This window comes from Trichechus manatus, unplaced genomic scaffold, assembly GCF_000243295.1.
Source record: "Trichechus manatus latirostris isolate Lorelei unplaced genomic scaffold, TriManLat1.0 scaffold00268, whole genome shotgun sequence".
Classification (NCBI taxonomy): domain Eukaryota; kingdom Metazoa; phylum Chordata; class Mammalia; order Sirenia; family Trichechidae; genus Trichechus; species Trichechus manatus.
Genome location: NW_004444204.1, coordinates 377,836 through 448,120, shown reverse-complemented (window position 1 = coordinate 448,120; position 70,285 = coordinate 377,836). Strand labels below are relative to the sequence as shown.

Here is a 70,285-nt window from a genome sequence, read left to right as displayed (position 1 = left end):
GAAGGGCAGATGTGGAGTGGTGGGACCCAGAGGCCTAGGGAGGCAGTGTACCAGGCCACGAATTTACCTGTTGCAAAGAGGAGAGGAGAGGTAAACTTGAAGCCAAAGGCAAGAGAATACCCAAAGACTGAAAGGGCTGGGCCCTGAGACTCACATGGTCTGAGGGGAAAAGAGGCTGGAGAGATGGAAGCACTACAAGGCGACTGTCTGGGAGGCAAGGTTCAGGGCCGGACTCAGAGCAAAGGGAGGCAGAGACAGTGAGTGAGCACAGAGCTCTCCTTATTACCAGGCCCTGGCCCTTCTCTCTCTTTCCCAAGTCTGAGTCTACCAGTCAGAGCCGCTGGGTTCAGGGCCCCTAAGGGAACCACTCCATTCAGTTGCAGGGCAGCAGCTTGGGCAGCGGTGGCAGCAGCTATGGCCAGCAGCTGGATTCCAGAGCCTAAAAGGGGAAGAAACCCCCCGCCCCAAAAAAAACCAAACCCATTGCCATCGAGTTGATCCTGACTCATAGCAACACTATAGGGCAGAGGAGAACTGCTCCACAGGGTTTCCAAGGAGTGGCTGGTGGATTCAAACTGCCAACGTTTTGGTCAGCAGCCGTATCTCTTAATCACTGCACCACCAGGGCTTCAAAGCGGGAAAAAAAGGTGGGGTTAAGTTCCAATCCTTGATCTCAAATTCAACCCCATGCTCTTCGCCCTGCAGAGAAACTCTACTTTCTGCCAATTTGGCCATGAGCTGCAAACATCCACTTGCTGATCCCAGATCAAGCTCCTGGCCCCCATCAGGAAAAGTGATGTCGGTACCACCATCCAGCCATTCAGTCATGTGGCCAACCCTCATAGGTCGACCAGCAAGCTCAAAGCCATTTAATTGTTCCAGGGCCCGCCGGGCACACTCAGAGTCAGAGAACTACGAGAAACCCAGGCCTATTAGTCACCTCCTGGCCACAGACCCGCTCCCAAAGCCCCGCAAACAGTCCCTCTCTTTACTATCCCAGGAAAACTGCATGCTCACTGCGGCACAAACTTCAATTTCCCAGGGAATGTAACCTAAGATCTCATTCCCCGAAACAATTCTCTGAAAAAGACCTTTTCCAATGGACTCAACAGCAATCACTCTCCAATCTTCCAGCTCCACTAAGAATCTAACAATGCAAAAAGTCTATTATCTGGATGGAACTTAGGCTGACAGGCTGTTTGACAAAAGGGCACGTAAAATGGAAAATAAGGCTCCTGGGCTTTTATTCAGTCCTAGGACTTAGAAGTTTCAGTTCCTAGTCAAGAACTAGGAAGCTGGAACTCTAGAGCCCTGCCCTGGGAGGTAACATAGCCTGGTGTTGAGAGAAGAATGCACCTCCACCCCCAGCCCACATACACACCAGTGTTGCTGACTCAGTGACCTGCTCACCAGAGGCCTTCTACTCTCTAGTCCCTTCCAGGATGACAGCATCAGCAGCACATCTGGTATAAAGAGGATTCCAAGTCTGCTGTTTGTGCAAGTGTGAAGATTGTTGACCTAAAAGGCTCAACACAAGGGCAAAAAGGCCCCGCAGAAGACTTTCTGCATCTGAGTCACACAGAAGCTAGAAAAAGTACTGGCCACTATGGAATCCTCAACACCATAGCTGGCTACGTTTACTCTGACATTACCTGCCCTAGGGCCAAGCACATGGTACTGACAGATCCCAGGCAGGTGGTGTAGGTTGTCTGCCTCTACTGGATACTTCTGACGTGAGCAATTCTCATGATATGGCACAATCTACTTCCACTCTGCCCTCTGGGCAGTTGTGGGGGTATCTGATGCCTGGATTGAGCCCAGAAAATATCAGCTTCTATCAAACTTTGTGGCTGGCAGCCAGTCCTCATCACCCTGGAGTCACATGGGCATGGAAGAATCAGTTACAGGAATTGGAAACCATTTTGCTAGAGTGTCACTGTCAGGGGGCCTCACTATTCTCCCCATAGTGCTATTTAAATGTAAAGATCCTCCTCAATGAAGAAACTGCTTCAAAAGGAGTAGCACCAGAGGGAAGTGTAACTTTTTATTCCCACCTTTATCATGAAAACAGTTCACCAGTTCTATAAAACATGTCTTTCAAAGCCCACACCTAACTTCCCTCATGCTCCCAACCTCTTTTAGCTGCAACCTGGAATCATTACTATTACCCAAAGAGCAAGTTGTAGCACCAGTGAAGCTGGCTGAACTCCTGGACACCCCCAGAACAGGGCCACTGACAGAGTGTAGGAAGAAAGCCAAGATCTCAAGCAATGTGCTCATCTCAAGGGGCAGAAAGCTAGTCCAAGCTTCAGGCACCAGTGTTTATGGGTCATTTAGACAGTTCCTAAAGAAGAATGAAGCTAAGCTGCAAAAATCAGACAAGTGGACAAACCCAAACTAAAATAAAAAACCAGAAGACTACAGACTCACCATAATGAAACCATAACCTCTGGAGCGGCCTGTATCTGAGTCCTTCATCAGGACAATATTATCGATCTGTAGAATATGAAGGAATGATTAGTCACCTTTTTGGCTAGCCCGTGCCTTTGATCATTCCTACCTAGACTATTCTAAACACCTCTAACTTGCTAGCCAACAAATTACATCTCTCCAATGTTCTTTCAAAAAGAGGTGAAGGAGGCCACCTCTTCCAAAACACATTTTCTGACTAATCTTACTCAGTCTGGACCCCATTATTTGATTTCATTATGTGTCTCACTCCTTTGCCTACTGAGTAGCATGAATACAGAGATGGAGCCTAACTTTCACAGTATGGACTGTTACATGTGCAACCTGTGGGATAATCATGGCCAGAGAAAAGCGAGAGGTACAGTCACCCACCCCACTTTTTCCAACTCCCTTTTAAGGATTCCTTCACTTTCTACTCACTTTGCCAAAGGGCTCAAAGATACCCCGGAGCATGTCCTCGGTGATGTTGAAGTGCCTGGAGCCCATATAGAGGTGCACTGGCCCACCACTGCCTTTCTGCACGTTGTTGGCCATGGCTGCCAATAGGATTTTCTCGGCCTGGAGAAGGAGGAAATGATGGGTCATGTCCCACACCCTCACCTCCAATCCCATTTTCTGTACGTCAGCTCCTCAGCCCACTCACCTGTGAGGCCTGCACAATGATAGGTACTCCCAGCAGCCGCTGCCCGGTCAGCCCAATGGCCAGCAGCACAGACTGAATTTCACAGAATTCCACATAGGCAATGCCCTTAGAACGACGTGAGTTCCGATCTGAGATGATACGTACATCACGAACCTATCCAGGGCAAAAACGAAATCTTGAGGTGGGCATAAAAGGCGATAGAAAATAGGTGACTCATAAGAGATGAAAACTAAGGAAGGGAAGGGGGTTACCTTGCCGACAGCAGAGAAAAAGGCCTCCAAGTCCCGAGGCTGAATGTGGGCAGCCAACTGCATACAAAAAACTGTGCGGGCATCATGTTCCTCAGGACTCAGATTATCAACAGGCTCCCTACAGAGCAAGCAGAATTAGAGACTACTCTTCTCAGTATTTGGTCATCGTTCTCCAACTAACCTTCAAATATTATACGTTCCTGCAGTTTTGCTTAAACCTTTTCTTCGTACGTTACAATTCCTAAAAAAGCAGTCATCTAAACTTACCTGACTGGGCTTTTCTCTCTGAAATGAGAACTGTTACTCTGTCCATACCTACACCTAAGGAATAGAGAAAAACAAAACTAAAAATCATGTCACCAAATCTTATTCACACTGGTCCAACGCTGGGTCTTCCATCATGAGAAAACCAGATTCCAGAACCTCATCTCACGTGTCGATTCTTAGCACCACTCCTCCAGTAACTGGGTATCCTGTCTATCACAATCAAGTCCACAGAGTATCCAGGATTCCCTGGGCGTGCAAACGGTTAAGGCACTTGGCTGCTAACCAAAAGGCTGGCAGTTCGAGTCCACCCAGAGGCGCCTTGGAAAAGAAGCCTGGTGATTTTCCAAAAAATAAGCCACTGAAAACCCTATGGAGCACAGTTTACTCTGACACACATGGGGTCGCCATGTGTTGGAGCAGACTTGATGGCAACTGGTTTATAGTACACTTGGTGTTTTACCCAGATAGTGATACAAAGGTGATCTTATTAGCAAAAAGTGATACCCAGTGGCAAGTGGCAGACTCCTGTAGCGCACACGATCCTCACGACGCTGGTCCGGACTTCTTGACTGACTACTACGTCGACGATCCCAGCTACGACCGCGATGATGATGCTGCCGATCCCAACTTCAGCTCTGTTTCTCCGTCTATGTTGATCCCGGTCTCGACTATGACTACAGGTGGAAATGACTTTAAGTTTGTTAAAGAACAAACAAATCTGTCTTGGCCTTTAATACAGAGCTTTCCCTGGTTACTTTTCCATTTATAGTAATTCCCAAAACCCAACAGCCCAAGAATTACTGACCTGCGCTTTCTATCCCTGCTTCTACTATGGCTCCGACTCCTCTTCTTCCTGTGAAAGACAGTGTAAATTCTTACTTCTGAGTAGCTTTCATGATCTCTCCCAAGGAAAAGGAATGACAGTAAGACCAGGATGAAACAGAAGGCAGTAAAACACCAAAGTCCAGAAGATGATCTGGCAGTAGTTCACAGCAACTGCACAACAGCAACTTATACAGACCTGAATGCTGTCAGGCATCTGAAGCAGCCATTTTACCCCCAAAATCAAGCAAAAGCTGGTGTTTCCAAATCAGAGGTCCTCTTGCTATTTTATTCAAATGAAATATACCAATGCTAGAACTGATCCAAAAATCTACATTGGAAAGTGAAGACTAGAAATTCATTAAACCAGGTCACCATTATTCCCACAACCCAGTGGAGCCATTACTAAAAGCCAGCAATCTTCAGAGCAACCACCTCCCTGTTCTGGCTGTCTCTTCAATGGATGCAGATATTTCCTTTCCCTAAGTCGCCAACCCATTTCTTTACCCCACACTCACTTGCTTGTCTCCCCACTGGTGCTGCTCGCACTAGTCCTATTGCCATTGTTGCTGCTGGTGTTGGTGGTGGTATTGCTACGGCTGTCCTTTTTAACCTCTTTCCTTTGCTGCTCATCCTGAGGGGTTCGCCAGGAAATTGTCACAAGGCACAAGGTGGCAGACACACAGATTCCACTGGGCAAAGAACAAAGGTGAACAGGAAAGAAAGCCTGTGAAATCAAAGCTCTCAATTAACTAGCCAGTTTTTAAGGACTTGCATCTTCTAACGGGGGGAGTAAGGGGAAGCAAGCAAACTGCCCAAAAGGAAGAGATCAGAATGACAATGGCATTTATTTCCCAGGAGAGTGAGAAATCAGAGCTAGGTCTGAGGTACACTGACTTTCCACCGTGTCACTGACAGTTATGAACAAAGCACTTGTTCCTACCACATTATGCTCCCAACCCAGGTTTTGGGGCCTTTTCTAAAAGCATGACCCAAGAGTATGGGGCCCCAGCACAGTTAACTAGAAGCCCACACCCTTTATGAATAGCCATATGTAATAAATAAGCAGGGAAAGAGAAATCATAAAATGCTTAAGTGAAAAGCCAAAAAACCCATTGCCATCGAGTCGATTCCAACTCATAGCGACCCTACAGAACAGAGTAGAACTGCCCCATAGGGCTTCCAAGGCTGAAGTCTTTATGGAAGCAGACTGCCACATCTTTCTCCTGCAGAGAGGCTGGTTAACCACTGTGTGCTTTACCACTGTGCCACCAGGACTCCTGCTGAAGTGAGGTGGGGGATAGTACCTCCTCTTTTTCATAGGAAGCCTCCAGCATGGCCTCAATCACTATATCAAAGTCATCAGACGCCATCGTGTTAGAATCTGAGGAGAGGACATCAACACATAAGTACCTCATTTACACTTTTTTTTCCCTTCCAGCAACCGGCATTCCCTTCCCCTTCCAAGGAACAGCCATGAGGATATACAGTTCTGTTTCTTGACTCCAAAGGGCTCTTGTCAGCTGTCGTTCACCTGAGACTTATTTTTGCGCCTTATAGATCTGAACTAGATGTGCTTTGTGACTGAGAAAAGATCAAGGGTCTTGAACGAAACTAAACACCTAGGTAGACAAAATATTAAAATACAGGCTCTGTCCTGTGAAGAGGAAATGTTGGTACTCAAAATTTCCATTCACTTTACAATGGGTTCTAGGCCTCCATTCTATTATTCAAAATTCTGAATAAACAACTGGTTTAAACTTAAATCATAAAAATAAGTACACATTTCCTATAAGAAGATAAAGATGCAAGAATAAAAATTAACAGCAAAACAAAGCAACACCAGAATGATGCAGATTTGCCCTAAGCTCTTTCCTACATACTCCAAACACCAATAATTTGGGCCTCATCACTAAGCATTTTCTGTCCAATACCAACTAGAGCTTAGGTAACTCAGAAATATTAAGATTAAGACAGGCTTAACCAATCCCATTTTGAAGTCCTTCTGTCTAGGCAGGCAGGGTAAGACTTCTCACCTCCCCAAGTATTCAAAAATGACTGATCTGGAATTACTGATACACGCAACAACATGAATGAATCTCAAAAATATGCTGAAAGAAACCAGATAAAAAAGCATACACTCTGTATGATTCCATCTATATAAAATTCTAGAAAATGCAAAGCAATCTATAGTGACAGAAAGCAGATACATGGTAGCCCAGGGACAGAGGCGGGTGGGGAGAGGTAGAGAGAGATTACAAAAGAGCACAAGGAAACTTTTGGGGGTGATTGATATGTTTGTTATCTTGATTGTGGTGATGGTTTCATGGATGTATACACATATGAAAACCTATCAAACTGTATACTTTAACGTGTACAGTTTATTGTATATCAGTTATACCTCCATGAAGTTATTAAAAATTGATCTGAGGACTTTCTATGCAAGGTGGCTAATCAAAATCAGACTTTCCACATCCACAAGAGTTTTGTCCTCTTCAAAGCAGCTAATGCATTATTCAATGATGTGTCCTGGTTGCTCCCCTAACCCATAGCCTATTTCGATGATTACTTTCTAAGACTAATAACACCTACCATTTATATTATCTTCTGTGTGCTAAGCATGTTACAGAGATATGATTCTTGGAAAGAGGAAAACAATTAAAATTAAATCAAAGCTGAACAGGTATGTATAAAAACCAGTGAACTCACCAACTCTTCAGACAGGGATTGGACTGGACTGTGGGACATAAAGTGATACTTGTGAAGAATGTGCCTCTTAGTCAAGTAGATACAAGAGACCAAAGGGGCGGCTTCTATCCGGAGGTGAGATGGGAAGGCAGAGAGAGTTAGGAGCTGGTTTAATGTTCATGGGGAATCAGGGGTGGAAGGGAAGGAGTGTGCTGTCGCAGAATGGGGTGAGCAGTTGGGGTCTCATAACAATGTATGTTAAAAAAAAAATTCTGTATGGGAGACTAACTTGAAACGTAAACTTCATTTAATTACAACAATTAAAAAAAAAAAAACCAGTGGACTCAATTTCTTATAATACCACCTTACATTTATTTAGCAATCAAAGGCAACATTGCCACAGGCATATAATATTTAATCCAAAGTATAGATGAATAAATTATCAGGAATTGTAATATATACTATCTGGTCCATTGTGAGAAAACGGTTTTAATAATAAAAATTTTGGTTCTCAAACCCTGTTCCTTTCAATCGTTTTGACTGCCAAGTCTATACAAATTTTGTGTCACAAAACTCTTCTTTATTTTTTACCATCTGCCTTTTCCTCTCCAAATAAAATGTTTCTGATTTTGAAATTTGCTCTTTGTTGAGTATCGAAAAGGGTAGGGATAACTTAACACACCAACTTTCACTTAAGTGAGCAAGTCTCTAAAAATGAACACCCATGTATAGTTTTCACTCAGACTCAGAAACAAACACATGAACCTATTTAACCACAGACATATACAACATGAACACCCTTTTTTGAAACCTGGGATCTCCTTGGGTTTAGTGAATCTTTCTTATATCTTTCTAGATGTCCTAAAGACAGTACAGCCCAAACACTATGCATTCCCTTCAAACTCTATGTTCTAACTTATAGTGCTTTCTTAAGTCCCTGCTCCAAAAACTGTCTTGCTGTGTGCAGTGGAGTTGATGCTGACTCATACAACCCTATAGCACAGAGTACAGCTGCCCCATAGGGTTTCCTAGGCTGCAATCTTTACGGGAGCAGATCTCCTGGTCTTTTCTTGCACTGTGACTGGCAGGTTCAAATCCATGACCTTTCTGTTAGCAGTCCAGCGTTTGACCATTGTGCCACCAAGTCTCCTTATCAAAAACTGCCTTACCCATTGCCCTCGACTCATAGTGACCCTATAGGATTCCGACTCATAACAACCCTATAGGACAGATGAAAACTGTCCCCTAGGGTTTCCAAAGCTGTAAATCTTTAGGGAAGCAGACTGCCACATCCTCCTCCCCTGGAACAACTGGTGGTTTCAAACTGCCCACCTTTCCATTATTAGCCGAGCGCACTTAACCACTGGGCCACCAGAGCTCTTCGAAAAACTGCTTTAGGAGTCCACAATTATCCCAGTGCCTGAACCTTGTCATAGCACAGTCAAGACCCAAGCCAGAACTTAGGCCTCACTTCTGAAGAACCACTGTGAGGCCAGTTCAGACAGAATTCACTATATGCTGGAGTCCCAGGGGTGATGGTAGCGCTATCTCCTGTGTCTGGTACTGAGCTGGGCACAAATATTTCCAAAACGAAGGCAGCTTAATCAAGGACAACAGGAACAATAAGAGAAAAACATTACTTAAAGGACTGCCCTCCCCATGCTGTGTTTATCAAGGCTACTCTTTAAAAAATAGTCCATCACTGCGAGGACCAGTGTCCTAGCGTTCAAACCTCATCTCTGGCCACAGTATACGCCTCTACCACCACTAAATGTTGGGTCAAAAAAGGAAAGATGATGAAAGCCCATAGAGGCCACCGTAGTGAATATTAGCCTCCAAGTGAAACGGAGATTGAGGAAGAAATCTCAACTCCCTCATTTCTGAGTGGTGGTACCAGAAGCTGAAAACCTGTGTCCTCCCAGGGCCAAGGAGGGTCGATGTACGTGGAATGGCTACGGGGACTCGAAAGAGACCAAGATCGAAGTCACTGGGATTCTTTTGAAATAGCATCTTTAGCCGTACAAGAGTGCCACGAGGGTGCCGATCCCTAAAATCATGCCAGTGGGCTACATATAAATACTGAACACTTCCAGATCAAAACACACAAGGGGGAAAAAAAAAAAAAGCTTTTTATTTTAAGTTTGCCCGACTCTGCTCGTGATGTCATTTTCTGCCTGTGACGTCAGGGGGAGGCGCCGTGCGGCAACATCACGCATAGGTGACGTCGCGGAGGTGGGGGACTGGGTTTCGGGGTTTCTCACCAGTGCCGGGTCCCCGCAGGGGCATCCCGGTTCTCTCCGTTCCTTTGGGAGTGTACGGGGAGTCAAGCCCGGCTATTTCTCAGAGTCTCAGCAATAAAAGCAGCACTGCAGCTACAGCTGCTCGTCTTCCCGCAAAATGGCGGCAGCTCCGCCGTCTTCCGGCACCTTTCCCAATCTGCGCATGCGCCGCATCACTTACTCGGCTGTGGAACCAATCTCATTGGTTTCTTGGCAACAGTCCAGAGTACAGCTTTCCATTGGCTAAAAGCCTAGGGGAGCCAACTTCAAATGTTTCTTAGCAACCATCAAGTTCCCATTGATTGGCTAACCTGTCAGAAATTCAACATCCTTCGTAGCCGCCCACCAGTCTCTCATTGGTTAAATGACACGCGGAAGGCCAAGGATACAGGAAACGATCCACTCCCCGTTCCAGGCGCTAGGGTTGACTAAGTCAATGCGATAGGTGGAGCCAACGAGAAGGTACTACAGATGTCAATGGCCGATCCTACAAGTTTGCTGAAGGGGTCATGTCGGTCTTCCCAAGACAACTTTGTGGAGTTAACTGCGTTTGTTTCACCACGGGAAGGATGCTAGACTCCACGTTCCCGCCCTTTGCGGGCTGTCTACCCCCCCCCCTTCCTCCAGCCTTCAATGCCTGGGACGTGTAGGTCTTGCTACAGATGTCTTCTTCCACAGCCAGCCTTATCATCATCGCCTGGTCCCACGGGTCACATACCTTCAGTTCATCAGTGCCCTATACACTTCCCACTGCAAGGGCAAACCTAAGAGTTTCTCTGGTGTCTCCTTTTTGAAGCAGCTCAGCCCTCTAACCAGAAAAAGAAGAACTGATGCCCACCCTCACATTCCAAGGGCTTCCAGAGGCCGTAGAGACTTCAGCTGCCTAACACAGCTGCCCAAAACATAGCTGGTTATTACATGGAGTGAGCCAGAGTCAGAGGACTTCTGTTCCAGTCCTGATCTGGAATACTAACATTATGCACTGTACCAATTTCAACTTCCTTCTCTGTAAAATGGAATTGGACTAGATAATCTCTTAGGACTTCTAACTCTAACCCTGTGATTTTAGTCAAATAGGTGGCTTATCACTGGAGACTTCCGGTTCCTCCCAAAAGGTAACAAAAGAACTGGCCGTGCAGCAGCTCAGGAAGGCAGAGGGAAGCTGACTTCCCTACCTCATTTTCCACCAAGGCTGCAAACTCTATGCCTCCCTACAGAAAAACCTAAGCAAGGGTCCTAATAGACAAGACCTCACTGTAGCTGGTCAGGAAGGCCTATATCCAGAAGTCCAAGAGTTGTCACTCTGCTTCTTAAACAGGGAATAAAGCTAGGCCCCTTTGGGTCTTGGACAACATAAGGGCACAGATCTAAATATGAGTGGGTCTAAGTGAGGTATGAGAAAGCAGTCAGCGGGCAGTGGGGTTGGAGCAGGAAAGGCCATAACTTCACTTTATTTGTATTTCCTCCAACACAAAACCATCAAAATAGGAACAGAGATGGGTAGGGAAAGGGCTGAAAATCTGTTCAATCCAAATGTTCTCAGAATTATTCCAGGGAGCTCTTGAGGCTGAGTGCTTCAGACTCAGCAATAATTCTTCAAGCCCTGGCCTGAAATCTTCACAGATTGGTAGCTTGGACCCTGCAATTAACTCTTATCCTTTGCCCACTTTGATGTAAGGCAGGAAAGCAGACTGAAATACTCCTCTCTGATGGGCAAAGGGACTCACAGCCCAATGATGTACAACACCTTCTGTGCTACAGGAGCAGAACCGGAAGCTGCTTCCAAGACTGTGGATATTTGCAGGCAGGGCTAGAGGCCGATGGTATACGAGCGGCCTGTAGGGTTGTGAATGGCAGAACACACTGGTGCCGTCACAGCCCACTCATACCACACCTTCTTGGAATTGCTGCATCGCCAGAAACGCACACAGATAGTCTGGCCTTCACGCACCGTAATGGGCTGCTGTAGGAAGAGAGACAAAGAGGTTCAGGGTGAGGCTAATGAATAATATGTGGCAATGTATTGAGCTCTGCATAAATATGAAAGACTATCCTAACACTCAAGAAGCTTATTTGAAGTCTATTAAAACACTGAACAATGAGACAGTGAACGAATAATCAAAAGTATGCTGAGTATTGTGAACATGTGCAGGGTGCTATGAAAAAGTACCTATGAAAGGGATTGGTAAAGCTTCATTGGTCTAGGAGCGCAGGGAAAGTTTATCTGATAATAGGAAGTGACCTGAAAGATAAGTTTAACGGGGTGAAGAGATGAGCAAAGAATTTTCCTGGCAGAGGAAAAAGATGTGAAAGCCTGAGGCAGGAAAAAAGACAGTATTCAAGGTCCACAGGGCTGAAGAAATATAATCAAGGAGAACAATAGCTGAAAAGGTACGCAAGAACTAGATTGTGCTGAGTCTTACACGCAATGTTCAGGATTTTTATCTTTATCCTAAGGGCAGTGGGAAGAAATTGAAGGATTTTAAGCAGAAGAGAGGTATGATCAGGTTTGAGTTTTTAAAAGAAAACTCTTGCTCAAAGTAGAGAATGGGCAGAAGATGAACCACAGTAGACGTGAGGAGGCCAGGTTGAAGGTCACTATAGATATCTAAACACCTACAACAGTGGTCCAAAAGCATGTGAGAGCAGGATAACGTGGGTCACAGCCAAGTGTCATCCTGGGAGAAGAGAAGGGATAGAACACCAGTGGCAAAAAGTTACTCCTTGTTAACATCCCTGAAAACCCAACCAAACCCGTTGCAGTCAAGTCAATTCTGACTCAGAGACCGTATAGAACAGAGAACCACCCCATACAGTTTCCAAGGAGTGGCTGGTGGATTTGAACTCCGGACCTTTTGGTTAGCAGCTGAGCTCTTAACCACTGCACCACCAGGGCTCCCGTTAACCTACCGAGTCTTAAAAATGTGACTCCTACCTTAATGGGGAAAAGGATGGGAAACCATGAGAACATCCCAGGAGAGTGAGTCTCTGGACGGATACCTGTGTGGACAAAATAATGAAAAAAACTGAGGTCTCCACAGCTATGCCTTCTGCATTTGTTGGAAGAGGGTCTCTACTATGATCAGAGAAACAAGTAATCACTAGTCTTCATTCACTGACCCTTGGACTCCCCTTGAATCCAAATGAAACATGTACATAAGCTGTCCAGGCAGCACACCCTCATACCCTACCATCACTGCCCCCACTCACTCAGAGTTATGTCCTGATAAAGTACAGTCTCAAAGTAGCCAGCAAAGCCATGCAGCACTGTGTTCACTTCCACAGGAAAGTTCAAGGTACAATAGCGGTTGTTGTCAATCATAGGATCTGTCAGGGAAGAGTTGTGTGGGTGGTGAGGAGCTAGGAGCCCTAGACAGCTTAGTAAAACATGAGCAAGAACCACGAAGGGACACCTAAACAGCAAGGGAAGAAACCAGGAGGGTGTGCTCACCCCCATCCTGTCAGACGACAACCATGCAGGAACTTACCTCTGTTAGGATGGCTGAAGGTAAAACAGGGCTGGGGTGCAGATAGCTGGTGGAAGTTGTGCAGTCGCACCACATAGGGCATCTCAAATTGGGCCTGTCCCAAGAGACAGAGAGCTAGAGCTGGAGAAGACAGGCAGGAGATACCTACTTCCCAGGGAAAGCAGCTCAAGTCTCAGGGGCGCAGAAAAAGATAAAAACAGTTTCAGTTCAACTGCTATCCCCTACTTCCATTTCTTCCCTCACCTCTTCATCTTCTCCAGTAGAAGAAAACAGTTGAAGCTAATATAGAAAAAGGAGTAAAGAGAACTGCTTCCTTCCAGAAGAGAGTGGCTCTTTACCTCAGGGTCGCGGTCCTTTTCCCGACAGGCTCGGACCTCATTGTACAGCTTGGAGGAGGAGATGGGAGCCAGGAAGGAGGTGTACTCCCCAGGGATGCTCACACCATCATCTGCAGGGCAGGAGGGTCAAATTAGTTCCCAAGGGATGGAAATGGCTTGTCTGTACTAACTGAGGTTCACACCTGTCCCCCCACCATACACACATCAAAACAGATCCAGGCTGGCATGGGCATGGCAGGAAGAAGTATTCCAGGGCTGGCCTGCTCCCAACGCTTGTCATGGGGGATTCCACTTACAGAATCATGCAAGATTAAAACTAGAAGGGATCTAAAATATTAGAGAACTCTTTCCCGGGTTCATAACTTCTGTGGGTCACACAGCCCTTTCAGATTCTGATGAAAGCTAAACCCAAGGTGCATATCACATGAGCTCAGAGAGCTCACAGACCTCAGATTAAAAACCTCTGCTCTAGTCTTCTTCTCATTTTTCAGATGTGAACACTGATATTCAGAGGTTACTTCATCTGCTAAAGTCAGAGCCAGCAGAGCAGCAGGTCTCAAACCCATATGATCTGACCCTAAGTCCAACCCACCTTCCCCTAAATCTTGGAACCTCCTCCCAGGTTGCTGCCCCACCCACCATCACAGCCCTCAACCCCTACTAGCCTTCCCACCTGATAATCCATTCCCCTTACTCAGTACACCCCAGCTTGGAGACACCTTTTAGGAAGTGCTGGGCTCCATCCAGGCACTCAGGTGACAGTTCATTGTCAGCGAAGGAACCCAGAAGCTCACTGACAATAATGTCTGCTTTCTCTGGAGCCACCCATTCCCGCATGTCCGAAGAGACTACTGTCACCTGGCTTCCCCATTCTTCAAACTGCCAGTTCTCTAGCCTAAAACAGAGAAAATACAAATGAGGATACCAATGAGGAAAGTAGGCAGCAGGGACAAACTTCCAAATAAGCAGGTTGCTACTCACGTCACCACAGCGTTTGGGTTTTTCTCCACAGCATACAGCTTTATCCGCCGGTCAGCCTGCTTGGCTGCCCGCAGGGAAGCATTCACCAGAGGACCCCGGCCTGCTCCCAGTACCATCAGCACCCTTAGAAAGGACGAAGAGTCAAGTGGACTTGCATACAGAGGAGGCATGCAAGTCCCTGGGATCCCTGGGATTGTGGGGACAGCACTCACTGGACATTGGTATCCTTCTCTTCTTCTGGCACTCGGTCCAGCAGACATTTATAGATGGCCTAAGGGAAGGAGAGAAGACCTCAGCAGCACTCCTGGCTATAATCCCAATCTCACCCAGATCACCCTGGTCTTGTGCTTGCCCCAACCTGGGACCCACACTATACCTGCTGGTACTGAGAGTATTTGATGGGGTCCTTTTCGAATACTTCGTATGTCTGAGATTCCAGATTGTCCATAAGTGGCTAATGAATGACAGGAAAAAGGCCAAGTAAGTTAGCTAGTTTCTGGCAGGGACAATGCACCAGAACACCAAAAATCTTCCCATTGCCTCCTGAGTTTTGGAAGGGATTCAGGACACCTACTCACAAGAGACATCCCCACCATCGCTTTCCCCCTCTCCATGCACTCCAGACCCACCTGGAGTGGGGACTGCAGATAGTCTTCATATCCCTTGGCAAAGAGTTCATAGGCATTAGGTGGAGGGCGGTTCTGGCTCAAGTATTCCAAGTACTGAAGGTAGGAGCAAAACTCCTTCTCTGAGTGGTGGTTGCTACCTGTCATGATGAACTGTACCTCCAGCTGTGAAAGAAATCAGACCATCAGACCATCTTGCCTCTAACCAAGATTCTGGAGGTATTTGTATGGTTTACGGCCAAAGATTCTTGCATAAAATAAGGCCACAGGAGTAGTTCTCCACTTTATGCCCCCACCAACAACGAATGAGCAGTATGAGGATTCAATGAACTTATACAGTCTTCTTACGCTAAGTAAGGATCATCGTGGCTTAAAAGGCCCCAAGGATCTTTGCTATAACTTCTTAAATGAAAGCTTTTGCAAAATTCTCATGAGGTCTGGTTCCTTTTGAAAGATTTCTGGGGCTCCTACTGCCATTTGCCTTATCACTCTCGACACCAACTTTGCTGAAATTGCTCTCCAGAAACCAGAGAGGAAAAGTGTCAGCCCCACAGGAAAAAAGCATCACACATATATGTGAATAAGGCAAGAGAATCAGATGGATCATCTTTAGAACCATTCTACCACCCACCTTGAGGAGCCGGAAGATAAGCCTCTGATGCGTCTTAGAAAGAACAGGAAATCCCTTCTTATTGGTCAGGAAAATGCTGGTGGGGAGAATGGCTGCTTTGATGGGTTCCCCAAGCCAACGATCAATGACATGATTAGATGGGAGGTCAGCCCCAATTTCAAGAGCTAGACAAGGAAAAAGAAAGACCTGTCAACTGCCAGGCAAGAAGCCCTTCTTTGCTCCTTTGTGTTGGGTTTGTTTACTCATTTTCTTAAGAGCAAGGCTGACTCGGGTGCAGGGAAAGTAGCAAAACTGCCCAGCAGCCAAGTACACATGAGACTTTAACTCCTAATTCCTATTCATAGGTGGTCAGAGAGGGGATGACTACCCCAAGAACCTCATGGACTTACCCACTGCAATCCTCTTGCTGTAGTCACACAAAGTCCGGAAGTTGTGCCACCTGTCCGGGGGCAAATACAGCAACATACAGTCAAATTCATAAAGCCTACCAGTCACCAAGCTGAAAGGAGACCTCCCTAAAGGTTCCACCTGTACTTCCCCTCACCCTATATATAGATGCGCCAAAACGAGACATACCACATCCACGTCTTCTCCTCCCCACTATACTCTTCTGTGTGTGTAGTTGGTGCATTCTCGATGATATCATCCCGCAGGTCCTCTGGTGCCACTAAAGGGACCCGCATCCAGAACTGCACGTGACAGGCACCCTATTTAGAACTCATTGTGTCCACAAAGTTTCCCCCAGTTAAAAAGATCTTGATTCAGACCTCAAGTAAATACCTTTATATGCTTTTCCCAATTTGTGATTGTGTACGTGTACATAAGATCACTGTACACAGGGTCACTATGAGTCAGAAGTGCCTTCACGGCACCAAACAACATGTACATAAGGACAGGTATCTTGTGTTTGTCCTTTTGGAAATGTCTGCCTTTCCTTTATTTCAATTCTAAGTTTCCAGACATAAAATATTATACATTCTGTATGTTTTATAACTCTCTGCATACCATTTTTATTTTGGGGGTGTGCAGTACTGACGTTTTAATTCTGTCAAGTGCACCTTCCACTGAATAGCTGGGCATAAAGATACTTAGCACAGCAGACTACCATATTATACAGTAGGAAAAGAGCCCTCAGTCATACCATAGAAGAGTGGTGGCCAGTCTGGATGTGGTTGGTCAAAACTCTGGCCAGGTTAGTGTTATCCTCCTGATTGAGGGGCAGTAGGAAAGCTGGAAGACCCAGATAGGCCCCAAAATTCAGCTCCTGTAACATGGCCTGGACACAGAGATCAAGAGGAAAAGGTTAAGAGCCAGCGACCCAAATAGCTTTAACTCCATTGTATGAGACACCTGATTCACCAAGTTATGACAGGATAAACTGCTCTCCCCACTCAGCTCAGTTTCAGATCTAATCCTTAGAAAGATCCAGTGGAGAGGTGAAACACCCTTACCGCCTCCGAGTTCCTGCGGATCTTTTCCACTTTTGAGTCTGGACGAATCCATGGAGAAAGCTTTCCGACGATTAGTGTATTCCAGTCTGCAATCCCCCAGCCAGGAAAAGACAAAGACTGAATGAGCTTCAGCACTTTACTCTTGCTAAATTTCTTTCTTAGCAGGGAATAGAGAGTAGAGATGAGACACAAGGACTTTTTCTATCACAGACATAGAATAGTTTGATCTAAAATAGGGAACTAAGGCTTTTAGCAAGTAAACACGGAGAAAATAAGAGTGTCTGTATCCCAGGGACTAATCAGTATTCCCAAGTCAGGAAAGGAGGAGAATGAGGACTCTGATAAAGTAGAAGCTGTTACTGTCTCTAATAATTAAGGGGCATATGGGATGGTCCCTACCCCTTCCTGACAGCAGTAGGTCAGATCGTGTCTGGGGACCAGGCCGATTCTTAGCAGGTTCCTGAGTGAACTCCCTCTTGAAACGCGGGTGGAAGACAGGCATGCAGAGGAAATCAAACCTACAACCGCGACAGACCCAGAGTCATCATGTAAAGAGAACAGCAGTGCCCAGAGGTCCAAGCAACTGGATTTAGACTACCTAAATTCTGCACAGAGCCCTTTCAGCTGCCATCAGTCACCCCACTGGGCTGCTGAGTTCTGCCCACGTTGGAGCATATCAATTCCGCTGCACTGTGCCTCAATACCAGCCCCCCCAACCAAAAAAAAACAGACATGGAAAAGATGAGTAAGGAGAAGAGATGGAAATCCAAGCCAAGTAGAATTCTTTCTACTCTGCTGTCACTGGCCTTCCAGGGCTGTCACATTCAAATCTGCCCAAACATTGCCATGCTTCCCCTTTCTTTTCTCTTCTCTTGCCCCCTAACACTTTCTCCCACTCCTAGACAATAATCTCCACTCTACTCCCTCTTTTTGGGTTTATCCAACAATTGTCCCGACTTTTGGCTCAGTGACCACACACCGCCGTAAGTTTCTTTTCTCTCGCTCTTGGAGCCGAGAGTTCTCCCGCCTACATCCTGCCCTCTCCGATCCCCTCAACCCTGCCTCGGGGGGATGACTAGTCTGCCCCTCTCGGTCCGCGCATTCGGACCCTGGCTTCCGCTCGCGGAGGTCCGGGCCCTCACCCCTGTCTGGCCACAGCCCCCAACGTATCAGCTATTTCGGGGACACAATTCAGGTCCCTTCCGCTTGACACGCGGCTCCCACCAGCACCCCCGACCGCCATCGCCGCCATCTTTCTCCTTGCGCTGTCCACGCCGGGATTCCTTAATACTAGCAGCCAATCAAAAACCCTAGAAAAAGCTCCCCAGTAGGCGGGACGAGTCGCCTTAACAACCAGAGCGTCTTCTGCAGCTTTCGTACAGGAGACGAAGGTTTGGGGTGTGGCTCTTCCCGCCAATCGTCGGGCTGCACTGTGGCGTATGACGTGTCTCCCGAAGATCCACCAATCTCAAGGTCTGGTTCGATTTCCCATAATACTTCATGACATTGCAGACTTCATTGAAACTACAGGTCCCGTGAAACCCTGAAGTACAAGCTTGAAGTATCTTCACTGAGAAAGCGGTTATTCACTCGGGCCAGTGGCGCAATGGATAACGCGTCTGACTACGGATCAGAAGATTCCAGGTTCGACTCCTGGCTGGCTCGATGAGGTGGGAGTTATTATTATATACCGTAAGGTAATAATGTAGTAAGTGCTCCTAAAGAGCTTAATTTAGTCTCCCCCCGTGACTATTTTCTTACACATTTTCAGGCTGCCTTATCTTTTGACACTCTAATTTCATGTCTTAATTTGATTAGATTCTGCAGCCATCTTATTTCAGCTTTTCCCAGTTATCCCTTCAAAAGTGGTTTTTATGTCCATCTGTACACTGAGAAAACTGGATTAACATAGTTGGAGCTCTTAAAATGGGTTCTGCCTCCGTTGTATGTTACATTTTTAAATAGACCGTGGTCACTCTGCCACTAATTCCTGGTGTTTCTGTCTGAAACACAAAAGCTAAATAAACACACCCCTAAAGATCAGAGAAAAATAATTCATGATGAGAGATCTCAATAGAGGGGAGCCATGGAGCAGCCTGGCGTGAGGCCTGAGAAAAACTATGTGTTTTCCCATGTCAACAGCTGTATAGGGACGGAAAAGAAGGAAAGGAAACAAGCAAAGAAAAATATAGGAAAGGGAAAACCTGAAGGCAGGTGGCCCAACCGTATTGAAAGCCTGGCCTCAGGCGGGGAGGAGAGAACACAGCACAAGAGGCCCTAAGCAGGAGGCATTGACAGAACTGAGGGACCGACTGACAGGGGACTGTGAGAAAGAAGTCTGGGGTGATGCCCAGGGTTCTGGCCTCTCAGTGAGAGAAACAAAAAACGAGAGGTGCAGATTTTAGGGGAAATTAGGGTTTGGGTTTCGACGTGCTGAATTGAACGTCTAGAGGGCGCTGTGTAATAGAAAGTTGGATGAACAATGATGTGAACCAGATAAGATTTCGAAGTCACCAGACGACAAGTAGTGACTGAAGTCATGAGAGTGAATGAGATCACCATAGCCTGTGGGTGACAGAGCCCTGAGAACACGGGAAGGGTATATATAGGATAAGCGCTCCTCCGAGGAGCCCTGGATTCAATGTAAGTGCCCCAAAAGGAGGAAAACCCGAAAGCCAAAGATCTAAGGAAATGCCCCACCCAGCCTGAGGGGTTGGAGGTACTGTTATCCCATCTTAAGTCTTCATTTGATACCTGCAGGTCTCTTTTATTATAATTAATTGATTTTATTTTTTTATAACAGTTTTAGATTTACAGGAAAATTGAGCAGATAGTACAGAATTCTCATATAGCCCCACTCCCTCACCCCCACACACCACTTTTAACTTCTTACATTAGTATGATACATTTGTTACAATTAATGAACCAATATTGATAGATTATTATTTATTAAAGTCCATACTTTATTCGTATTTCCTTAGTTTTTACCTGATGTCCTTTGTTCCAGGATCCCATCCAGGATACATTACATTTAATCATCATATCTCCTTAGGCTCCTCTCTTGGCTGTGACAAGAGAGTTTCTCAGATTTTCCTTGTTTTTGATGACTTTGATAGTTTTGAGAAGTACTGGTCAGGTGTACTGTAGAATGCCTCTCTACTAGAATTTATCTGATGTTTTTCTCATGATTAGACTGAGGTTACGGGTTTTGGGGAGGAAGATCATAGAAGTAAAGTCCCATTTTCATCACATCATATCAAGGGTACATACTAGCAACATGATTATGACTGTTGATATTGACCTTGATCACCTGACTGAAGTAGTGTTTATCAGGTTTCTCTACTGTAAATTTACTCTTTTTCCTCCTTTCCATGGAAGGAAGTCACTGTGCACTGTAATTAAGGAGTGGGGAGTTATGCTCCCCTCCTTTAGGGTGGAGTATCTACAGTAGATTGTTGTCCACAGGAAGTCAGTGAGGGTTCTGCAGACATTCTAAGAGGTAAAAAAGAGTTGTGGAAGCCTGCTAATTCTGTGCCCCAGCTGTGCCCAGCCAAACTCTACATTCACAGACGACTTACTGGATGTTACTTCTCCTTCAGAAGCTAATTATCTGGATTGTGGACCATTTGTGTCCCTGGCATCTCACTACTGATGTCAGGCTGGTGGCTGCTCTTTTGGTTGTTAACTAACCCGTCCATGGGTGAGAAAGAGAGAGGAAAATCTATGAAACAATAATGGTCAGTTTGGCCATCAGTTAAACTAATTTTCAAAAGGATTCACGTAAAAGGAGCCTGGAATTTCTGACTAACCTTAAAGTAAGTTTTTTGTTGTTAGAAGTTTCATTTGCCTGTGTTGTCTTTGTTTTTCCAGTCAGAATGGCCTCAGCTGTGTGGCAAGCATGATGCTGAGCAGTTCCCCGTAATTCCATACACACATTTCACTCCACTATCCTACAGCACTGGTCTGTGCCATAAAAAAGCGGCATGTAACTGTGGGTCTGTCTATATGAACTTTAGAGGAGCAAGAAGGGAAGGACTGAAAAAGAAGTAGAGAACCTTGTACAGGACTTGGCCCTAGGCAAAAACCTGAAGTTGGTGAGGGCTATCACTCTTTGCTTCCCTCTGCTCTGCTCTCCAGGCTAAACTCGTGTATTCAGAATCATGTGAATCACCTTTATAGTACAGGATGCAGGCTTTTGCTGGGATGGAGGTAGGGAGATGGTGGAACAGAAGGGAAAATACCCTGGTTGAGAAATAGTGTTATTTTCTCAAACGGGAGTAAGTGACCAACAGGCTACCAACAGAAAAGTAGAGACTCTTCTGGAAGGGAAGGAGTACTCACTCCAAGATAATCCTCCCCACCAGGTTTTGGGTGGTGTAAACAGTTAAGTGCTCCACTGCTAACCGTTAGGTTGGCAGTTTGAACCCACCCAGAGGCACCTCAGAAGACAGGCCTGGCCATCTGCTTCTGAATGGTCACAGCCTTGAAAACCCTATGGAGCAGTTCTGCTGTGCACACATGGGGTCACCATGAGTCAGAATCCACTTGAGCCAACCAGGCCCTCCAGCATTCTCACTATCAGGCCCAGTCCTTCTACTTGATCCTGGTTTTTGTCCTTGTTTAAATACCTCCAGCCCATTGTAAACCCTCCTTTCATCTTCTCTTGTGCTCCCCTCCTCTCTCAGCCCTCGACTCCCTCCCCAGACCCACCCTTACTCACCTCTGTGTCTGCCCAGCCAGCTGCACTCTTCTACACCAAAATAATGGCCTGTTTGACCCTCCTACTGCTCCAAATTGCTTCTTCACAATCAAGGCTGTCCTCTAGCTACAAAAGTGGCAGAGTTACTGAGGCAAAATAATCTATGCCAATTTGCATTCTCTTCCTTGTCATCTCTATTATACAGTATTTATCTGTCAAAATGAATGGAAAGTAGAAACTGTTTTGGAAAATAGAAAAACATGGAAAACTACCCAATTTATTTATGAAGCCAGAATAAATCTAATAGAAAGACCTGTCAGAAGTAGCACCAAAATACAAAACAAACAAAAAACTATGGACCAATCTCACGAATATAAATATAAAATTCCAAAAATATTTAGGATTAACAAATAAAATTCAACAGTATATGAACATAATAATTATATACTACAACCAATTAGGGTTTATCCCAGGAATTAACATAAGGTTAGGTATTAGGAAATTTATTTATATAATAAGTCAACAAGAAAAACATTTGATCATTTTCAATAGTTACCAAAGAGAACATGGCAAGTCAATTCCCATTTTCTATAAACATTTGTAATAGACTTAATATTCTTCATACATGAATGTATATGTATGTATATATGTATCTATAAAGCCAACAACTTATGTAAAGATGAAATAAAACAAGCATGTCTAGTCTCATCACTGAGTTATTTAATATTGTTCTGAAAAATCCAATATAATAAGACTTGAAGTAGAAAAAAGGAGTCATAACTTTTGGAAAGGAAGAGGCAAATTTATCATTGTTCGCAGATGATATGATTGTATACCTAGAAAGTTCATTAGAATCAATTTTTAAATGATGAGAATTAATAACAGCATAGATACAAGACAACTATAAAATAAATCTGTACTCTTCTTATATACTAAGAATAACCAGTTAGAAGACACAATAAAGATATCCCCCATAACAAGATAGTTACAAGCATGGCCTCTGAAGCCAGATGGCAAGAGGTCAAAGTCCTGCTCATCCATTTGCTAGCAATGTGAACCTAACCCCTCTGACCTCAGTTTCCTCATTCATAAAATGGGAATGTAAATAATAATTCTTACATCATAAAACTGTTGTGAGAATTAAATAGTTAATATAGTAAAGCATTTAGAATCTACCCTACAAACAGTAAGCCTTCAATGTACATTAGCTATTGTGATTAGTATTTTCCCTGTTCACCACCATAAAGTATTTAGCTGTAACTTTACTGAAAAATGTAAGGAATATATAGAAGAATATATTTTCTTTCCTATATAAAGAAAATCACAAAATTTTACTGAGACATAGAATACTGGGAAAAATGGAGAGATGAGCCATGTTCTTAAATGGAAAAAATGAATCTTATAAAGATGTCAATTCTTGCCAAATTAATTTCTTGCTTTTTACATTCAATCACAATTCTAACGGAATCTTTTGTTACTTGATAAAATACCGCTTATCTGTAATAAAAATCAGACAAAAAAAGCAAAGGAAATTCAAACAAAGAGGACAAAAGAAAGGGAACTTGCTCTATTATTTTTAGACCTTTCCTCAAACCCTTTATGAAACAAGCAATATATAAATAAGAGCTACAATGTGCAGTTTGTATATGAATAGACAGAATAAAAGAGCCAAACCAATAGCCTCAAAATAGACCATTTGTATGTGTATACATGTGTGCAATTATAGATATGAATTTAATTTGTTGTAATAATAACAGCTAACATTTATTGAACCCCTATTTTGTGCTAGGCTCTATGAAAAGCACTTTACATTGGATGATGTCCCTAAATCTTCACAAGAACCCTATAAGGTAGAAAGGGTTATCCTTAAATGGGTGAATAAACAGGCTTAGAGAGTTTAAATGACTTGCCCACCTAAGAAGGGTTTTTTACACGCAGTATAACCATAGGTCATCTAACCGGGATCTTAACTTTAAGACGTATCATTTATAATTTTCCTTCTAGAAGGCTATCCTAGAACTAAGAGAAATGCTTATTGTAGCATTTTTTTATAATTACAAAAATGTAAAACATCGGCTTGGCTATCCAATGGCGGAATGGTTAAATAAATCATCCATGCAATGAAATCGTAAGCAGTCATTAAAATTGGTGTTGTCAAAGAAAATTTAATACAGGGAAATTCTTATGATATTGAGTGACACAGATTACAGATTGTACATACAGAATGATCTCAACTATATGGAAAAAAATCATATTTTCCAAATTTTATATAATGAGCATGTTTATATAATATAGAAAACTTTTTTTCCATATAAAAAACTCATGCTCTCTCCCAGGTCTTTCTGCTTGTTTAAGCCCTTCTTTCGTTTGAAGGCCTAACCAAGGTTGCCCTCTGTTCCTGAAGGCTCCTATAGATGTCCATCCTTCAGCAATCACTCTCCCCTCAGAGCAGTAACATAATAGTCCTTGTAGGCAGGCTAACATTTATGAAGCCCTACCATGTGGAGCCCCTGGGTGGTACATATGGTTAACGGGCTTGACTGCTAACTGAAAAGTTGCAGGTTTGAGTCCACCCAGAGGTGCCTTGGAAGAAAGGCCTGTAGATCTACTTCTGAAAAATCAGCCATTGAAAACCCTATGGAACACAGTACTACTCTGACACACATGGGGTCACCATGAGTAGACACCGACTCAACCGCATGCCAGGCACTTAAAATATATTATCTCATTTAATTATTGGGACATAATCTTGTGAGGTAGGAATTATCAATATACCTTTTTTGTAGGTGAGAAAACTGACGTTAAGTGTCTCGACCAAAGTTTTGCTTAAATTAAATGGAAGAACCAGAATAAGAATCCAGTTCTGATTCCCAAGTGTGTTGTAGTGCAAGGAATTGCCTATATTCATGAGGGATAAGAATCAGGATCAGCACAAAGCTGGTTCCTCTGAGGTGGAGGTCACACATACCTCCACTCTTCAACTTCTTCACCATTTCTGATACCAGCCCTTCCCCCACGGCACTCTCTACTTCTTTGCTGGGTTCAATAATTCATTGCAATGGCCACACAGAACAACCATACTCACAATTATGTGATTTATTAGGCTACAACTCAGGATCAGAATCAACTTGGAAGAAACAGGAACAACTCAGGATTAGGATCAGGAAGCACAAGGCCTCCAGTGATCAGCGGGTACAGCTTCTCTGCCACTAACTGGCCCCCTCATAACAAGTATAGCAGCCTGCTCATCTCTTTCAGCTGCTGCTTTCCTAGCAGCAGCTTTCCACCATCAGGCCTCTCCGCCGTTGATCTCTCTGCTCTCAGCCTCTCTGCTGCTAACTGGCCCAGCTCATAGCCAGTAGAGCAGCTTCAGGACCACTTGGCTCCCATGTGGCTCTGCTTCTCTGCCAGCCCAGCTCTTAGCCAGCATTTTTCTCAGGGTTTCAGCCATTCATATATCCCAATCCTTGTCAGTTACAAGGTTGGGCCTCCCTCACCAGAGCAGAGTTCAGCCCATCCTTAATTACCCAAGAGATGTCAGTTAATTCATGTCTTGTTAATTATCAGGCAAAAGTAGCACACCATCAGGTTGTTTACAGCTTACTCACAAAATGTCAATCAACCCAGGAAGTCCCCTCGGCAAAAGTAACAAACCCTCTGGGGTAGAAAAACAACTTGAGACCCCCTACCCTTTCCCCACCCAGTTGCTTCTCCAAAGAACTAGGGCAAAGGTAACTCCTCAGGGCTTAGGGGAAAAAAAGCTCCTAAGCTATTTTTCCAAAGAACCGAGGAAAAAGGCCACGTAAAGGAACTAATGTAACCACACCAAGCCATTGCTTTGCTTTTACAACAGCATTTCCCAAAATGTGGTCTAAGGACCTTGGAGGGTTCCTGAGACCCTTTTAGTCGGTGTGCGAGGACCTTCTACATGTTTGTGTGGGGTCAGATTTTCTTTGTTTACTTCAACCAAAAACAACATGTCACCACAGAGAGAATGCAGAGGCAGATATGAGAATCCAGCTGTCTTCTCTTAAACCAGACGTTAAAGAGATTTGCAAAAATATAAAACAATGCCACTCTTATCACTAAATTTTTTCTTCTTTTAGAAAATACAGTTATTTTTCATAAAAATGTGTTATGTTAACATGCATGGGATGATTCTTTTTTTTATTGTGCTAAAATACACAACATGTAATTTACCATTTTAAAGTGTACACTTCAGTGAAAATAAGTATAATCACAATGTTGAGCAACTGTCACCACTATCTATTTCCAGAACTTTTTACCACCTCAGGGCTTATTATTTTTTTCAATTAATTAATAAACACTTTAAATTTTTCTCAGTGTTAATTTTTAAAATGGGAAATATTTATTGCTAAAACTCACATAATCAAACATTCTTGGGAGTCCTCAAAAATCATTAGGAGAGTAAAGGACTCGTAAGACCAAAAAGTTTAAGAACCCCTGCTTTACAACAATCTGCCCTCCAAGAGCTTCCAATGTTGTAGATTGGAACAAACATATTTCCCAATACTGTGATGACAAGGCAGTGCATGATAAGCACTGTAAAGAATTCAAACAAAGTGCTGTGGGGATTTAAATGATAGAGCTTTTCTAGCTGACATGATAATGAGGGAAACAGAATTTGAGGTGGGCCTCAAAAATGATAGGATTTTAGGAGCCGTAGAGTTATCGCCAGGTGGATAGAATCAAACAAGTATAGAAATGCATGAAAGGGTTAGTAAGCCCATCAGGGCAGCTTCGGGTGAGTGGAGAGTTTAAGTAGCAGGGGAAAGGATGGAAAGCTGAGCTGCACCTTGAGGGCGTGAATTTACAGCCAAGCCATATGACTGACTGTGTGTGGTATGCAGTGGAGAGACCTGAAGTGTTTTGAACAGAGAAATGACAAAATAAAGTGAAAATTACAAAACACTTATGAAAGGCAAGTCAAAATCATAGTGAAAATTCATCTGGCAGTAGTTTGCAAGGTGGGCAGAGGGGCAGTTAGGACGATTTGCAGGGGTCCAGAATGATGGCCTGAAGCAAGGTGGGCAGGGGCAGGGGAGGGATGTCCACTGGCCAGGGTACCTGGTCTCACAAGGTGGCAGGGCACTGGTTTAGGGTCTGGCCACAACTTGTGGGCCTAGAGCCTCCATTTTGTTAGCAGACTCCATGTGGTTCCAACTCCCTGGAACAATTAGCAGAGACTAGTGTTTATGCTTCATTGCCAGTGTACTTGGGAGGATAGCGCTTTATAGTGGCAGCAATGTTCATCTGATATACAGGGCATCCCCCTCCCAGAGTCAGAGATACCCGGAAGGCCAAATCAATAAACATAATGCTATTTGGAGGGTATCAGACAGCAGGTTTTGGAGCCAGATTGCTTTGGTTTATGCCGTGGCTCTTCAATTTACCAGCTTTGTGACATTGCACAAGCTACCTAACCTCTCCACACCTTACTATCCCGATTTGTAACCTGAAGATTGTAACAGTACTTACCTCAGAATTTTCTATGAGGATTAAATAACTTATTACAGGCAAAGTGCTTAGAAAATGTGTCTATTACCAAATAGTTCCAAAGTTCTTTATAGACAGGTTCATGGAAAGAGCTTGCACCCAGGCCTTGTTCCTGCCTCCAGTGTAGTGGTTCTCTCCAGTGGCGTAACTCATATCCCCAATTCAGTGCCTCTTTCAAACAGGTCAGGGTTGGACAGAAACTGGAATACCTTGCTGACCCTTTTCTAAACTCTAGGCTCAGCATTTGCTTTTGGTTACATGTTCTTTTTCAGCCAGGCTTGGTACAGTTAGGTCTCTCTAAACTTCAGTTGTATTTTCCTGAGACCAGGCCTTAGCAACTCAAATACAAATCATCTTTCAGGGTAAATTATTTCTACAGATTGTTAATTTCATCCATTATGAATTGACTCCTATATTGTCATTGCCTCAGTGTACGAAGAAACAGCCAGTTCCTTTAACAAAACCTAGCCCAGACCCTTCAAGATGGGTAATGGGGAGAGACTTTTCATGGGGTGAGGGGCAGCACAGGGAGGCTGGGCCTCAAGGATTCCCCTCTCCCTTGGGGATCTCCAGGCTGGTCTCTAGGGGGCGCTGGGTCCCCTATTTGTGGTGACTGAGGAAGAATGCAGCATCACTCCCCAGGACACCTTGATATTCACCCTTCACAAAGAACCTTGAGGGAACAGATTTTATTTGTCCAAGAGCCTCAGGGTTTAACCCAGTGCGATCCTAATCCAAGTTCTGGAGGCTACTTACTTTACCTTTCTTTAAGGAGGAAAAATCAATAAGACTTATCAAACGTGGTAAGAGGCAGTAAAGAAGTATTACTGAAAGAATGAAGGTGAGGCTGTAAATGTAGATAGAGCTCTCTTCTGAAAAGTGTGAGGGAGAGACAGAGGGCAGCTGAGGTCCAAGATGCTAACCCTCAGCTCTCACTGTCATACAGCCTTCGAAATCCCCTTCCCATCTATTCCACAACAGAGGTGAAGGGCACCTCCAGCAAATGCTCCATCTCCAGTCAGTGTGAAGAATGAAAGGACCAAGACAAACCACCCTGAGCAATGAACACTCCTTTTGCCCCACCCCCACCCGCGCCATGGAACAAATATTTTGAAAGATTTCTTTACCAAACTATATTCATAAGTTCAGTAATTAATCTATTTTCCTGTGAAATAACTAGAATTAACATACTTGATTTACCAGCAAAAAACAAAGACACTTGAGCAAGATATATGCGCAATGATATTCAACGAAGCATTTTTGTAATAGGGGAAATTGGAAACAATTTAAATTATAACTATAATACTTCATGAAGTATTCTTTCCATACTTTTTAACCGTAATTTCATGAATCATTAGAGTGTAGTTATAATTTAACCATTTTCTTCCTGGTATAGTTATAATTTAACTGTTCTCTTTGTGGTAGATATTTAGATTGTTTCCAATTTCCCCGATTACAAAAATGCATCGTTGAATATCATTGCGCATATATCTTGCTCAAGTGTCTTTGTTTTTTGCTGGTATTATAGTAAATCAAGTATGTTAATTCTAGTTATTTCATGGGAAAATAGATTAATTACTGAACTTATGAATATAGTTTGGTAAAGAAATGTTTCAAAATATTTGTTCCATGGCGCGGGTGGGGGTGGGGCAAAAGGAGTGTTCATTGCTCAGGGTGGTTTGTCTTGGTCCTTTCATTCTTCACACTGACTGGAGATGGAGCATTTGCTGGAGGTGCCCTTCACCTCTGTTGTGGAATAGATGGGAAGGGGATTTCGAAGGCCGTATGACAGTGAAAGCTGAGGGTTAGCATCTCGTACTATATGAAGAAGGATGCGGCATCAGGATTGGAGGAAGACTCATTAACAACCTGTGATATGCAGATGACACAACCTTGCTTGCTGAAAGTGAACAGGACTTGAAGTGCTTACTGATGAAGATCAAAGACCGCAACCTTCAGTGTGGATTACACCTCAACATAAAGAAAACAAAAATCTTCACAACTAGACCAATAAGTAACATAATGATAAACAGAGAGAAGATCGAAGTTGTCAAGGATTTCATTTTACTTGGATCCACAATCAATACCCATGGAAGCTGCAGTCAAGAAATTAAACAACAAACCAAAGACACAAGGGAAAGATTAGTCCAAAGGACTAATGGACCACAACTACCACATTCTCCACCAGACTGAGTCCAGTACAGCTAGATGGTGCCTGGTACCACCACCCACTACTCTGACAGGGATCACAATAGAGGGTCCTAGACAGAGCTGGAGAAAAATGTAGAACAAAATTCTAACTCACAAAAAAAGACTAGACTTACCAGTTTGACAGAGACTGGAGAAACCGCAAGAGTATAGCCCCTGAACACCCTTTCAACTCAGTACTGAAGCCACTCCTGAAGTTCACCTTTCAGCCAAAGATTAGACAGGCCCATAAAACAAAACAAAACTAAATGGGCACACAAGCTCAGGGGCAAGGATGAGAAGGCCGGAGGGGACAGGAAAGCTGGTCATAGGGAACCCCAGGTCAAGAAGGGGAGAGTGTTGACATGTCGTGCAGTTGGCAACCAATGTCACAAAACAATATGTGTATTAATTGTTTAATGAGAAACTAACTTGCTCTGTAAACCCTAATCTAAAATACAATTTAAAAAAAACTTGAAAAAAAATCAAATGGCATATTGCATTGGGCAAATCTGCAAAAAACCTCTTTAAAGTGTTAAAAAGCAGAGATGTTACTTTGAAGACTAAGGTGCGCCTGATCCAAGCCATGGTATTTTCAATCACCTCGTATATGTATGCTAAAGGTGGACAATGTATCAGGAAAATCGAAGAAGAATTGATGTTTTTGAATTAATGGTGTAGGTGAAGAATATTGAATATACCATGGACTGCCAGGAGAATGAACAAATCTGTCTTGGAAGAAGTACAGCCAGAATGCTCCTTAGAAGCGAGGACGGCAAGACTTTGTCTCACCTTCTTTGGACATGTTATCAGGAGGGACCCTTCCCTGGAGGGCATCATGCTTGGTAAAGTAGAGGGTCAGTGAAAAAGAGGAAGACCATTGTCTTAGTTATCTAGTGCTGCTATAACAGAAATACCACAAGTGGATGGCTTTAACAAACAGAAATTTATTCTCCACAGTCTAGGAGGCTAGAAGTCCGAATTCAGGGTGCCACCTCCAGAGGAAGGCTTTCTCTGTTGGCTCTGAGGGAAGGTCCTTGTCATCAATCTTCCCCAGTCAAGGAGCTTCTCAGCACAGGGACTCTGGGTCCAAAGAACAAGCTATTCTCCTGGCTGTTGTTTCTTGGTGGTATGAGGTTCCCCCTGTCCCTCTGCTCACTTTTCTGTTTTACATCTCAAAAGAGGTCAGCTTAAAACACAATCCAATCTTGTAGATTGAGTCCTGCCTCGTTAACATAACTGCCACTAATCCCATCTCATTAACATCATAGAGATAGGATTTACTACACATTAGGAAAACCACAACCAGATGACAAAATGGTGGACAATCACACAATACTGGGAGTCATGGCATAGCCAAGTTAACAGATATTTTGGGGGGACAAAATTCAATCCATGACAACCATCAACTCAACAGATGAGATGGATTGACAGTGGCTTCGACAATGGGCTCAAGCATAGCAATGATTGTGAGGATGGCACAGGACTGGGCAGTGTTTTGTTGTTATTCATAAGATCACTATGAGTCAGAACTGACTCGACAGCACCTAACAACAACAACATACTCTAATACTAATATTAGCTAATATTTATGTACATATATTTGCATATTTATAGGAAAAGGTCTAGCATTATACACACCAAATCACTCTGGTTACTCTGGCGAGGTGGACTGGAGTAATGGTGCATGTTGGAGGGTGGGGAGCGTGCGTGGTGCAATCTTTTACTTTTTACTATATATACTTCTGTTTTGTTTGAATTTTTTAGAAAGCAAACTTTTTTAGCCAATAAACGTTTTTAAAAAAATAGTTTGTGAAGAACTGTTGCAGGCAAATGTTCAATATCTCTAGATTTTGGAAACATGAAAAATAGCTCACTGCCCATCATTAGGCCCTTTAAGGAACCAGAGCTGTGAACCACGGCCTTGGAGGCCATTTTTCTTTCTTAGGCAGTTGAAAATCTAAAACAGTTCTCAAACCCTAGCTCCCCAAAGGAGTCTCGATTGATATTTTTCTCAATTTTTGATCATTTAAAATGAAGGTTTTCTTTGGTATGTGATTTGTTCATTTCTAACGCTGTGCCTTAATACACTGTTCCTTCCCCTTTTTCTGCCCATATCTGTGGCTTTTTCCAGAATTCTATCCCAAACTCACCTTCTCTACAAAGCCTGAACCAAATCTGCCTTTCCTACTTAGGCTCTACCTTATAAATTTCTGGTTCATTTCTCTTGGTTTGCAACCACATCTATTTGCATTTCCTGTTACTTTATATTCCTAGGCTGTTTTTGTGCCTACTATTGTCTATAGATTATAAACATTGAGGACAAAGTTCTTTTTTTTTTTTTACTATTATCCTTATTATTTCAAATACCAAAACCCAGTATGGTTCAGGATGAGAGCATAATTAAATTATGAAATGCTGAATGCCATAATAAATACCAGAAAGAACTATTCTGAGATTTTTGAAGTTCATTTCCAGATTCCACAGGAAAAATATACCTTTGTATACTAGAGAGATTTGGCAGTGACCATCTCAAGCTCAGCAAAATTAATAGTGGGACATTCTGACCTGATATGGCTCTGGTGTGATGTAACGCAAAGTATGTAATGTTATCTATTATTTATTTGCAAAAATGTTTAACATGAATTTACTCAAGTCTCTAGACCTAACTTCCAGTTTACAGCATCGTCCAATAGAACTTTCTGAAATGGTGTGTATTCTATATCTGTATTAATACAGCAACCATCAACCTACTGAAATTTTAATTTTAGTTAAGTTTGAATTTAAATAGTGCAGAGTGATGAATTACTTAGTATGGCCCTTCTAGCCATATTAATTCCCACCAAATGACTGGGTGGGACTATGCAAATAAGATGCTTGTGGCCCACCAAGGGGATTGGATAGCTTGCTAATAATGTAAATAAAGTGTATGGCACCCTTGTGGGTGTGGGACCATGCAAATAAGGTGTATGGAACCCTAACAAGGGAATTGGTCAGTTTTGCCATCCTGCTTAGCTTAAAAGAGAGCCAATCCCAGAGCAGGGGGCGGGACCTGGCTACACCAAGAAAAAGAGATGGGAGCAGAGCGCATCCTTTGGACCCAGGATCCCTGTGCTGAGACCCTCCTAGACCCAGGAGACACAGATAATCAGAGAGCTGTAACACCAGAGATGGTGAGAGATGTCCAGAAGTGCAGCAGAGAAATGGCAGCAGCAGAGGCAGTAAAACCAGAAGACCAGCATGAAACAGCATGGTGGGTGTGCTGACCCACGGAGCAAGAAAGCTGAGCGCCTTCAGGCAAGAGTCTTGCTGGCAGAGTGGAGTGCCTCTGGGCACTTACTGGCAGAACTAATAGAGCTTTGTAACACTTGCCCGAGTTGGGCGGAGGCCAAGGGCCAGAGAGAGACGTGCTTGCAGGCATGGCTGAGAAGAGACTGTCCTGATTGAAGAACTGTATCCTGAGCATTCCTGAACCTGAATTGTAACCTGTTACTTTCCTAATAAGCCCCATAATCTTGAGTATTGTCTATGAGTTTTGTGTAGCCACTGCAATGAATTATTGAACCCAGCAGAGAAGTAGAGAGTGTAGTGGGAAGGAAGGTTGGTGTCAGAATTGGTAAAACGGTTGGAGGGTGGAGGCATGTCTTACCTCTACCTCATAGGAATCAGCCTTGGGCTGGTGATCTTGATCCTTGTGAAGTTAGAGAAGGTCATACACCCTCACCATGCCATTTTTACAAATAGCTACCTGAGGCTAGTGGCTACCGTATTGGACAGCACAGGAGAGGAACAAGTTAAACATTACAAGAAAACAATTAGACAACGGAACATTCTACAATATAACTGGCCAGGATTTTTCAGAAGGTAAATTTCACTTAAAAAAAAAAAGTGTGTGGCAGGGGGATGTGATGGTTAATGTTATGTGTCAACTTGGCTAGGCCATGATTCTTAGTATTATGTAATTATCTTACATTTTGTGATATGAGGTAAGGGGAGTTTTCTTGGAGGTGTGGCCTGTATCCAATATGGAAGCAGTATATGGATGTTCTGGCAAAGCTCTCTCTTTCTCTCTCTCTCTCGATCCTGCATCTGACTCGTCATTATCTGACCTCCGGTTTTTGGGATGTGAGCTAGCAGCCTGCCTCCTGACCTGCAGATTTTGTGATTCTCAAAGCCCTGTGAGCCAGCAGCCTGCTGTCTGACCTGCCGATTTTGGGTTCATCAGCCCCTGCAACCATGTGAGTCAGGAGAAGCCTCCAGCCTGATGCCTGACCCACAGATTTGAGACTTGCCAGCCTCCACGACTGCACGAGCCATTTCCTTGAAATAAATCTCTCTATATATACATTTATATATATACATGCTTCACTGGTTTTGGTCCTCTTCAGAACCCAGCCTAAGACATTTGGTACTGAGAGTAGTTCTAGAAGAACAAAATCATAAGGATGATTCTTCTGAATTGGTTCTCAAGTCTGGCTAGTCTTAAAGGGGCTGATGACTCTGCCTCCAGTAGTAAAGAGGGCATTGCTAATCCATGGTGTGAGGTGGCAGTAGACATACGCAAAATATCACCACCACTGGATCAAATATTTGTGAGAGACAAGGCTCTGGTTGATTACATATTTGATACTTTCCTACAATTTTGTCAGAATAAGAAGTATAAGGAAGCTGGTTGGTTGGTCCTACTTTTGCTAAGCAAAGTGTTGAAAGAAAGAGAAGAGCTCAAAGCTTCAGTCACAGCTCAAGAGCCACATACAAGACATGAAAGTTGCCACTTGTGCCCTGAAAGAAAGCCTTATTTCTTGTAGTAACAGAGTTGATATTGCTGAAAACCAAACCCCGAGTCTTATCGAAAGAGTGGCTGAATTACGATACCAATTGAATTCCTAACCACAAATGTGTCTGAAGTTAAAGTGAAGGCACAGATTGGGAAGAAATGGGATCCTGAAACTTGGGATGGGGACATATGGGTAGATAATCAGGAAGCTGGGGACATTAAGCCCCTAAATTCCGTGAATCACTCCTGCCAACAGAACCAGCCCTCTTACTCCCATCTGAAGAGATTACTCCATCTTTGTTTGCTAAGCCATCCTCCCCAGGAAAACCATTATCCCTTCGACCCGCATCTGATGAGATTAACCCAGCTGTGCCTGAAGAATCTTTGAGATATCGCCTGGGGCAGTATCTCGGGCATTGCCTGAGGCAGATACAAGACATTGCTGAATGTCCCCAGGACCCACCCTCACCACCCATTTTCTCTTTTAGATCTATAATTAGACTTAAGTCACAGCAAGCCCCAAGAGGTGAAGTACAGAGTGTGACCCAGGAGGAGGTACACTACACTCCAAAAGAACTGCTTGATTTTTCTAATATATACAAACAGAAATCCAGGGAATATGTGTGGGAATGGCTATTAAGGGTGTGGGACAATGGTGCACGGCACATAAAGTTGAATCAGTCTGAATTTATTGATATGGGTCCACTAAGCACAGATTCTTCATTCAGTGTTTCAGCTCTAGAAGTTAGGAGAGGATCTAATAGTTTATTTGGTTGTTCACTGAATCATGGATTAAGTGATGGTCTACACTAAATCAAGTTGAAATGACAGACCTGCCTTGGTATACTGTAGAAGAAGGTATCCAAGGGCTTAGGGAAATTGGCATGTTAGCGTGGATTTATCAGGTTGAACTCACAGACCCACCCATGGAGTGCTCAGAGGATACACTTTTTACCACAACAGTGAGGAACAAATTTGTGAAGGGAGCCCCAGCATCCTTGGAGACTGCTGTGATTGCTATTTTATGTAAAACAGATTTGACAGTGGGAATTGCCCTAACTGAATTAAGACACCTAACTACAGTGGGCCTGATTGGACCCTGTGGTGGTAGGGGCCAGTGGTAGCACTTAATCAACAAAGACAAGGTGGGTGTAGTTACTGTAATGGACAGCAGAGTCAAAGTAGTTAGCAGAATACTCTGACTCATATGGACTTATGGCATTGGCTACTTAGTAATGGTATCCCTAGGAGTGTAACCGGTGGGGAATCTATGAAATATTTACTTGATCTGTACAAGCAGGATAATTCTAGGTCAAGTGAACAACAGGCAAACTTGAATCACTAGAATAGACAGTCACGGCCCCTCAATCAATTCCCAGACTTGAGTCAGTTTACAGACTCACAATCCCTTGAATGAAGGGGAGGCTGGGTCCCCTTGAGGAAGGACTCCACTACACGACCAGAAATTTATACTTTTAGTTTTTCTTTCAGCCTTCCCCAAAGGCATCTGTAGGCTTTTACGAGTGACACTGTTTACTGGGGAAAAGGAAATAATTGGACTTTTCGGGGAATTACTGGTCACTGACTCTGAACTGACACTAATTCCAGGAGACCCAAAATGTCACTGTGTCCCACCAGTCAGAGTAGGGGGTGTATGAAGGTCAGGTTATTAAGAGAGTCTTAGCTCAGGTCCATCTCACAGTGGGTCCAGTGGGTCCCTGAACCCATCCTGTAGTGATTTCTCCAGTTCCAGAATGCATAATTGAAATGGACATACTTAGCTACTGGCAGAACCCCCACACTGGATCCCTGAGATGTGGAGTAAGGCTATTATGGTAGGAAAAGCCAAGTGGAAGCTATAAGAACTTCCCCTACCTAGGAAAATAGTAAACCAAAAGCAATACCACATTTCTGGAGGGATTACAGAGATCACTGCAAGGGTAGTGATTCCCACCACATCCCCATTCAACTTGCCTATTTGGCCTGTGCAAAAAACAGATGGATCTTGGAGAATGACAGTGGGTTATCAAAACTTAATCAGGTAGAGACTCCAATTGCAGCTGCTGTTCCACATGTGCTTTCATTGCTTGAGCAAATTAATACATCTCCTGGTACCTGGTATGCAGCTGTTGATGTGGTCAATGCCTTTTTCTCCATACCTGTTTTGAAGGACCACCCGAAGGAGTTTGCCTTCAGCTGGCAAGGCCAGCAATACATCTTCACTGTCCTACCTCAGCGGTGTATCAACTCTCCAGCCCTACATCATAATTTAGTCCCCAGGGATCTTGACAGCCTTTCCCTTCCACAGGATGTCACGCTGGTCCATTACACTTATGACATTATGCTGATTGGACCTAGTAAGGAAGAAGTATTAATGACACTAGACTTATTGGTAAGATATTTACATGCTAGAGGGTGGGAAATTAACCCAACTAAAATTCAGGCACCTTCCACCTCAGTGAAATTTCTAGGGGTCCAGTGGTGTGGGGCATGTAGAGATATTCCTTCTAAAGTGAAGGGTAAGTTGTTGCATATGGCTCCTCATACAACTAAAAAAGAAGCATTTGGATTTTGGAAGCAACATATTCCTCATTTGGGTGTGCTACTCTAGCCTATTTATCAAGTGACTCAAAAAGCTTCTAGTTTTGAGTGGGGACCAGAACAAGAGACAGCTCTGCAACAGGTTCAGGCTACCATGCAAGCTGCTCTGCCACTTTGACCATATATGATCTAGCTGAGCAATGGTGTTTGATGTGTCAGTGGCAGATAGAGATGCTGTTTGGAGTCTTTGGTAGGCCCCTATTTGTGAATCACAGCACAGACCATTAGGATTTTGGAATAAAGCTCTGCTGTTCTCTGCAGATAACTACTCTCCTTTTAAGAAACAGCTTTTGGCTTGTTACTAGGCCTTAGTAGAGACTGAACACTTAACCATGGGCCACCTAGTCACCATGCAGCCTGAACTGCCTATCATGAACTGGATGTTGTCTGACCCAGAGAGTCATAAAGTCAGACATGAACAGCAGCACTCCATCATTAAATGGGGAGTGGTATATACAAGATCGGGCTCGAACAGGACCTGAAGGCACAACTAAGTTGCATGAGGAAGTGGCCCAAATGCCCATGGTCTCCAAGTCCTGTCACATTACCTGCCCTCTCCCACATTACCTGCACCTATGGCCTCATGGGGAGTTGCTTATGATCAGTCGACTGAGGAAAACTCGTGCCTGGTTTACAGATGTTCTGTGAGATATGCAGGCACCACTCAAAAGTGGACAACGGCAACACTACAGCCCCTTTCTGGGACCTCCCTGAGGGAAGAACTTTGAGCAATGCACTTGGTTGTTCTCTTTGCTTGGAAGGAGAAATGGCCAGATGTGCAATTGTATACTACTTCATGGGCTGTGGCCAATGGTTTGGCTGGATTGTCAGGGACTTGGAAGGAACATGATTGGAAAATTGGTGACAAGGAGGTATGGGGAAGAAATGTGGATAGACCTCTCTAAATGGGCCAGAGAAGTGAAGATATTTGTGTCTCATGTGAATGCTCACCAAAGGGTGACCTCAGCAGAGGAGGATTTTAACAAGCATGTGGATAGGATGACATGTTCTGTGGAAACCTGTCATCTTCTTTCCCTAGCCACTCCTGTCATTGCCCAATGGGCTCATGAACAAAGTGGCCATGGTGGTAGGGATAGAGGTTATGCATGGGCTCAGCAACATGGACTTCCACTCACCAAGGCTGACTTGGCTACAGCCACTGCTGAGTGCCCAATCTGCCAGCAGCAGAAACCAACACTGAGTCTCCGATATGGCACCATTCCTTGGGGCCATCAGCTAGCAACCTGTTGGCAGGTTGACATTGGACTGCTTCCATCATGGAAAGGCCAGCATTTTGTTCTTACTGGGATAGAGACTTACTCTGGATATGGATTTGCCTTCCCTGCACGCAATGCTTCTGTCAGCTATCATCTGTGGACTCACCGAATGCCTTATCTACTGTCATGGTATCCCACATGGCATCCCTCAGATCAAGGGACTCACTTCACAGCAAATGAAGTACAGCAATGAGCCCATGCTCATGGAATTCACTGGTCTTACCATGTTCCCCATCATCCTGAAGCAGCTGGCTTGATATAACAATGGAATGGCCTTCTAAAGACATAGTTATGGCACCAGCTAGGTGGCAATACTTTTCAGGGCTGAGGCAGTTTTCTCCTGGAGGCTGTATGTGCTCTAAACCAGCATCCAATATATGGTGCTGTTTCTCCTATAGCCAGGATTCACGGGTCCAGGAATAAAGGGGTGGGAATGGGAGTGGCACCACTCTTTATTACCCCTAGTGACCAACCCAAAAAACTTGTTTTCTGTCCCTGCAACCCTATGTTCTGTGGTCTAGAGGTCTTAGATCCAAAGGGAGGACTGCTCCTACCTGAAGACACAACACTGATTCCATTGAACTGGAAGTTAAGAATGCCACCTGGCCACTTTGGGCTCCTCATGCTTCTGGATCAACAGGCAAAGAAGGGAGTTACATATTGGTTGGTGTCTTGGTCATCCAGTGCTGCTACAACAGAAATACCACAAGTGGATGGCTGTAACAAAGAGAAGTTTATTCTCTTACAGTCCAGTAGGCTAGAAGTCCGAATTCAGGGCACCAGCTCCAGGGGAAGGCTTTCTCTCTCTGTCGGCTCTGGAGGAAGGTCCTTGTCATCAGTCTTCCCTTGGTCTGGGAACATCTCAGCATAGGAACCTCAGGTCCAAAGGATGCGCTGTGCTCCCAGCACTGCTTTCTTGGTGGTATTAGGTCCCCATGTCTCTCTGCTCAGCTCTCTTTTATATCTCAAAAGAGACCGGCTTAAGACAGTATCTAATCTTGTGGATCTCATCAATATAACTGCCGCTAATCCATTTTATTACATCATAGTGATAGGATTTACAGCACATAGGGAAATCACATCAGATGACAAAATGGTAAACAATCATACAATACTGGGAATCATGACCTAGCCAAGTTGACAGATAATTTTGGGGGAGGCACAATTCAATCCATGACAGCTGGTGTGATTGATCTGGATTACCAAAGGGAAGCAGGATAGATATTATGTAACGGAGGTAAAGAAGAGCATATCTGGATTATAGGAGATCCCTTAGGGCATCTCTTAGTACTACCATGCCCTATGAGTAAAGTCAATGGAAAACGACAGCAACCCAATTCCGACATGACTAAGGGCCCAAATCCTTCAGGAATGTAGGTTTGGGTCACCCTACCAGGCAAAGAACCACAACCAGATGAGGTGCTTCCTGAGGGCCAATGGAAAACAGAATGGGTGGTGGAAGAAGGTAGTTCTAAATACCAGTTTTGACTATCTGATCAGTTGCAAAAACAAGAACTGTAATTGTCATGAGTATTTTTTGTTTTATTATACATGTATGTGTGTGTATGTATACATATATAAAATATTGTTGTTTTCTTCCCTCCCTTATCCCATTACTTATAAGATGCAAATGGGGCTGGTGCATTTTCAGTTGTACACGTGTAGTTGTATCACGTTAGGCTCAAGTATGACTTTATAATTGTTTTTATTTAGAGATTATGTATGGTTTAAGGAGATACATACAGATGCTAAGTTGACAAGTGGTGGACTGTGATGGTTAATGTTATGTGTCAACTTGGCTAGCCCATGATTCTCAGTGTTATGTAATTATCCTGTATTTTGTGATCTGATGTAAGGGGAGTTTCCTTGGGGGTGTGGACTATATCCAATATGGATATTCTGGCAAAGCTCTCTCTCTCTTGATTCTGCATCTGACTTGCCATCATCTGACCTCCAGTTCTTGGAACATGAGCTAGCAGCCTGCCTCCTGATCTGCTGATTTTGGGTTTGTCAGCCCCTGCAACCATGTGAATCAGGAGACACCTCCACCCTGACACCTGACCCACAGATTTGGGACTGGCCAGTCTCCACAACTGCGTGAGCCAATTCCTTGAAATAAATCTCTCTAAATATGTATATATATCTATATAAATATATATCCCCATTGCCGTTGAGTCAATTCCGACTCATAGCAACCCTACAGGACAGAGCAGAACTGCTCCTTAGGGTTTCCAAGGAGCGGCTGGTGGATTCGAACTGCTGACCTTTTGGTTAACAGCCGAGCTGTTAACCACTGTGCCACCAGGGCTCCATATTACATAACAGAGAGAGGAAAAAGAAGGACAGGAAGGAAAGGAGAGAGAAAGGCAAAATGTTGTTGAATCTAGGTTAAGAGTATACTGGTATTCATTGTACTATTCTTTCAACTCTTCTATAGGTTTGAAAACTTTCCCCAAAAAAAGTTGAGAAAAAAAAAGAACTGAGCAATATCAACTGTTTGAGTTTTTCGATTAATATGTGCTATTTATTAATTTTGTGTGGGCTAACGCTTATAAATAGCTAAGTAAGCACCATTTACCAGAGAAAATTTTAAAGTTGAGTCAAAGAACTTAATTTTTTTTCTGCAAATCAATTCAAGACCATCATGATTTGATCTTAGCAGAAGAATGTCTTGAGACAGTCTCTCTGGAACATGGTTTGGGAAGCTAAGTGGGGTCTTTCTTTTGAACTAGGGTAGAGGCTTCTGCTTGTTTTTGGTTGCCAACTTTGACACCAGCCAGGGCCCTGCTTGTTCTAAACTAAGCAGACCCTGGAACTTGGTTCCTCAGGCTGCTTTCCTCCCACCCTCTGCTTTGATTCTGCAGATCAGAGAAACATGTGACCCTCAAACAACCCCAGGGGGAACCCGAAGGACAAGCAGCTTGTGTCCTCTCCTATAACAAAGCTGGGTATGTGGCTACTTATTATAACTGCCTCACTCATAGCCACAGTAACGGAATAGTTCCCTACCAGCCTCAGCACCTAGCACTGCTCTGGAGATTATAGTTCTTCAAGAGCAAGTCCAGATTCAACCCACTTCTGCTCTCCCAGAATGAAGCCTCTAAGACTCCAGGTGGGCAGGCTGGCACTTCTACCTCCCACCCTTTGCGTAAGCATTGTATATCTGTCTCTATTTGGATCTACTGTTCCCCTTCCTTATCCAAATAGCCTTTGATCTTCTTTTTCCATCTTTTCCCAAAGAAAAATGACTAAAATTCTAAAACATACTAATATCACTTTATTCGAGAGATAATAAAATACAATACAGGAGTGATGCCCACAAACAGCTGTGCATAAAATCCTATAAATCTACTACACTTTCTAAAAGAGGCCCAGTGGTAAACAAGGAAGAGAAACCAAAAGGGTGCCTAAATGACTGCAGTGTTTGAAACAAGTGTCCCCACACTCCCTTGTAGTGATAGTGGACCCAGGTAGAGGTGGTATTTTAGCAGGGAGGGAAGGAAGCAGCGGCTATGTGGAAGGCAGGCTTCCTGGACTGCCCCCACCCCCCAATACTCAGTGGTAGGCCTTGTTGAACTCCTGGAGGGCCCAGCATTTGTTCTCAGTTGCCTGTTTCAGTTGGGTATACTCCTTCACCAGCCTGTCAAACTCCTCCCCGAGGACCTCATAGGTGTTCAGTACCTGCTGCGACTTCTCCATGTCCTGCTCTTGTAGGCGAATGGCCCCCTCCAAACGATCCCTAAGAGCCCAGGCACAGAAGGACAATATTGGGATCTGGCTCCTCAGAAAGCAGACAGGAGTGGGAACATGTTGAAATGAACAAGGGAAGAGAACGGGAACCAGCCCTGAATAGCTGTACCAGGCCCTTGGGAGTTCTTACCTAATAAGACGATGAACTTCCACTTTCTCAGCAGTGTAAGTGTCAGACAAAATTTTTAGCTCCTCCATCCTGACAGAAGGAAGAAAGAAATGTCAAACTAAAGATCCCTGATAGCAGCGGACTTAGGAATGGGATACAGTACCTGTCCAGGGTTGAGGAACGGGCTAAGCAGTGATGGGATAAACAAGGTCCTTTGAATCCTTGAGCAATTTACCTCACAGTAAAGCATCTATTCCAGAAGGCTTTACAATAAACGATTCAAGAATGCTGAAAGCCTTGGGGTAATCCAAAGACTAGTACTGCTGTTTGACATTTACTGAATGCCCACAAGGTAGCAGGCATGGTGGAAAGGAAAGAAAGATGAAGGCAAGGATTTGGGGGTGGTGCATGCGTGACAGAATCCCTTAGATTCACAGCGGTCAGACCTCACCTCAGCTTAAGGACCATGGCACTGCACTTGATCTCCAGGTACTGGGCATTGATGCGGTCCAGCTCAGACTGAGTCTTTAGTCGGTGCTCCTGAAGAAGCCTATGCAGCAAGGCAAGGCACCGGAGAAGCACCTGAGCCCCCAAGGGGCAGGAGGAAGAGGGTGTAAACAGAAGACAGAAGAAAAGAGGGCAAGGAAGTCCCTGAGTGGTGCAAATGGTTAATGCACTCAGCTGTTAACCAAAAGGTTGGTGGTTTGAGGCCACTCAGAGGCCCCTCAGAAGAAAGGCCTGGTGATCTACTTCTGAAAAATCAGCCAATGAAAATCCTACTCTGACACACATGGGTCACCATGAGTCACAACTGACTCAATTGCAACTGGTTAATATTCAGAGTCCCTGCAAATTGTTAAGATAAACAACCCCGCAAAATAAGAATATGAGAAGAAAGGAGGGCAGATCAGAAATCCTTAGCCTCCCCAAAGGTACTCCTGTGGTCATGGTAAAGGAGGGGAGGCTGTCCCTCTGCCCTGACAAACCTGGGAAAAGGTGGCAATCTGCTTCTCCAACAGCACCATCCGCTCCTTCTGCTGGCTCTTGGTGTCCTGGCACTGCTGCTTCTCACTCACCAGGACCTCCGCCAGTTTCCACATCTTTGCTGCCTTCAGGGTTTCGCTGTCTGTATCTGGGCAAAGAGACAAGAGAACTGTGCAGGAAAAACCTAATCACTACTGCCCTTCTAAGGCCATTTTTCAGTGCTCCTATCCTACATCTGGAGCCCTGTTGGCACATTGGTTAAGAGCTCAGCGGCCAACCAAAAGGTCAGCAGTTTGAATCCATCAGCTGCTCCTTGGAAACCCTGCGCGGCAGTTCTACTCTGCCCTGTAGGGTCACTATGAGTCGGAATTGACTTGACAGCAACAAGTTTGGTTTTTGGTTTTATCCTACATCTAGGAGCCCTGGTGGTGCAGTGGTTATGCACTCAGCTGCTAACCAAAAGGTTGGTGGTTTGAATCAACTAGCTGCTCTGTGGGAGAAAGATGTGGCAGTTTGCTCCCGTAAAGATCACAGCCTTGGAAACCCTATAGGGCAGTTCTACTCTGTCCTTTAAGGTTGCTATGAGTTAGAATTGACTTGACAGAAATTGGTTTGGTTCAGATTTCCTCAAAATTAACTCTTCACTCTCGCCTTTAATTCCAGATTTGGCCGTTAATTCTTAAGTCATAGAAGTAAAGATAAGGGGGACACCTGTGAGCCTAAACGTCCCTCTTTGTGCCATTCTGACCCTCTTAAGAAGAAAGAACTCATCCTTCCCAGCAGCAGGAGGACACTCCTGCTTAGCATCTTGCTGGATAAAAGGAGTCCTTACAAAATTCCTTATTTTTATTCCACCCACAGAAAAACAAACAAATAAGCATCTCCAGTGATTCCCAGCTTACATCCTGAATGGAAAGTTCAAATACACTAACTATTTTCAAAACAGCAGGCAGGGACCCCTGAAGGCCAGCTGTGGGCAGAGCACAGAGAGCCAGCACTCACCTGAACTGGGATCATGGTAGCAGAGCAGAGTGAAACACTTCTTCTTGAGCTGCTCTTCCACTTCCAGCTGGAGCCGAGCTCTCATCCACACAAAGTCCTCCAGCCACAGAAGTGAAAAAAGAGGTGCAAATAGAACTCTTAGAACTAGCAAGATCCAGCCAGTGAATAGCTGATGATAACAACCTCAGTAAAGTCCAAAGAAAATGCATGAAGAGACATCAGGGAGATTCATTTTTAGCTTATCAATTAGAAAACATTAAAATGATTGTCAACACCCCATGATGACAAAAGCAAGGGGAGCTAGGAGCACTATGAACACCTCTCTGGAGGGCAACTTGGCAATACTACCAACAGGTTTTATGTGTATATCCTCTGACTCTGCAATCCCACTCCTAGCACTAACACTAGGAAAACTGTCATACAAAGACAAAGCCATATATGAACTAGCATGTTCATATCAATGTGGTTTCTTACAGCAAACGTTTGAAAACAACCTTAATGTCCATCAGTCAGGTTAGGCAAATTATGCTATATCCATACAATGGAATCCTAGCCGTGATTTAAACGGATAATATAAGAACACAGAGCACTAACTACGTGCCTGCACACTGTGCTAAGAGCGCATCAGGAGGTATCATCTTATTTACTCTTATGTGTTGACTTGGAAAAACGTCCAAAATTTATTAAGTGAAAACAGATTATACTCTATACAAGCATGAGGGGTATAATACCATTTATGTCAAGCTGTATATAATACTAACTGTATTTATTTCTAGACGTAGGATTTCAGCTTTTACCTTCTTCAAGTAACATTTTTCTTACACTGAGTTTGACCACCATGAATGTGTATCGCTTTTACAAAAACAATAAGGCTTAACAAAATTTTTTTTAGATATGGGGAAAAGTAAGCCATTTCATTTCTTTGGTCCCAATATCTGCCCACCCCCAACCTCTGAGGGTGGCATGAGCTCCAGCAGGTCTGCTTTCTCCAGCCCTAGCAATGAAGGCATCTCTCCCTCCTGGCTGGGACCTAACAGCCGTGTCAGTTCAGTCACCAGTAGCCGCTGTTCAAGGGTCTCATGAAACTAAAAGAAAGAATAACAAAGAGGGGTTACTATAAAATTTCTCCCACTCCACTCCCTTCACCCTCACAAACCAGTTCTTCACACGTTTAAAGTTCTCAAACATGTCACCCCCTTCAGATAACTCCTACGTTAACAATACCTCCTCCTTTTCAATCTTTCTTCTAAAACTCTGACAACACACCCACTCCTCCCATGATTACAGTTCATTTCTTTTCTGCTAACCTATTACTCAAAGCTCCCGTTTTTCCCAGATCACATAATCAGACAAAGCCACAGTTGGCCTGGTCATTTCTACAGCTGGTAACCAACCCCTACTTCATCTCTTCTGCCTCACCTTTTTGTCCTCAGGAATTAAATTTGTGTCTTGTGTCTTCACATAGTAGTCCACAAGTAACTCTTGGATGACCCTCTGCAGAATCTCAGACCTCAGCCATGCTGTCCTATGCAGTCGAACTTCTTTCTGTGCCTAGAAGACCAAAAAATATCAGTTAGCACCCTCTCTCTCTGGGGAGGACTTTCCTTTCCTCCTATCATCCCTTCTCCCAGGGCCTTTACCTGAGCCTGTTCCTTTGCCAGGGTGAGGCTCAAGCCACTTTCATCCACATGCTGTGAGAGACTCAGCAGCAGCTTGCCGAAGTATGGGTTATGTAACAGGTCCTCTTCATTCAGGTTACAAGGAGGAAGCTGTTTACTGCATACTTAAAGGGACAAAAAAGCAAAGAAGGTGTGAGCTCTCACTATATAACTGAGCATAACTTAGCTTATACTCACTTCCAAAAAAACCGAAGTGTTTGGTAAAGAAGATTTCTAAATCTAATGAGATTTATTTTTAAAATATCCACAAATAAACTAGATGCAATACTCAGTGTAACCAGCATCTATGTAATGTTGTTGTTAGTTGCTGTTGAGCAGGCTCCAACTCATGGTACCCCATTACAACAGAACGAAACATTGCCCAGTCTTGCGCCATCTTCATGACTGCTGGAATGTTTGAGTCCATTGTTGTGGCTACTGTGTATTTTCAGTGCCTTCCAACTCATCTTCCAGCATTATATCAGACAATATTCTGTTGTGATCTATAGAGTTTTCATTGGCTAAGTACATTGCCAGGCCTTTCTTCCTAGTCTGTTTTAATCTGGAAGCTCCACTGAAACCTACCCATCATGGGTCATGGGTGATCCTGCCGGTATTTGAAATACTGGTGGGAAAGCTTCCAGCATCATAGCAACACGCATGCCACCACAGTACGACAAACTGACAGACAGGTGGTGGCTATGTAATATATAAGGATGTTAATCAAGAATTAGTGAATAAGTCTCTAATTGCTGTGTGCCACTGAGTTGATTCCAATTTATAGGGACCCTATATGACAGAGTAGAACTTCCCCATAGGTTTTCTAGGCTGTAATCTTTGTGGAAGCACATCACCAGGTCTTTTCTCCTGCAGAGCGGCTGGTGGGTTTGAACCACAGACTTAGCAGCCAAGTGCTTAACCACTGCACCACCAGGGATCCTTCTAATAAAATAAGATCTTAGAAAACAGAAATGTAGTTGGAAAAGTACTAGACAAATAGAATTGAGAATAAGGGACCCTTTAGGACGGATCACCACAATACCTAAAATGCTTCATTTACAAGAGTAAGTGGAGTTCATGAGGAAGGAAGAACAAAAGTTCCAATTTTGGATGTGCTCTCGTTACATAAGCAAGACTAAGAAAAGTATACTGTTACGAGTAAGCAAAAAAATTAACTAACCAAATTTTCATTATTATAAGTAGAGCTGAGTAACCCATGTGAATTCAGTAGAATGGCAGTTCATGCATGAGAAAAAAGGTGCAAGAAATTGGAATCCTCTGGTTATTCCATATACCAAAGGGGCTTCCTTTCCATCTCTTTTCCCATGTGCTCTATCCTGGAGTCTTTTGTTTTATTCCTATTTACCAAACACTCAAATTTTCATTCTTTGGACCATCACACCCAAAGTCCTTTTAGAGAATAAGAAATATCTCCTTTTTTCCTCCCTAAGGGATTGATAAGGGGGCAGTAGTGGCTCAGTGGTAGAATTCTCACTTTCCATGTAGGAGACCGGGGTTTAATTCCTGGCCAATGTAGCTCATGCACAGCCACCACCTGTGTATTATTGGAGGCTTGCATGCTGAACAGGTTTCAGCAGAACTTCCAGACTAAGATGCACTAGGAAGAAAGGACTGGTGATCTATTTCTGAAAAATCAGCCAATGAAAATCCTATGGATCACAATGTTCTGATCTGCAACCAATCATGGGGGTGGTGCAGGACCAGGCAGCAATTCATTCTGTTGTGCATGGGGTCACCATGAGTCGGGGGCCGACTTGATGGCAGCTAACAACAAGGTATTTAAGGATTCAATACGGAAATGGTCAAAATCTAGATTACAGTTCTTGAAGGATTTAAGAGAAAGATAGGATTCAAGATTTTATGGATTGAACTGTGTCCCCCAAAATTGGGTATCGATTTGGCTAGGCCATGATTTCCAGTATTGTGTGATTGTCCACCATTTTGTTATCTGATGTGATTATCCCATGTGCTGTAAATCCTAACCACTATGATGTTAATGAGGTAGGATTAGAGGCAGTTATGTTAAAATGAGGCAGGACTCAATCTACAGGATTAGATTGTAACTGAGTCAATCTCTTTAGAAATATAAAAGAGAAAATCGAGCAGAGAAGAGAGGGACCGCATGCCACTAAAAAAGAAGCACAAGGAGCGAAGCGTGTCCTTTGGACCCAGAATTCCTGTGTTGAGAAGCTCCTAGACCAAGGGAAGGTTGATGACAAGGACCTTCCCCCAGAACTGACACAGAGAAAAAGCATTCCCTGGGAGCTGGCACCCTGAATTTGGACTTATAGCCTCCTAGACTGTGAGAGAATTAATTTCTGTTTGTGAAAGCCATCCACTTCTGGTATTTCTGTTATAGCAGCACTAGATAACTAAAATAAAAATATAGAAAGATTTAAGACATGACAGAACCTGAGATTTTAGAGAACAAAATAAGAAAAAAATTAAGACAGAAGTAAGAAGGAAGCCTTTAAGGAATTTGCTGGTTGCCCTTATCTTTATCATAAACTTGCTAATGCAGTATGACAGAATCTTGAGTTTTTAGTCCACTGCACAACCAGGTACTGAACAGGAGTTGGGGCAATGTTTTCCAAAACGAAAGTGTCCAAGAATCTTCATGGATTCTAGCTTCTCCAGAAACTTAGGCTTCTATTAACTGTACTGGTGAACATTATAAATCCTTTTTATTATAGAAGGCAAGAACTTCGACAAGGCCTCTCTGGATAAGTCATCAAACCTCTTGCAAGTGGCTATCCTTACCTTGTTGGAGTATTTCCATCCCTTCTCCAGGTAAGCAGAAATCCCCGGATGCCATTTGATTTTCTTGGGATTCTTATCTGTGGAACTGAGTGGAAGAAAACATAAGGATGAATCAATCAACTGGCTGGCTGCTCTGGAGGAAACTACCTGGGGTTCAAACCTCTGTTGTCCACAAGCTGGGGAGTAATCTCAGGGATGCCTCTTACAGAGAAGGGCTCTTTCATACATCCTGGGCACTAAGCTCTTGTACAAGTTGTATGAACACTCAGAAGTGGCAAAACATTTTGTATTCTAAGCACATAAATGCCTCCACTTGTTCCAAGTGGTCCAAAATGGAGCCTTCTTAGGAAAGAGAATGCTAATTCACTAAGTCTAAACAAGAGGCCTCCCCCTCCCCCATTACACCAAAGTCAACACTGAGCTGCTGCTTTCTAGTTATGAGTCAACTGGGGAAAAGGGGGAAGAAAAAAAATCAGAGTCTGCTTTTTTCCCTCCAGTCAAATAACTCAGCTAAACCTCAAATTCCACTGTAGTCTTCTGTGCTTTTTTAACTTCTCCTTTTGTCTAAGATCTGTTGGTAGTTTTTGATCATGAACCCCAGAACCATCCTCCAGGAATGACAAATCATTCCACACTTGAACAACTGGTTTTCACGTAAGAGCATTGGTAAAGAGCACCTAGAGGAAAGAGCATGACAAGAAGACTGACAGTGAGGTCAGTGTGCCAAGAGTGCTACAAAGGTGTAGTTAATGTGGCTGAGGCTGGGACTTGACCTGTCCGTGTTTCGACAGATCATGGAGTACACTGCAAAGAATGACATCAACACGGGGGGAGTAAAGATGGACACAGTTTGGACTTAGGAGACAAAAATTTTCCCTTGAACGTTATTTTTCATTCCTTGGCTCCATCCCCTCCCTCCTTTCTCTAAGGTATCAAACTCCAAAGGACAGCTCAGCCTCTCAAAAAACAGACATTGAAGGTTATTATGATTTAACACTTCATGTTAACAAAACATTTGCTTTACTCCCTCATTTTATGAGTAATATCAAAGTAACTACTCATTGTTTTGTAACATGGTCTAGAGGTGGATGCAGCTGAGAAGTCAAAACGCTAGCACTTAATTTGCAGCTCAGCCATTGTTTCTGTGTGATTTTAAGGGAAATGCTTTTCTGTGCCAAAGTTTTTTCCACCTGCAAAACTGCGATAACGATTCCTGCCTTGGATGAGGCTTTAAGAATTAATAACACAATAGACTCGTCAACAAAAAGACACTACTTAGTTAAGCGCAGTGTTTTAACAGTTCTGTTCATCATTGATCTAAGCCTGCAAATAAGTTTTGCAGACATTCCACCCACGGAAATGAGGACCAACCCAAATTTCAAAAATGACAGCTGTTCTTCTCTCCTCTAGGAGAACGGCCCACTTTGGTTTTTCAGGTGCTTTTCTTAACCCTTTTAAAATGTTAACAGGGCGTGAACGGTGGCGGCAATCAGGTTCGATTCTCCATCCTCTGCACTCAGACGTGTTAAAACGCTGCTCCCGGGACCCAAGCGTTTAAATGTTCTGACTCAAGCGTCTTTTAAATTCTTAGAGCTGTCTTTACACGCTGCACTGAACGTTAAATTGATTTTACAGGTATTTTCACAAAATGTGACCCTTGCAGGGCCCGAGATGAATAAAAATGCGAAGCAGGCTGTCCGGCGCCTACTTCCCTTCTGTCTGGGCCGCCAAGGATTCCCAAGGGCAAGGGCGGCTTCCGCGCCCAGCGACCGGGGGCTGGCCGAATTGACCCTCCCAGCGCTCCTCCTCCTCGCGGCGCCGCCCGCCGACCCTCTGAAACAAACCTGCGGACAAAGTGGCAGCCGAAGCTCCCGAGGCAGTGCTGAGGGGGCTGGGGACGGCCGGCCGGCGGTGTCAACACCAGGGACCCCGCCCGCGCCCAGGATCCAGAACCTCTCACTCAGGCCCCGCGCAGGGGCGGGGAGAAGCGAGGCTGGGGAGGACCGCGCGGGAGGGCAGGAGAAAGGGAAGGGGCTGAAAAAAAGCCAGAGATGTCTCGTGGGAGGGAGAAGGGGCGGGGTCACCCTCGAGGCGGGAATGGCAGGCCCCGCCTCTCCCCGGGCGCTTTCCCTCGGTCTTCAACGGCCGGCGAAGGCGCCCTCTGGAGCCCCGGCAAGGAAAGGGGGCGGTGTCAGGAAGGCTTCTTTGCCCCTACGCTAGCGTACCTCCCCCCTCCGCCAATTAAAGGCAAATGTGAAGAAGACGGTAATAGTTGCTGATATTTCTGAGGGCCTTCGTTGAGTCAGGCACTATGCCAAGTATTTTGCCTTCCTTGGTTCGCCTCATTTAGTTCTTATAGCGTCTTATGAGGAATTCACTATCAGACTAGTTTACAGAGGGGAAAACTAAGGCTCAAAGAAGTTACGTAACTTGCTCAAGGTCGCAACTGGCGAATGGCGGACTGTAATGGAGCCGACAGCACAGCCAAAGCGCGTCTTCCCACCTCAGTGAGAGGCCCTAGGGGCGCCGCCCCAGTGGCCCCTGGGAGCCTCCGCACGTGGCTTGGGTCTTCGGCGCTGCCCGCCCGGAGGCGTGCGGCGCTCCATCCTCTGCCTCCTGGGTCTACTTCCGCTGCACTTTCTTCCTCGCGCTCCTCTGAAAAACACCTTTTGACGTCGAGTCGATTCCGACTCATAGCGACCATGTAGGACAGAGTAGAACTGCCCTATAGGATTTCGAAGGAGCGGTTGGAGGATTCGAACTGCCTACCCATACCCATTTGTTAGTAGTCCTAGCTCTTAACCACTGCACCACCGGGCTCCCTTATCGCTCATCCTTCATTCACTTCTCGTTTCTTACTCAGTCTTAAACCCAACCCCACCACACCCACACCTTCTTTTCCAAACTGATTGGAATCTAGTCAAAAGGTGAATTATTAAAAAAAAAAAAAAAAAAACACAACTATCTGATGCTAAGTAAACTGCACCAAGTCTATCATCTCGTGCCTCAGAGAAGAAGCTGATAGCCTCGGGTGGTGAAGAAGGAATCTCAGGGGTAGGTGCACTGGGAGGTGGAGAGTTTCACCTTTTCCTTTAGTACCAGCTAGAGAATTCTGCTAGCAATTGATAGAGGAATGGTGTGATCCAGTACAGAAATTTTATATCCCTGGTCATCTCATCAGTTGCCACCTTTCATGCTTAATATTAAAGTGCTGTCATTTTGTAAGTCTTTTAAAAATCATTTATGCTTCCTCAGCTCTATAGTGCAGCATCATTAAATATTAGGTATAATGTCCCTAACAAACGGCACTTGGAACAAAATAGCAAGCATGCTTTAATGACTCAGAGCTGATCAGAAATCTACAAAAATTTCATCTCCAAGATTTGTCAAGTTCTCTAATATGGTACTACAAAGCTTTGGCTAGGCAACTCTAAAGTACTTGGGGAATGAGGAGGTGAAAGGTGCAGAGGCCTGTCTTCAGGTAAGGAGGATAAAAGGGATAGGGATGGGAAGCTTTGAATTGGACTGGTCTTTCAAATGCGATTAGCTATTCTAGCTCTGTCTCTAACAAGCTGTGTGACCTTGGGCAGATCATGAACCTCTGGGAGCTTCAGGTTCCTCATCTGTCAAAAGGAGGAGATAAGATATTTCTAGCTTCTCCAACCTCATAGTGTTGATGTAATAATCAAAGGAGATAATGGCTGAGAAAGTGCTTTAGAAAGAGTATAAAAGGGAGGTGTTTTAAATTGACATTAAGTGCCTTGGGGAGACACAGATAAATATGACCCAGTCTCTGCCCTAAAGAACTCAATAATCTAGTTGAGAATATAAGACATATGTACATGAAAAGAAAATAATACATAGCAGCAAATAGATGTCAAAAGAGCAGTTTAGATGATAAATACTAGAGAAATCTGAAGAAGGTAAAGAATTCTTTCTGCAGTAATGGATAAAAAGATTTTATAAAATAAATCTTATCTTAGCTGGACCTGAAAGGAGAGAGAAAATCTGGATTATTTAGAATGGTGGAAACATCCCAGCAACTGGAGGCAGAGACAATATAAGCTGCCTTCTGGGGTTCTGGATCAGCTGAAGTGAAGGATTTTATAGGCCGATGCTATACAAGACTAGAAAGTTGAGCTCTAGACCATCCTGATAGGTAAAAATGCAGCAAAATACTGTAAAAAGGGTCTAACAATCAGACACCATCTGGTGTCCTTGAACAAGAAAGAATTGCAACAGCAGCACTGGATTTATTCTCTCCGCCTATCTTTTTTCTCTCTTTGCCTTTATCCTCTTCTCTCTCTTGCTTTTTCCTGATTTTGAAAAAAACAGCCTTATTGAGATTTAACTGTCATACAATATTTAAAGTGTACAATTCGATAAGTTTGACATATGTATACATTCATGAAACCACCACCACAATCAAGATAGTGAACAACATATGCATCACCCTAAAAATTTTCTCATGTCCCTTTGTAATCCCTCTCTCCCACCCCTCCCTGCCCCAGGCAACTACTGATCTGCTTTTTGTGCTACGGATTAATTTGCACTTCCTAGAATATCATATAAATGGAGTCAAGTACAGATATACTCTTTTTGTGTGTGGCTTCTTTCACTCAGCATAATTATTTTGAGATTCTTCCATGTTGCTGTATCAATAATTTTTTTAGTTCATTTTTTTTTTATTGCTGAGAAGTAGGGAATCCTTTATAAAGCCTTAATTTGTTTGGGTTTGCATTTAAGGAGGTGCTTCCTCCATGACCCCAAGGTATATATCTTATTTCTTGGCATAGAGGATCACTTATTTGTTGAAAGAATGAATTTTTGATCATCCCCATAGTGCTAACACCTTGTATAGTTTTACTTGTTGTGGAATGCTTGGCCTTTATAGGCCTGTCTCTTCATCATGCTGTTCATCTCACCTTCTGCTATTCCATATGCAAAATACAATCACTGACTTAATAAATGCTCTTTAAGATAAAGTCAAGAACATGCTTAAGTATTCTTGAGCTAGGCTCCTCGGGGGTGAGGTAGGGAAAATAAGGTTAGGCCTAGCTACAACTCTCAATCTAGTTTTAACTTCTTGAAGACATTGCTCTTTTTCTTTTTTTATTGTTGTAGTTAAATGAAGTTTACATTTCAAGTTAGTCTCCCATAAAAAATTTATACATACATTGTTATGTGAACCTAATTGCTCACCCCATTCTGCGATAGCACACTCCTTCTTTCCACCCCTGATTCCCCATGTCCATTCAGCCAGCTCCTAACCCTCTCTGCCTTCCCATCTCACCTCTGGACAGAAGCTGCCCCTTTGGTCTCTTGTATCTACTTGACTAAAGAGCACACTCTTCATGAGTATCACTTTATGTCCCACAGTCCAGTCCAATCCCTGTCTGAAGAGTTGGCCTCAGAAATTGTTTTAGTTCTGGGCTGATAGAGAATCCAGGGGCCCTGCTTTCTGGGGTACCTCCATTCTCAGTCAGACCATTAAGTCTGGTCTTCTTGCTAGAATTTGAGTTCTGCACCCCACCTTTCTCCTGCTCCATCAGGGACTCTCTGTTGTGTTCCCTGTCAGGGCGGTCATTGGTGGTAGCCGGGCACCATCTAGTTCTTCTGGTCTCAGGCTGATGAAGTCTGTGGTTTATGTGGCCATTTCTGTCTCTTGGGCACTGCTTTCCTTGTGTCTTTGGTATTCTTCATTCTCCTTTACTCCAGGTGGTTGGGACCAGTTGATGCATCGTGCTAGCTTTTAAGACCCCAGATGCCACTCACCAAAGTAGGATGCAGAACATTTTAATAAGCTTTGTTATGCCAGTTGACCTAGATGTCCCATGAAGGCATGGTCCCCAGACCCCTACCCCTGCTACTCTCTCTCAAAGTATTTGATTGTATCCAGGAAACTTCTTAGCTTTGGTTTAGTCCAGCTGTGCTGACTTACCATGTAGTGTGTGCTGTCCTTCCCTTCATCTAAGATAATTCTTATCTACTATCTAGTTGGTAAATAACCCTCACTCTCCCTCCCTACCCTCCTAACCATCAAAGAATGTTTTCTTCTGTGTTTAAACCTTTTCTTGAGTTCTTATGATAGTGGTCTTATACAGTATTTGTCCTTCTGTGACTGACTAAATTCACTCAGCATAGTAAGTTCTGGCTTCCACCATGTTATACGATGTTTCACGGCTTCATCGTTGTTCTTTATTGTTGCGTAATATTCCATTGTGTGGATATACCATAATTTGTTTATCCATTCATCTGTTGATGGGTACCTAGGTTGTTTCCATCTTTTTGCTATTGTGAATAGTGCTGCAATGAACATGGGTGTGCATGTATCTATTCATGTGACGGCTCTTATTTTTCTAGGATATATTCCAAGGAGCGGGATAGCTGGATCGTATGGTACTTCTATTTCTAGCTTTTTAAGGAAGCGCCAAATTGATTTCCAAAGTGGTTGTACCATTTTACATTCCCACCAACAGTGTATAAGTGTTCCAGTCTCTCCACAACCTCTCCAGCATTTATTATTTTGTTTTTTGGATTAATTTTACCTTGTTGGGGTGAGACGATATCTCGTTGTAGTTTTGATCTGCATTTCTCTAATGGCTAATAATCGTTAGCATTTGTTCATGTGTCTGTTAGCCGGCTGAATATCTTCTTTGGTGAAGTGCCCATTCTTATCCTTTGCCCATTTTTTAATTAGGTTGTCTTTTTGTTGTTGAGGTTTTGCAGTATCTTGTAGATTTTAGAGATTAGACACTGATCGGATTTGTCATAGCCAAAATTTTTTTCCCAGTCTGTAGGTTGTCTTTTGACTCTTTTGGTGAAGTCTTTTGAAGAGCCTGAGTGTTTGATTTTTAGGAGCTCCCATTTATCTAGTCTCTCTTCTGGTGCTTGTGCATTGTTACTTATGGTTTGTATTGTGTTTATGCCATGTATCAGGGCTCCTAGCGTTGTCCCTATTTTTTCTTCCATGGTCTTTATCATTTTTGATTTTATATTTAAGTCTTTGATCCATTTTGAGTTAGTTTTTGTACATGGTGTGAGGTATGGGTCTTGTTTCAGTTTTTTGCAGATGGATATCCAGTTAAAGACATTGCTCTTGATCAAGTCTTCTAAAAATATTAATGTATATTTTTCTATCTGTAACCTCTTTTGTTAGTTTAGTATATATCCGTCCAAAATTTCTTTACACATATACAAGCAAGTATAAATATATATTTCCCTCTCTCTTGCATAAAAGGTAGCATACTATATACACTGTTCTATACCTTGCTTTTATTACTTATCCTGAAGATCTTTAAGAATCAGTATATAGAGAGCTTCCTCATTCCTTCTTTATTTTTACTGAGGTAAAATTCACATAGCATAAAGTAACCATCTTAAAGTGAACAAATCAGTAGTTTAGTACATTCACAATGTTGTATAACCACCACCTCTTTCTAGTTCCAGAAAATTTTCATCACCCAAAATAAAACCCTATACCTATTAAGCAGTCACTCCTAATTCCCCCTTACTTCAGCCCATCAACCACCAATCTGCCTTCTGTGTTTATGGATTTGCCTATTCTGGATATTTCATATAAATGGAATTATACAATATGAGATCTTTTGTGACTTGCTTCTTTCACTTAGCAAAATGTTTTCGAGATTCTTCCTTGTTGTAGCATGTATCAGTACTTCATTCCTTTTTATGGTTGCATAATATTCCATTGTATAAATTGTAGTAGTACAATTTTTTCACCCATTCATCCACGGATGGACATTAGGGTTGTTTCCACCTTTTAGCTATTGTGACTAATGCTGCTATGAACATCTGTGTAGAAGTTTTTGTGGACATAATATTTATTTGAAGTTCAGCAATTCCTTCAGTTTCAAATAAAAACCGGTCTTCAATTCTTCGGGGGTATATACCTAAGAATATATATGATCATGGGTCATATGATAATTCTATGTTTAACTTTTCGAGAAACCGTGTTTCACAGTTTCAAGCTGTGTTTCAAGGTGGCTATGCCATTTAACACTCCCACCAGCAATGGATGAGGGTTCCAATTTCTCCACATCCTTGCCAATGCTTATTTTCTATTTTTTTCATTATAGCCATCCTCTTGGGTGTGATGTGGTCACGTATATGTTTTGAACTTGATGATAAATGTAAATGGGAGTCTGAGAAAAATCTACTTGGCCTTTCAGACCTGGACATTTCTTTGCTGCATTATTTACAGTTAGAGAAGAATAGAGATTTACTGAGAACGTTGCAGGGACTCTGCCTCCCACATTCTAGTTAGGAAACAAAGTGGTGCTCCTGAGAGAGAGATTCCAGGCAAGTGTTTAGTATTTTACTTATAATACTAATGGAAATCTTGAGTAGAGAATGTTCTCACACTGAAAATTTGGGTTTAAATTATCAGTTTCAAACCTAGGCCATTAAAATAGCCATTGGAACTTGGCAATGAGTTCCAATTCACTGAGCAATTGTTTAGAAAATTTTGAAAAATAAGTCACACTACTGCCGAAGTATTTGAAGACAAGTAGCAGGAATATATTATGGTCTTATGGACCCAGAAACTAGTTTCAGGAATAAAAATTTTTACAGGCAGTCCAGAGATTTTAGAATTATTTTTCAAGGGTGTTCACTGGAAAATGAAGGCACTCAGAGCCACAGCTATTGATAATTAAGCTCAAAGATTTCATGCCCATTGTAAGTACATGATTTAAAAAGAAAACAAGCGGGTGAAGAAAACGTACAATCAACCTGTGACATCAAATGAAAATTTCAGAACAAATGTTCATAATGTGCCATTTTTTGCAATTGCTTAACACTGCCAAGGGGATTTCAAACCCAGCCCCTTCTGGCTTCCAGGGTTGCCTGTCTGTTCACAGAAACTTTTGTTATACAAACTGGAATGAGTGGAGAAAAGATGAGTCTTTTCACAAATTGCGCTGCAACAACTGGACATCCACGTGCAAACTGCAAGAAGCCTGGTTTCACTTTGAGATATTATTGCAAACTGGTATATACACAAGGCCTGATAGGAAATTTTGGATCTCAAAGAAAAGCTGAGAAATTTGGCTCAAAAATGGAACAGATTGAAACAATTTTTACCAAAGGAATATGAGACGGTAAAGGAAATTGATTCAGAAGAGGAAGACTGGTATCATTTTGGAAAGCTAGACATGAAGGACGCCACGTGCAGTTCTTGTTCTAACGACTGAGTATGCTGCTGTAATGTGAAAACATGTGCCAGGTTGATAAAAGTATTCCCTGGATTTTAAACTGATGGTGACACTGTCCTATACTGAGCTGCATATAAAAGAGATCTTCTCCTTTAAAAATTGTATCAGAACCAGTGAGAAATAGACCCACTAAAGGGTATTTGAAGTTTCATGTTTGGGATGAACACACGTGAATTTTGAAATGCCTCCTATGATTAAGGCGTTACGGCAAAAAAAAGCAAAACCTTGAGGAAGTTAGCAATTCAGTATACTTTCTATATTCCATTTACTGAAGATAAGTTTTGCTAAACTAATTTCATTATGCAACCATGGTAGCTAAGTAGGTTAAGTATCACATCTGAGTTTCCCATGAAGTGAAGGGCAGCCTTACAAACTCAGGCATAGATAATTCTGGAATGGAGGCTGTTCTTCAGCAGCATTTCAAAAACTAATTTATTGGCTCCTTCAAATGATTAATAACAGAAAGCTCTATGTTGGGGGGAGTCCATCAGGATCATCCAAATCTGGGTTTACTGACCAAAATTCAGGCAGGAGCCAGGTAGGTATGCAATGTGTGAAGGGCACAGGTGTAAGAATGGTGGGAACTCCGATCAACTAAGGAGGGAATGCATGGGATACAGGAGCAGCCACCATTCAGTGCCAACCTATCACTGCCATGTGGGAAAGGAAACCCAGGGTGACAGATCTGATCGTTCAAAAAACCATAGAAACCCAGGTCTCTGCACACGATATCCAGATTTTTATGTGAAATCTCCTGAACTGTGTTGGCAATCAGTTTCTTTATTTGTAATACCTTACTATTATCACAGAGGCGGTACACATGCATTGTATAAAAATAGAAAATGTAGGCCAACCACAACAAAGCATATTCTTACCACTCAAAGATCACCACAGTTAACACCTTAGTGCATATACTTTCCGATCTTTTTTTCCATAAATATATATTTTAAAATGTGATCATCCTGTACCTATGATTTTGTTACCTGCTTTTTTTTATGTTTATGAGCTTAATATTTCCATCGTAGTAACTTTCATCTCATTCAATCCTGTCATATTCAAAGATATACAATTTTTTCCAATTAACTTCCAAATATCCTTTACAGCAACTGGTCCAAACAAATAAGGAAGCCAAGACTATGCTTGTATTTAGTTATTATGCCCCTTATGTTCCTCTTTAACAGTTTTGCCTTTTTTATTTTTTTAATCATACTCACTTGTTGAAGAGACCTGGCCAGTTGCCTACAGAATGCCTCACCTCCTAGATTTGTCTGGTTGCTTCCTTCTAGTGTCCTTTGGTTTGTTCCTCTATCCCTAGTATTTCCTGTAAACTGGAAATACTGGGGATAGACTTCTTTTGAAGGGGCAGGGAGCATATATATACTAGGTTGGGTTATGTACTCACATCACACCAGAAATGATCTACCATAAGTGATTCCAGGATACAGGTGGTGATCCCACCTACATACAGTTACATTTCTGGCCTCAGGACTAAATGCTGAGGTGTTACTTGGCACTAAAAAAAAAAAAAAACTCGCGCTGTCAAGTTGAGTCCTGACTCATAGCGACCCTACAGGACAGAGGAGAACTGCCCCACAGGGTTTCCAAGGAGCAGCTGGTGGATTCAAACTGCCGACCTTTCGGTTAACAGCTGTAGCTCTTAACCACTGTGCTTCCAGGGCTCCGCTTGGCACTACACGAATATCCAAATCTCCATCAACCATTTCACCTATGGTTTTAACATCAATTAGTAATTCTTGCCTGAATCAGTTCCACCCAAGTTCACAAAATGCTGTTTTCCAATTCTATCATTCTGTCTACATTTATTAGCTGGTGTTTTTTGGTTAAGATCTTTCTCTCCTCTACTGGAGTTTTAATTAATATTATAAATACTGACTCTTAGTGGGCCAAACCCAATGCATTTGGGGGCAGGATTTAATCTGTGGGCCACCACTTGTGACCTCCAATCTAAGCCAGATGTCTCACCTATGTCATTGCTCTGTACACTGTGGCATTACATCTTTTGCTTCCAACACCGAATTACTTTGCACTTGTTGACATGTTGCTTGTAATCTTCTCAAGGCATTTTATGTGTCTATTTTTCTCCCTGGCTAGACTGCAACCTCCGCAAGGACAGGAACTCTATTGCAGTATATTTCTTTTGCTTCTGCTAATGAGCTTTTAAAGGTACTCTGGCCACTGCTAATTCTTATTATCTAACAACAACAAAGGAAAAAAGAAGCACTTGTATGAACTGAAAGTTTTCATTCTTGTCCCTTGTATTCCCTAGCTTTCTGTCTAAAACCTTCCCTATCTATCATACTGAAGTGTTTATCTCCTTCACGCTGACAAGGAAACCGTGACAGTATTGCTCTGGGATCCCTGTAATGGGGGGAATAAGTTACTAATCTTAGAAAGTTGGAAGGTCATTTTGTTTTAAATTTCTAGTATCTAGCTGTTTGACACTTTACCACTCCGAGCTTCCATTTCTTCATTCAGTAAAATGAGGTGACTGGCATGAAGAAATGCTCACGATCATTAGCCATTAGAGAAATGCAGATCAAAACTACAATGAGATATCGTCTCACCCCAACAAGGCTAGCCTTAATCCAAAAAACACAAAATAATAAATGCTGGAGAGGTTGTGGAGAGACTGGAACACTTATACACTGTTGGTGGGAATGTAAAATGGTACAACCACTTTGGAAATCAATTTGGCGCTTCCTTAGAAAGCTAGAAATAGAAGTACCATACGATCCAGCTATCCCGCTCCTTGGAATATATCCTAGAGAAATAAGAGCCGTCACACGAATAGATATATGCACACCCGTATTCATTGCAGCACTGTTCAAAAAGATGGAAACAACCTAGGTATCCATCAACAGACAACAAATTATGGTATATCCACACAATAGAATACTACTCAATGATAAAGAACAATGATGAAGCCGTGAAACATAACATGGAGGAATCTGGAGGTCATTATGCTGAGTGAATTTAGTCAATCACAGAAGGACAAATATTGTATAAGACCACCATTATAAGAACTCAAAAAAAGGTTTAAACACAGAAGAAAACATTCTTTGATGGTTAGGAGGGTAGGGAGGGAGAGTGAGGGTTATTTACCAACTAGATAGTAGATAAGAATTATCTTAGGTGACGGGAAGGACAGCACACACTACAGGAAAAGTCAGCACAACTGGACTAAACCAAAGCTAAGAAGTTTCCTGAATACAATCAAACACTTTGAGGGACAGAGTAGCAGTGGTAGGGGTCTGGGGACCATGCTTTCAGGGGATATCTAGGTCAACTGGCATAACAAAGCTTATTAAAAAAATGTTCTGCATCTTACTTTGGTGAGTGGCATCTGGGGTCTTAAAAGCTAGCAAGTGGCCATCTAAGATGCATCAATTTGTCCCAACCATCTGGAGTAAAGTAGAATGAAGAATGCCAAAGACACAAGGAAAGCAGTAGCCCAAGAGACAAAAAGGGCCATGTAAACCAGAGATTTCATCAGCCTGAGAAGAACTAGATGGTGCCCAGCCACCACCAATCACCGCCCTGACAGGGAACACAACAGAGAGTCCTTGATGTAGCAGGAGAAAGGTAGGGTGCAGAACTCAAATTCTAGTAAGAAGACCAGACTTAATGGTCTGAGACTAGAGGAACCCCAGAAGCATGGCCTCTGGACTCTCTATCAGCCCAGAACTAAAACAGTTTCCAAGGCCAACTCTTCAGACAGGGATTGGACTGGACTGTGGAACAGAAAGTGATACTCGTGAGAGGTGGGCCTCTTAGCTCAAGTAGATACAAGAGACTAAATGGGCAGCTTCTGTCTGAAGGTGAGATGGGAAGGTAGAGAAGGTTAGGAGCTGGTTGAATGGACATGGGGAATCGGGTGGAAAGGAAGAGAGTGCTGTCACAGTGTGGAGAGAGCAATTAGGGTCACATAACAGTGTATGTATAAATTTCTGTGTGGAGACTAACTTGAAATGTAAACTTCATTTAAACTACAACAATAAACAAATGAGGTGACTGGGTTAAGTAATCACTAAGACTGTGCCCAGCTTGGCTCAAACCTTCTAGTATACAAGCCTAACTAGTACCCTTTAGCAGGTATTTCTCGTGACCCATCTCTCCCTGTTTGGATGGCACTGGGCTCCTATCACATGAGTGAGCACTGTCCTTTCCAAGGGAGGTCGAGCTTAGGTAAAGTAACACCCACAGTGGGCAGAATTTGCCTCCAATGGCTCTCCTACAGTTAGACTGCTTTAATCTATATGTCCTGGTAACAATTTGCTCAGTATTTCCAAAGTCAAACAACTAGGGCTGAGTGGGACTGGGGAGACCCTGGTTATGAAGCCTCACCATAAGGGGTTTGAATGACCCTAGGCCAGTTCTGGGGTATGAGTGTTTCTAAAAAACAAAATAAAAACCTCTTAGCTCACCGGTTTTTTTAATCCTCTTATCTCAGTCCTATTGGTCTCTTTTCTCTTTTCATTCCCTTCTTTATGGGTATAATCTCAAGGACCTCATCCAACTGACTTTATGTGCCTGGAAATAGCTCTCTTTCTCTATGTCTTCTTGACTGAGGGCAGTCTCAGCCTGAATGTAAATGGAATCTTACCCATTTCCCTCAGGCCTTGAGAGCTCCAGGTGGTAGGGAGACAGTCAAGTCTCCAAGAAGTAAGGAAGAGAGAGAACCATCATCAGCCTTGTTCTTGATAAACCACATTACAGAGCCTGCAGGGCATGGGGCTGGCCAGAGCAAATAGCTGAAGTCTGCTCCTAAACCCTGACACTTGTCCTGAGACTCTCGTCTAAAGAGACCCAAAACGGATCCTATAATTCTTCCGTTCTTCCCTTTCCCCATTTCATGACTATCAGTTGTTGATGAAAATCCAGTGGCAAGTTGGCCAACAAGGCCTACATTTTGCTGTAACCTTGGCAGCATCCCATAAATCTTTCACCATCAACTGTAAATGTTAAGCCAGAACTATTAAGGATGAGCAATTTCCTAGCAAACAGGAAGAAGGGACGCTCTTGAGATTCAGAGTACACTTGGGAGCCTGCCAGTGGTGACGTGGGGTGGCTAGGCTGCTCTTCTGCCACAGCCGGCCCTTCCCTGGGCCTGTCCTCATCAGATGTTATCATTTGTTTTTCCTCAGGAGGAAGGGAGAGAGTAGCCCCAGTGGCAAGAACAGAGTCTTGGGGAGTCCCAGGGGTGGAAGAGATCAGCAGACACCTAGAAAGAAATGAGCCAGTCAGGTCAGGAACAGATGGAAGGACATGATCAGAGTAAGAAACAAACGAGCCAGAGCGACACAGTGGACAAGATCTCCAAGAGTGAAAAGACAGAAGTGAAGGGATGGATATAAAGCTGCACATCTCCTTTGGATTTCCTGGGCAGGGAGCAGCCTGGAGAGAAGAGGTCCCAGTCACAGGGTCTTTGTATTCACATATTTAATAATAATAATCCAGTTTCAGAAACATTTATCCCTCCAAAAAAGTGCATTTCCCCCCCTGGCACTCAGCTGTAAGGCTCTGAACGCAGAGCTTCCTTATTTACTCTCAGAGAGCTCTTCTATGCAATTCCCAGATTGGCTGGCAAAGTCACCTTAGAATAAACCCAAAATGTGGAATTTCTGTCCTCATCATTTCCAGTAGGAAACTCTAAGTGGCAGAGAATGAAGACTAAGGATCAAAGATTACCGGATTAATTTGCCTAAAACCAATTCACCCGAAGCCAATTAGTCTAAAATAAACATTTATCAAATCTGCAGCATTTCAAAAGACTTAGCAGATTCATCTTTTTGCTTTTTATTGTTGTTGTCTGCATAACCTTTAATTGTTTAGTCAACTGAATATGCCACATGCCTGTTTGCTTGTTTAGAATATATTGGCATTTTAACAGTCGGAATGTAGAAGTTAGGCCAAAGCATCAAAACTGTATTGAGCTCCACTGCATTTTCCAAGGCATCTGATTTGTAAAGGAATACTGAATTAAGAAACACAAATGATAACACAAAATGTCTGTACCAATTATGTTTATTGCTAGAAACTTTAAACTTTTTTTAAAAAAGTATTTGAAAAATAGGTAACAGAAAAAAGACATCCATAAATGTAGGAAGCAATCTCATCATTTACAAGGTGCTGCAAATTTGATAAATTTATAATAACTCAGAAGTACTCTTGGATGAATAGATATAAATTCTTGAAATACCCAAAGCATGACAAAAAAGAACAGGACACCTAAGTGGATATAAAAACACCCAAAAGGGGACCGAGCTTCTGGCAAACTGGTCACTAAGTGAACTGAACATTAAGCAAACACGTTTTCAGTGAACTGGTTTTAAGAGATCTAGCTTTAGGTGGACTAGTTTGAGCCAAAATGACTAGAACTAAATCAAAGTGGTTTGCTCCCTCTGGCTCCCCAGAACCCCAGAGGTTTGGGACTGCAGTAGATATTGCGCTAGGCAAATCTGCTGCAAAAGACCTCTTTAAAGTGTTAAAAAGCAAAGATGTCACCTTGAGGACTAAGGCTTCCCAGAACCCCAGAAGTCTGGGACGGCAGTAGATATAATCCTGGGGTCCTTCTGAAAGGTGGCAGGTCTGGAGGGGTGAGCTCAGCTGAGGAACCAAGTGTGACAGTGACCTCAGAAGGAGTGTGAGTGTGCACATGCGTGAGATATACTGGGTTAGAGGGCTCAGGAGTGTGGCTAGCCTGAAGCTCCCTAGATGTCCCAGCCAGCAAGTAGCACACCCACAGAGGCCCACTTATTGCCTCCTCCAGCTGAAGAGAAGAGGAACCAAGTATAGGCAGCGACCTCGCCTCCCCCAGGCCCATGTAAGTCCCTGAGAAACAGGCAATACAGGCAGCAGGGCCACCCAGGTCTGGTCACCATTCCCACAGAGGGGTGAGAAGCTCTCCTACTACTTAGAGAGAACACGGCCAACAAGTTACTCATAAAAAAGGTCCAGAGTTTCCATCTCTTCATCCAGATGCAGAGATAAAGATACTGTGGTAGGAACCTGGCTGATCCTGTATCTGCCACTACATGTGGGATACAAAAGAGTGAGGAGCTCCCATGCCGTTCTCTCTCCTTTCCTGTAACTCAGAACCAGAACACTGACTTATACACAAACATATACTGGAATACAGATTAGAATCAGGCCTTCAAAAATACTGGAACTTGCCTGTGTGTGCCTGAGTGTAAGCTACAGCACAGGCTGCACACATGGAGAGGAGGTCAGTCATCCCCAGAGGCAATGGGAAGGCTCCTTCTCCACAATCCGTTTGGAATGTCATAATCTTTGGGTCTCTGGCCCTAAGGCCCTCCCAGAGGAGTCTTCTTCCAGGCTGGTAGAGTGCATTCCTTGCCTCGGCTCGCCTGAGGGGCCCACTGGCCTGAGAAGTCTGTCAATGGTGGTGATGGCAGCGGTGGTGGTGGCAGTTCAGATATGGTTGGTAGAGGGCTGTCGGGCGTTGAGCCGCTGCATGTGACAGCCGTGGCAGAGCAAGTGCCCATCCAGAGGGAAGCAGCAGCAGCCTTCCTCGTCACTCAGCTGCATCCGGCAATCCTAGGGAAGGAGGACACCTAGTTCACCCCCGACCAGGTACCCTGGACACAGAGGACATCCTGGGAGTCTGCCCTGTTCAACACCAGACTCCTAATTGCTGGAAGAAAGATTTGTGGATTGTGTGGTAGAAGGGATGGGCTCCAGGAGAAACCTGAGAAAATACCTCATCGGGACACCAGGCGTCGCTGCTGCTGCAGCAATAATGAGCCAGGCCCCATTTCTAGCAGTTACAGGAGTCCTGAATCTTAAGGAGTCTTGATTCTAGGGAAGCCAGGTTCAGAAAGGACTGAACAACTAGAACCAGAAGAGCGGCTAGAGGATGGGAAAGGATTGGAGAGATCAGAACACCTTCCTGATTTTCCATGCCTTACACCTCTCCCATAGACACCACAGACATAGGACTCGACTTTTTCCTTCCCCCTCCCAACCCCATTGATTTAAAATCAGGAAAGGTGTGCATGCGTTTGGGTTGTATCCTTTCACCATACTTATTCGATCTGTATGCTGAGCAAATAATCCAAGAAGCTGGACTATATGAAAAAGAATGCAGCATCAGGATTGGAGGAAGACTCATTAACAACCTGCAATATGGAGATGACACAGCCTTGCTTGTTGAAAACCAAGAGGACTTGAAGCACTTACTGATGAAGATCAAAGACCACAGCCTTCAGTAGGGATTACACCTCAACATAAAACAAAAATCCTCACAACTGGACCAATAAGTAACATCATGATAAATGGAGAAAAGACTGAAGTTGTCAAGGATTTTATTTTACTTGGATCCAACAATTAACGCCCACGGAAGCAGCAGTCAAGAAATCAAACAACGCATTGCGCTGGGCAAATCTGCTGAAAAAGACCTCTTTAAAGTGTTAAAAAGCAAAGATGTCACCTTGAAGACTAAGGTGTGCCTGACCCAAGCCATGGTATTTTCAATCGCCTTGTGTGCATGCAAAAGCTGGACAATGAATAAGGAAGACTGAAGAAGAACTGATGCTTTTGAATCATGGTGTTGGCAAAGAATACTGAATATACTATGGACTGGCAAAAGAACAAACAAATCTGTCATGGAAGAAGTACAGCCAGAATGCTCCTTAGAAGCGAGGATGGCGAGACTTTGTCTCATGTACTCTGGACATGTTATCAGCAGGGACCAGTAACTAGAGAAGGACATCATGCTTGGTAAACTAGAGCGTCAGCAAAAAAGATGAATCGACACAGTGGCTACAACAATGGGCTCAAACATAGCAACGACTGTGAAGATGGTGTAGGACCGGGCAGTGTTTCATTCTATTGTATATAGGGTCGCTATGAGTCAGAACTGATTCGATGGCGCCTAATAACAACAATTCCCCCATTCCTCTAACAGCCCTAGCCCCTAAGGCTCACCTCACAGTGGTAGCACTCAAAGTGGTAATCCCGGTCCATGGATATCACCCTCACGATGTCCTCACAGCCCTGAAACACACAGATCCCCATGGGGATTTGAATAGAATAATAACCCTTATTTAGGCGCCACTCCTACCCCAAGATCACACAAAGGCCTCTGAGCCTCTCTGCAGTCATCGATAGCTTTGAGATGGCCTTCAAAACTTCCCTCTCCCCTCCCTTGCACTGCTCTACCAGGGCATGCCCCCACCTGCCACCTGATTTCTCTCTCAGTACAGGGGCCTGGCCTTACCTACCTCTCCCAGCTGTAGGGCAAGCAAGGGGAAGGGAAAAGGGCAGGCAGCACAAATAAAGCAGGCTAAGCTGGGGGCAAGGAGATGCAATAGGTTCTGGTTCCTCGTTGGCTTGTGGCTTCTCTCCCTGGGCACATCCTGGCACACATAGTTTAAATCATTTCTGACCGCTTCCCACCAGCCCTGAGGATTCTTCCCACCTTTTTCTAGCCCTGACATCTGGGATCTGGTGACCTTGACCTCAAAGTAAGTTTCCTCCTCTGGACTAGGTTAGAAGAGATGGAGCCTGGACCCAGTGAAGCTGTCAGACATGTCCACGCCTGGATGTTAGGGTCAGAGTGCTGACCCGAGGGCAGAGTCACACGGGAATCTTCCCAGAGTGCATTCCTCAGCACCACCGCTTCCTGCAGAAAGCCAAGCGGCATGTCCCTGTCCCCTCCCCAGAGACAGCAGTGCTGGCTGCCCTACAGGAGAACCCAGACTTACTGACCTCGGAGGGGAGGATGGGCTGGCCGCAGGCTGCACACTTGGGGGCATAATTTCTAAGAAGAGAGAGAAGAGATAAACTGAGATTGAGGACTTCCTGCGCCCAGCCCCACACTGCACCCCAAGGGGTAGACTCACTTGTGGTAGTCAGTGACACAGTACACCTGGTTGGAGAAGTCCACTGTGAAAGGGATGCCATCCAGGCACTTGTTGCAAACGATGCATCGGAAGCAGCCTGGATGATAGGACTTCCCCATTGCCTGTAGGATCTAGCTCATGGGGTAGGAGGAGAATCAGTCCCCCAGCCCCAGTCACAGCTCTCCAGCTACCCATTATGTTCCCTGCTCCTACCACCAACCTCATCCAATCCCTGCCATCCTCCCAAAACAATGCTATGTAGTTTGAGGGGACCAAGGAATCTTAAAATGGAAACAGAGACTCCGAGAAAGGTCTGAGAGAGCACACAAGCTCAGTGCTTCTCAATCCAGGCTGCACATTAGGGTCACTTGGGAAGCTTTTATAAAACATCAGTGTCTGCATGCCCTTCCCCCGCAACCCCCGGCCCCCGGGCCTATTCAATCACAGTCTCAGGCATTGGCATTTTTTTAGTTTTTCTGCTGGCTATCAGGGTTAAGAACCACTGATCTAATCTAATCCCTCCTTTTTATAGAAAAGAAAATTGAATTCCAAATGATTCCAGCCAAGAGCAGAAGACAACCCCTCACTCTTAGCTCAGACTGGAGGGCATGACTATGCCTGGAGAATTAGGGAGGGGCCAGGTCATGGAAGTTTGGGATGGCAGGATTAGGAGCCTGGATTTGATCCCATGGGCAAAAGGCAACCACTGTCAACAGCTGCTCTGGGGAGGAATGGGATGAAAGTGATTCATCTGGTGACAGGTTTCAGCCCCCCACCATCTCTAAGTGACCATTCAGCTCTGACTCCCACCCTCGGCCCCTCAGCCTCACAGAGTCCCAGCTGAAGTCATTTTCCTTACCTTTTCCAAAATCAAGTGACCACAGACACAGCATTTCTCAGCTGCCTCCTGAAACCCTGAAAACTGGAAGAAGAAAAAGACATAGGGAAGATGTTACCAAACTGTGAATGCTCTGATGGGTGGACCCCTGGTGCGCCACCAAGAAAGGGTTTCCAGTGTAGGAACCCAAGGGACCCCTCACTCACCAGATAATCTTCCTCACAGTACACAGAGCCGTTGACGCTGTAGAAAGCCTTGCAGCGCAAAGTTCGCCCTAGAAGCAGCAAAGAAGGAGCTTGAGCCTATTGAGAGAATGGCGTCCCCCACCCTGGGGTCACCCCTCCCTAATGCCACACGGTGTATTTAAATCTGGACTTTATTTAGTGTTTTTTTTCCTAACTGCTGTCTGTCCTCCCTTGACACACACAAACCCATCTGATGCAAGTCCAATTTGCTTTGGCCTTATTCCAGCCAACTTCTCTTGTCCTCTGCTCACTGCTCCTCCAGTCCCTGCCTCCTCAATAGTTTTCCATGACCCCACCCTAAGGGAGTGCCTTCCTCTCCAGTACCTGGTGTATGAGGAGCCACTTGGGGAAGCAAAGCCAACCACGCACTGGAATACATGGCAAAGAAGCTCTATGAACAAGGTGCCATATAATTTGCATAGAGAAAATCACATTGTCACAGGCCTTGTCCTCTGGGACCTTTCAGCCTAGGACCCTCTTTGCTCACACTGGCTATCTGGCTCTCAGCTCTGTCTCCCTCCCTCCGGGGACAGGGCTCCACAGAGATCAGGAGATACTGGAGTTACTGCTGGGGACAAAATGCTTTGTTTAGGAGCAAAGCCAGCCCCCTCTCCTGCGGCACCAGGCTGCTTTTCCAAGCTTAGAGGGAACTAGTGTCTCCAGGGTCCTCTGCACACAGATAAGGCAGGATCACTCCATTACGTGACCTATACTCAGAAGCTGCTCTGGGGTGTCTAAATTGTCAGGGAGGGGGAAGGACGGAGAGCACGGCAGGGAACGGGCAAGTTCCCCACGGTCACCCTCTTCCACTTCTCCACCTCCAGCTATGCCCAGCGGTTTACAAAAGCTGACTTAGAAACGCATGAAACACAGGGAAGGAGAGAGAGGGAAAGAGAGACACATCCAGAAGAGGCCCTATAAACAGAAGGACAGACAGATAGACAAGCCTAAAGAGAACCAGGCAGAGACTAGAGAAGTGAGAGAAAAGCTGAGTGCTGGAGTCAGACAGGCAGATAGGAGATTAAAGGTTTAGCAAAGAAATCAGAATAGGCAGGCAGTGGGGTGGGGGTGCGGTGGGAGGGGCAGAGGAGTTAAGGCCGCTGGGAGCACCCCCACCCCAAGCAGGCCTCCTGAGCTAACAGCAGCAGGCATTCCAGCAGCGTGATGTCATCAGCTTGGCATGGCCCTGTGGCCTGCACTCTAGTGAGGTGGCTGAACTCTGACCAGCCAAGAGAAAACCCCCCTCACCGCCCCACCATGGCTCCTCACTCCCCCAGCCCACCCCGCCCTTCCCACATTCCTGTCTTTCACTGTAGCCCCAGGCAACTCAGCTGCCCAAGACCAAACCCCACCAAGGAGAGACCAGAGGGCCAGGCAGGAGTCCAGGCTGGGCAAGCGGGGAGGCAGAAGAAAGAGAGAGAGCTGGAGGGGAGGAAAGAGGCTGGACAGAGGAAAGGAGAACAGAGGAAAAGAAAGATAAACTAAATGAGTAGAGGAAAAAGAGGGAGACTCCAGAAAGCAGACCCACTGTGCGGGGAGGGAAAGCCAGGTAGAATACAGACTGGGGAAGCAAGGGAGGTGAGGCAGCTGTGGCTGTCCACACGCATGGTGGGGACTCAACAGCTGCGGCTGGTGAGCAAATGAAGAGGCACAAGTTCTCCTCCTGTTTCCTTAAGCACTTGTGAGTGCATATGCATGTGTGTGTTGAGCAGGGGTGCTTGAGGCCTCAGCCCTCGTGGGCTGCACTCACCGCAGGAGCAGCAGACAAAGCACTGTGTGTGGTAGAGGCTGTCCAGAGCCTGGCAGGCA

The 70,285-nt window shown here is 44.0% G+C and overlaps 4 protein-coding genes and 1 non-coding gene across 7 annotated transcripts in view; 1 reads left to right on the top strand and 4 right to left on the bottom strand.

The window, feature by feature from the left end:
• Positions 1 to 150: 150 nt before the first annotated feature.
• Positions 151 to 7,210, bottom strand: RBM23 (RNA binding motif protein 23). Its single transcript, XM_004389930.3, is given in 13 exon segments — positions 151 to 241; positions 331 to 439; positions 717 to 912; positions 2,431 to 2,496; positions 2,890 to 3,027; positions 3,113 to 3,265; positions 3,364 to 3,481; positions 3,631 to 3,684; positions 4,135 to 4,267; positions 4,270 to 4,304; positions 4,436 to 4,483; positions 4,971 to 5,086; positions 5,760 to 7,210. Coding segments are annotated over 13 exon segments (1,368 nt in total). The 5' UTR covers positions 5,871 to 7,210.
• Positions 7,211 to 10,846: 3,636 nt separating this feature from the next.
• PRMT5 (protein arginine methyltransferase 5) lies at positions 10,847 to 18,416 on the bottom strand. 2 transcript variants are annotated; one of them, XM_004389928.2, is made up of 17 exons: positions 18,077 to 18,416; positions 17,334 to 17,452; positions 16,935 to 17,020; positions 16,625 to 16,759; positions 16,060 to 16,172; positions 15,873 to 15,922; positions 15,484 to 15,647; positions 14,856 to 15,017; positions 14,603 to 14,680; positions 14,439 to 14,497; positions 14,227 to 14,349; positions 13,965 to 14,140; positions 13,246 to 13,355; positions 12,908 to 13,001; positions 12,630 to 12,746; positions 12,355 to 12,419; positions 10,847 to 11,382 (listed from the first exon to the last, which is right to left on the bottom strand). In XM_004389928.2, exons 1-17 carry the CDS (start codon positions 18,184 to 18,186, stop codon positions 11,230 to 11,232), a joined length of 1,914 nt encoding a protein of 637 aa, XP_004389985.1. In that variant the 5' UTR covers positions 18,187 to 18,416; the 3' UTR covers positions 10,847 to 11,229. The 2 variants fall into 2 exon arrangements, with proteins under 2 accessions (XP_004389985.1, XP_023580678.1); XM_023724910.1 differs by having other exon boundaries at positions 10,861 to 11,379; positions 18,077 to 18,399.
• A 110-nt stretch (positions 18,417 to 18,526) lies between these two features.
• On the top strand, positions 18,527 to 18,599 carry TRNAR-ACG (transfer RNA arginine (anticodon ACG)). The gene has a single exon. It is a non-coding gene; the product is annotated as a tRNA-Arg (tRNA).
• Positions 18,600 to 41,183: 22,584 nt separating this feature from the next.
• On the bottom strand, positions 41,184 to 50,293 carry HAUS4 (HAUS augmin like complex subunit 4). Of its 2 annotated transcripts, XM_023724917.1 has the most exons (10): positions 50,121 to 50,293; positions 48,277 to 48,361; positions 45,478 to 45,620; positions 45,257 to 45,388; positions 44,788 to 44,922; positions 43,838 to 43,934; positions 42,838 to 42,983; positions 42,303 to 42,433; positions 41,873 to 41,941; positions 41,184 to 41,731 (listed from the first exon to the last, which is right to left on the bottom strand). In XM_023724917.1, exons 2-10 carry the CDS (start codon positions 48,329 to 48,331, stop codon positions 41,548 to 41,550), a joined length of 1,092 nt encoding a protein of 363 aa, XP_023580685.1. In that variant the 5' UTR covers positions 48,332 to 48,361; positions 50,121 to 50,293; the 3' UTR covers positions 41,184 to 41,547. The 2 variants fall into 2 exon arrangements, with proteins under 2 accessions (XP_023580685.1, XP_004389999.1); XM_004389942.2 differs by lacking the exon at positions 50,121 to 50,293 and having other exon boundaries at positions 48,277 to 48,547.
• Positions 50,294 to 64,961: 14,668 nt separating this feature from the next.
• The window catches only part of AJUBA (ajuba LIM protein), a 9,396-nt gene continuing 4,072 nt past the window's right edge, over positions 64,962 to 70,285 (bottom strand). Inside the window, exons 2-8 of the mRNA XM_004389927.1 lie at positions 70,227 to 70,285; positions 68,438 to 68,505; positions 68,253 to 68,315; positions 67,394 to 67,524; positions 67,260 to 67,311; positions 66,477 to 66,545; positions 64,962 to 65,087 (exon numbers count right to left, since the gene is read on the bottom strand). The exon at positions 70,227 to 70,285 is cut by the window's right edge and continues 43 nt beyond it. Coding sequence (XP_004389984.1) covers positions 64,962 to 65,087; positions 66,477 to 66,545; positions 67,260 to 67,311; positions 67,394 to 67,524; positions 68,253 to 68,315; positions 68,438 to 68,505; positions 70,227 to 70,285 — 568 coding nt within the window. The remainder of the gene's footprint in view (positions 65,088 to 66,476; positions 66,546 to 67,259; positions 67,312 to 67,393; positions 67,525 to 68,252; positions 68,316 to 68,437; positions 68,506 to 70,226) is intronic.

What these genes read in the sequence shown, in the direction of transcription:
- PRMT5 (XM_004389928.2), bottom strand. Translation starts at nt 18,186, where the DNA reads ATGGCGGCGATGGCGGTCGGGGGTGCTGGTGGGAGCCGCGTGTCAAGC. An exon ending in TCCGCAGGAACTCGGAGGCG is followed by an intron (nt 16,760 to 16,934) that starts GTAAGGGTGTTT and finishes CTCTGTGTCCAG; the next exon opens with GCCATGTTACAGGAGCTGAA. An exon ending in CCATCCTTTTCCCCATTAAG is followed by an intron (nt 11,383 to 12,354) that starts GTAGGAGTCACA and finishes CTCTTCCTACAG; the next exon opens with CAGCCCATTACGGTGCGTGA.
- HAUS4 (XM_023724917.1), bottom strand. Translation starts at nt 48,331, where the DNA reads ATGGCATCCGGGGATTTCTGCTTACCTGGAGAAGGGATGGAAATACTC. An exon ending in TAATTCCTGAGGACAAAAAG is followed by an intron (nt 44,923 to 45,256) that starts GTGAGGCAGAAG and finishes TCTTTCTTTTAG; the next exon opens with TTTCATGAGACCCTTGAACA. An exon ending in AGCTCATGCCACCCTCAGAG is followed by an intron (nt 43,935 to 44,787) that starts GTTGGGGGTGGG and finishes CTGTGGCTGGAG; the next exon opens with GACTTTGTGTGGATGAGAGC.